Source organism: Folsomia candida, unplaced genomic scaffold (assembly GCF_002217175.1).
Source record: "Folsomia candida strain VU population unplaced genomic scaffold, ASM221717v1 Fcan01_Sc014, whole genome shotgun sequence".
Lineage (NCBI taxonomy): Eukaryota > Metazoa > Arthropoda > Collembola > Entomobryomorpha > Isotomidae > Folsomia > Folsomia candida.
The window spans coordinates 15,482-86,556 of NW_019091206.1; the positions used below are offsets into that span (position 1 = coordinate 15,482).

The 71,075-nt window shown below is 35.6% G+C and overlaps 8 protein-coding genes and 1 long non-coding RNA gene across 17 annotated transcripts; 5 read left to right on the forward strand and 4 right to left on the reverse strand.

Moving 5' to 3' along the window:
- Nucleotides 1–6,262: 6,262 nt before the first annotated feature.
- On the forward strand, nucleotides 6,263–7,700 carry LOC118437639. The gene is made up of 2 exons (XM_035856819.1): nucleotides 6,263–6,512; nucleotides 6,614–7,700. The coding sequence occupies exons 1-2, from the start codon at nucleotides 6,365–6,367 to the stop codon at nucleotides 7,648–7,650; spliced, it is 1,185 nt and encodes a 394-aa protein (XP_035712712.1). The 5' UTR covers nucleotides 6,263–6,364; the 3' UTR covers nucleotides 7,651–7,700.
- A 4,744-nt stretch (nucleotides 7,701–12,444) lies between these two features.
- Nucleotides 12,445–15,141, reverse strand: LOC118437556. Of its 3 annotated transcripts, none has more exons than XR_004836176.1 (3): nucleotides 14,762–15,141; nucleotides 14,533–14,691; nucleotides 12,445–14,444 (listed from the first exon to the last, which is right to left on the reverse strand). XR_004836176.1 is itself a non-coding variant. In XM_035856683.1 (2 exons), exons 1-2 carry the CDS (start codon nucleotides 14,732–14,734, stop codon nucleotides 13,507–13,509), a joined length of 1,140 nt encoding a protein of 379 aa, XP_035712576.1. In that variant the 5' UTR covers nucleotides 14,735–15,141; the 3' UTR covers nucleotides 12,445–13,506. The 3 variants fall into 3 exon arrangements, 1 of the variants encoding a protein (XP_035712576.1); XR_004836175.1 differs by having other exon boundaries at nucleotides 12,445–13,097; nucleotides 13,175–14,444; nucleotides 14,533–15,141; XM_035856683.1 differs by having other exon boundaries at nucleotides 14,533–15,141.
- A 1,776-nt stretch (nucleotides 15,142–16,917) lies between these two features.
- LOC110855905 lies at nucleotides 16,918–18,382 on the forward strand. The gene is made up of 2 exons (XM_022104315.2): nucleotides 16,918–17,626; nucleotides 17,698–18,382. Exons 1-2 carry the CDS (start codon nucleotides 17,002–17,004, stop codon nucleotides 18,180–18,182), a joined length of 1,110 nt encoding a protein of 369 aa, XP_021960007.1. The 5' UTR covers nucleotides 16,918–17,001; the 3' UTR covers nucleotides 18,183–18,382.
- On the reverse strand, nucleotides 18,042–20,502 carry LOC118437584. 2 transcript variants are annotated; one of them, XM_035856742.1, is made up of 2 exons: nucleotides 20,378–20,502; nucleotides 18,042–20,096 (listed from the first exon to the last, which is right to left on the reverse strand). In XM_035856742.1, exon 2 carries the CDS (start codon nucleotides 20,092–20,094, stop codon nucleotides 18,886–18,888), a length of 1,209 nt encoding a protein of 402 aa, XP_035712635.1. In that variant the 5' UTR covers nucleotides 20,095–20,096; nucleotides 20,378–20,502; the 3' UTR covers nucleotides 18,042–18,885. The 2 variants fall into 2 exon arrangements, with proteins under 2 accessions (XP_035712635.1, XP_035712634.1); XM_035856741.1 differs by having other exon boundaries at nucleotides 20,169–20,494.
- A 469-nt stretch (nucleotides 20,503–20,971) lies between these two features.
- Nucleotides 20,972–22,441, forward strand: LOC118437558. The gene is made up of 2 exons (XM_035856686.1): nucleotides 20,972–21,247; nucleotides 21,325–22,441. The coding sequence occupies exons 1-2, from the start codon at nucleotides 21,094–21,096 to the stop codon at nucleotides 22,422–22,424; spliced, it is 1,254 nt and encodes a 417-aa protein (XP_035712579.1). The 5' UTR covers nucleotides 20,972–21,093; the 3' UTR covers nucleotides 22,425–22,441.
- Nucleotides 22,442–22,645: 204 nt separating this feature from the next.
- Nucleotides 22,646–30,384, forward strand: LOC118437545. 2 transcript variants are annotated; one of them, XR_004836168.1, is made up of 3 exons: nucleotides 22,646–22,713; nucleotides 23,268–26,260; nucleotides 26,341–30,384. XR_004836168.1 is itself a non-coding variant. In XM_035856660.1 (2 exons), the coding sequence occupies exon 2, from the start codon at nucleotides 23,273–23,275 to the stop codon at nucleotides 24,455–24,457; it is 1,185 nt and encodes a 394-aa protein (XP_035712553.1). In that variant the 5' UTR covers nucleotides 22,646–22,713; nucleotides 23,268–23,272; the 3' UTR covers nucleotides 24,458–30,384. The 2 variants fall into 2 exon arrangements, 1 of the variants encoding a protein (XP_035712553.1); XM_035856660.1 differs by having other exon boundaries at nucleotides 23,268–30,384.
- On the reverse strand, nucleotides 27,600–35,755 carry LOC110856029 (zinc finger and SCAN domain-containing protein 2-like). 5 transcript variants are annotated; one of them, XM_035856659.1, is made up of 7 exons: nucleotides 35,465–35,755; nucleotides 34,879–35,238; nucleotides 34,406–34,807; nucleotides 33,129–34,270; nucleotides 33,002–33,028; nucleotides 31,082–31,629; nucleotides 30,147–30,794 (listed from the first exon to the last, which is right to left on the reverse strand). In XM_035856659.1, the coding sequence occupies exons 2-4, from the start codon at nucleotides 35,207–35,209 to the stop codon at nucleotides 33,702–33,704; spliced, it is 1,302 nt and encodes a 433-aa protein (XP_035712552.1). In that variant the 5' UTR covers nucleotides 35,210–35,238; nucleotides 35,465–35,755; the 3' UTR covers nucleotides 30,147–30,794; nucleotides 31,082–31,629; nucleotides 33,002–33,028; nucleotides 33,129–33,701. The 5 variants fall into 5 exon arrangements, with proteins under 5 accessions (XP_035712549.1, XP_035712552.1, XP_035712551.1 ...); XM_035856656.1 differs by adding an exon at nucleotides 27,600–27,881 and having other exon boundaries at nucleotides 27,959–30,794; nucleotides 31,082–34,270; XM_035856658.1 differs by lacking the exon at nucleotides 33,002–33,028.
- LOC110855913 lies at nucleotides 32,087–33,318 on the forward strand. Its single transcript, XM_022104330.2, has 2 exons — nucleotides 32,087–32,934; nucleotides 32,997–33,318. The coding sequence occupies exons 1-2, from the start codon at nucleotides 32,122–32,124 to the stop codon at nucleotides 33,285–33,287; spliced, it is 1,104 nt and encodes a 367-aa protein (XP_021960022.1). The 5' UTR covers nucleotides 32,087–32,121; the 3' UTR covers nucleotides 33,288–33,318.
- Nucleotides 35,756–66,191: 30,436 nt separating the features above from the next.
- On the reverse strand, nucleotides 66,192–67,185 carry LOC118437633. Its single transcript, XR_004836213.1, has 3 exons — nucleotides 67,157–67,185; nucleotides 66,940–67,070; nucleotides 66,192–66,851 (listed from the first exon to the last, which is right to left on the reverse strand). It is a non-coding gene; the product is annotated as an uncharacterized LOC118437633 (long non-coding RNA).
- Nucleotides 67,186–71,075: the final 3,890 nt, after the last annotated feature.

Genomic DNA, 71,075 nt, shown 5'->3' on the forward strand with positions numbered 1-71,075 from the left:
TATTTCCAAATAAAATTCCTAGAATTTTTACAAAGTCAGTTTTGACAGGAAAATTGAGAACAGACCACGAGACTCCACCCAACAGTAATATTTCCGATTTTCTGACATTTAGCTTTGATGCTGAGAAAGTTGAAAATCTAAGATATTCATTCTGAACAATTGGAATCTGCTGCGCATTGCTTAACAATACACTTGTATCGTCTGCATAAGCAGAGAGATATTTATCAGGAGCCCTGGGCCAAGAACTCGGACCCGATACAAGCAGCCTCCTATTCAGATTAAATAAGAAAGGCTCAATCGCCAGAACGTACAAAACTGAGGAGATTGGGTCACCCTGCTTCAAACCTACTTTAAGTGGTACCTTAGAGGTCAAGGTGCTTCCAACTGAAATGGTCAAGGATAGATCAGTGTGCAAAAGTCGAATGAAATTACAGAATGAGTCAGGGAACTGATACATGTTTAAAATAGCGAAAAGGTATTTAAAACTTACGCGGTCAAATGCAGCCTCCTGATCTAAACTGAACAGGCCACCATGCATTTCATCCGAAGCGAAAGCATCTCGAAGGAAAGTCAAGTTATCATAAATTGACCGTCCTTTGATACCACAGGTCTGCCACGGACCTATTAAATGGGGGAGGGTCAAGATAAGTCTTGACTTTAAAACATTGGAAACGATTTTATAGTCCGTATTTGTCAGAGCTATTGTGCGATAGTTTTTTATATCATCATGACAGCCTGCCTTGAAAAACAGGCTCGCAACAGCAGTTCGCATGGAGCTAGGTAGCTTACCATTTGAAATGCAGGTATTGATCAAATTGGACAAAATAATTGCAAAATGCTTACTGAAATGTTTAAAAAACTCATGACTCAGTCCGTCAATTCCAGGAGATTTGTCATTTTTTAATTTAGAGATTGCCTTTGTAAGTTCCACTGGACCTATGTCTTCAGACAACTGAGAGCACAGGTCATTGGGAACCCTAGGCATCTCTGACATGTAATTTTCCAGCCCGGTCAGATTGACTTGCTTATCGTCAAATTTGTCTGTAAAAAAATTTGTAAGTAAACTAATTTTGGCATCGCTGGAAAGATGTGTTAATGATTTCGAAATTGTAACGTCAGAATTGTTGACTAAAATTTTACGTTTTGGATAGTCATTACAAACCGAGTAAGCCATGAATTTTGTGTCCAAGGTGTCAATAAAAATTTTACAAATGTCACTATTGGTAAGGTTTTGATTTGAAGGTATATTTTGGATGTCAGATTGTACTTTCCTTACTAATCTCTTAAATTTGCACCTCAAGTGTAAATCAGTCTCCATTGCTATCTGTGTAATTTTTTGCTTTAGTAAAGTATAACTTATGTCTGAGTAGTCAGAAATTCGAATAAAATTGTCAAGCAGGTAGGACATGGAAAACACAAAGTCGTCACAATTTAGGAGGTGATTTGGAAAACGCCAAATATTTTTAAAATCAATGTCTTTGTCAAAACGCAAAATTGCATTGTAGACAACATGATCACCAATAAATGGGAGCATTTGGCATGTAACAAGGCTTCCAAGGTGAACAGAATTAATATAAATTCTGTCCAACCTGGCCTCCGAGTTATTTTTGAGTTTACTAAAATAAGTCATGTCCTTACCAAGAGGATTAAAATGTCGATATGTGTCAAAGAGATTGAGATTATTGCAAGCCAAAGTGAAATCCTTCGCAATCTTAGTGCGACGTTCAGTCGACCGTAACCTGTCCAGGGTTTCATTTAAAACAAAATTCCAGTCACCTGCTAAAATAACATTGTCAGAATTTGTCAGTGACGAAATATTTGATTTTAAAATATTTAAAAATTGAGCACTGTCATAATTTTTAAAAGGAAAATGTGCATTATAAATGTCAAATTGTTGATTATTAACGTCAATTATAATGTGTTGTAACTTTCCGGGAACCAAATTGGTCTCATTTAAAATGTTGATTGTCGTTTTAACTAGAAAAATTGTACCACTTCCAAGGGTGGTAGCAGAATTATAGCTAGTCTTATAAGAATTAATGTTAAAATGGTCATGTTTTTTAAAGGCAATGTTGGTTTCTTACAAAATTATTACGTCAGGTAAAAACTTAAGAATTAGTGTTGTTAAGGAATGTCGTTTAACAGAGTTATTTAAACCCTGACAGTTCAAAGTCCATATGTTAAGAGAAGACATTGTTAGTTAAAAAAGTATTTTCGATAATTTTTTATTTCATCATCCGAAAGTTTTCTGCCAGACTGAAAAGCTTTCATTTCGAAACTGCGAAAGTTTAGGTCTACCTCTGCCAAAACTTTCGCAATTTTCTCAGGGGACATATTAATGAAATCCTTGATAAGTTTCAGAACGTCGCTCATCTTGGACTTTGTTAAAGAGTGTTTAGTCCCCAAGGAGTTTATGACCTCAAATAGAAGGTCATGAAGTTCCTGGGGCTCCTTTGTTATCATGCAAACCAAATGGTTTAAGCGGTGATAACCACCCTTATCATTATTTTCCTTAAGTGACTCCAAAAAACTAATAATCCATCGGTACTGATGTCTTTGTAGTTCCCGAAAGATCCATTTTTCCAACTATCAAAAGCCCAAGGAGGCGATGAATTGGACGAGGTTGGCACAGACACCTCTGCCTGCCTGCCACGTTTTCGAAATATTTTTTTCTTCTTGCGTCCATTTGAGACAACGGTAGAATCCGTCCCCTCCCCCTCACTCGAAAGCTCATTCTCAGCTTGACTTACGTCAAATCGAGACCGCTTTTGAGAGTCAATCTCTGAGTCATCAAAAGTGGACTCCGAGATGGACTTTCTTTTCCGGATGGGAGTTTTCCTAGGATTTCCCAGTGTTTTCTTGGGATGCATAATTTTGTTGGGACAATTTTTATTAGTATGGCCAGATTTGCCACAAGAAAAACATTTTTTGCACCAACTTGTAAGTATATGTTGTGATTGATCCCGTCCCAACGTACTTTCTCACTGGGGGGATCATCACACCATTTTGAATTGAAAGGGAGATGGTGCGGGTAAAACTTTTGACATGGGAAAATTCCTCTCCCACTCCAAAGCAGGCCTGATGCTCGACCCCACTCCGCACCTCCCCATATTTCTCGAGCAATTGTAATAATATATCATCCGGTATGAAAGGTGGAACGTTACGTAGTACCACCCTTCGTACCGGATTCAAATACCGATTTATTTTTGCCAATTGGCCTTTTATCGTGATGGTATCAAACGCCACAATGGTGTCAACAGACTCCACTGAGTCAAACCACACCTCAAAATTTGCAGCTCCACAAAAATCAGCATATTTTATCTTCGAAGGTAAAATCACCTTACCGATAGCCTCCAGCAACTCGGGTAAGGTTACTCCTGCCACTCTCCTTATGAGTACCCCCTTGGTCTTATCTAGGGCAGGATCACACCAGGTAGTTGGCACGACCCCCTTGGCAGCTATGATGTTATAATTTAGATGTCTTTGAGGAGAAACAGGTGATAATGTTTCCATTTCACCTTCCTCAGACATGTTGGTGATGGTGGTGCACTTGTGTACACAAAGGGTTAAACCAACTTAAAAAACAACAGTTTTTTTAAAGTTGGAAATTACCAAAATTCAATTTAAAAAATTTGAAATTCGAGTTAGTTTGTTGAAAGTTGATATGAAACTACTAAGTGAGCTTAAAATCAAACTTTAAATTTCGCTAAAATTCACTAAAAAATCAGTTGATTAAAAAATAAATTTAAGCAGAAAAAATGACAATCCACTCGAGCCTCAAGTTGCGCGGTTTTTTATATTTTTAATCTTTTAATCGCACATAGTCTCACCTATGCAATCCTTTTTTGGGTTTAGTTTACTTCTGGCTTTTTATTGGACTTGGACACTAACTTATAATTCGTGGTTATACAAATATTATGCACGAGACTAATTTGTTCTTGTTTACTTTGTACTTAATCATTCAAACATCCCCTATACATACTTCCCTGTCATATTTTTGTCACCTTCAACAATTATCAAAATCAGAAAGGGACGACATACCGTTTGGGTCCCTACAAACAATAATTCGGCAGTTGTATTATAATATAACTAATGTTCCTAATATCAGCCTCCTACGACTGTATGGAATATTATGCGCCAACGACCCCCACAAATTTTATGTGTCGCTCATGATGCTTACATATATTATTATTTTTTATACCACGAAAGTCAGAATGTGAAATCTACATAAGTATCAATATGCTACTCGTCTTAAGTGTACCTTTATCCACCCAAACCTACATAGCAACGCTACTTGTTTTTCGCCACCATGAAAACTTCGTCATTTCTTATCCGATTTTGATCATCTAAAGTTTGTTCGGTAGCCAAAAATATTTGCTTCAATTTTTGTCCAACAGAATTTTCATTTAAGCCCCTAATTTTTTTTAATCCGCTAGAGATCGATTTCAGAGGGGGTTTTTGGTAAATATCTCGGAAACGGACAGCACTTCCTGCCGGCCAGTACCGATTCAGATTCTACATTACAATAATTGACTCTGGGTACTTATTTCATCAAAATCGGTTGAGAAATGGCAAAGTTATGGCCTAATGTCACTTTTTAGAACCCGAGTGAATGCCTACTTAGGTGTTTTTTCGTAACTATAGCCTCACCTAAGAAAAATAACAATTTATTTTTCAAATTTTTTTTTTTTAATTTCGAAATTTTCTTGTCTCATGGTCGCTCACAAAAAGTTCAAAACAACTCAAAAATGTAAATTTTCAATATTATATTTATTTTTCTAAATTTCAATTTTTCTGATCATTTTAAACCAAAAATTTTGAAAATCGAGCGGAAAATTCAAAACTTATAGAGGTTTGAAGAAGGTAAAAAAATGCATTTTTATGTTTGGCGCCACGGTAATTCTCCAAATATGAGTTTTACACGTAAATTTGTATGGATCCTTCATATGGGGTCCTAGTAGATTCTGCAAAAGCAATTCATGCATTAAAATTTTCGAAAAAGTAGTGCCAAATTTCAAAAATTAGTTGTGAATTATTTAGGTTCTCGTTGATTTGCTCCACTAAGCACAACCAGAATTAGACAGCCCAGACATTGCAGAATCAGATATCATCGCAGCTATGTAGTGATAATTGAAATTTAGCACTACTTTTTCGAAAATTTTGAAAATTTTAATGCATGAATTGCTTTATTGGTATATGCTAAGTGATTTTGCAAATGCAGCTTAATATTTTTGAGCTATTTCAATCGCATAAAATTAAGGAAATCTGCGATAAAATGTGCCTGTTTCATAGTCGTATGACTACAGTGTGCATGGATGGGTTCACGCAATATTGGTCTAAGGTAAATACATTAATTTGGAATTAAGTACTCATTTGATACACATATTTATATATCGCTCGATATCTTAATAGGGTTTCGAATATCTTGTGATATGTCGTGGATATCATAAATGTGATGGATTTGAAGTTTATGACATTTATGACATTTGTGCCATATTATGACATCGAAAACCCATATTGTAAAGAAGCATAAAACACTAAACTATATTTCGTATCTATTTTGCGAAAGCCCAAAGTTTTTCTCAGAATGGATTCCGGGGAGGCTGGCTCTATCTGGAAACCAAACCCACTTCCACAGTAAGAAACCTTTGTGCGTGACCTCGTTCTACAGCGTGCTTATGGAGTGCGGTGACTGACAGGTTTCTAATAATTATCTCCAACCCTCCCTCCATCACCAACGCTTTTCCGCCAATGAGGACGTTTCGTGTACAAATCGTAAATGGCAATATCTGCCAAAAATTAAATTATCTTGAAAAAGCGGGGTTTTTAACAGGTAACGAATATATTAACCGATGCAGTCTCCCGGAAAAATTAGGCTTATCATCGGTGAGTGTTCCCGAATTTAGGTTAGAAGTTATAATTGCAGGTTTTTAACCCGAAATTTATTTATATATCTCCACTTTTTTGTCGATTAAAATTAAAAGGAAAGCATTAGAGACACTGATGACATTGGATCCGAGTCATAGTTCAACAATTTGGAGTTAATAGGGTATTGGTTATAATTTAACAAAATATACTCGTTTTAACAATTAACGAACCTTAATTTGGTGCCCACATTTGTGAAGAGAATTAAACAACAGAAATTTGAATGCCAAAGTTATGTTATCATAATTTAGAGAGTGGTATTATGTTGATAATTATCGGTTTAAGTAGCTGCAACCGTATCCAATTCTGTGTAGTTTATAACTCCAATTCAGTTACCGGTAGGACGTGAAAGCATAAACAGCAAGCTGCATTCTAAATCACTCTGAGAAGGGTTTAATATCATTATTTCGTGGGTTTGATTGAAATTTAAGTAGTCAGCATGGTTGGATGGAGTTGCTCTGCTGTAGTCTTCCACACACTAGTATTAATTAGCGTTGCCAGAAAGGAGCCTCGTCTACCTTGCCATCTCAAATGGGTTGAGTCAAGCGAGGGGAATCCAGTACCATACAACGCAGTTCCAGCCACAGGTTTGTAATTTGTGTTTGATACTGCGATACATACTCTGCAATGTATCGTATATTGCAATGTTATAAAAATAATATGCTGCTTATTAATAAATGTTTGACAGTGGTTGCTTCAGGCTCGGTTAAAAAGTTCATCGTTCGTGGATACGATGGGGCAGGAAGGTACAAAGTTGGGACTCTGCATCGGGAAGAAAGAACCGCATATTTTACCATTCCTTCACAAAATGGAACTGCTACGCAACTTGCAAACTTCGATGTGCTAATCAACGAATATGATTGTGACTTGACATGGGTTGAGGGTAATAAATACGCGTATTTTATCTATAAGCTATTCAACACGTCGACCATACCGTTAGGACGAACGAGTTACGAAGGTACATGGTACCCTGGAGCAATTTATAGCTCAGAAACACTTACGGCTGCGATTGACAATTCGACTGAGTTGGTAGAGGCATCTGATTTTCAATATTTAATTTCATCTTCTGCTGGATTTCAATTAGAAATACGAGATTTTATATTTGAACCGGATATATTTGGGGGAAATCCAACTCTAATGGGGTACGATGAGATACATAACCTTTCAAATTGTTCCATTACACAGACACTGACACACACGCAGAGCATTACCGAATCCAAAACGGTTGTAATGAGTTTAACAAAAACCTCTACGAAAACTGATGAATTTAGTCTTAACCTGGCGCTGTATAAGAGGGAAGAGACGAAAACCGAAACATACACCTGGACCAATGAGACAACAGTAAAAACCGAAACAGAGATAACAATTTCGGTTTCAAGAGAAGTTTTAGTTCCAGCTTTAGAATCCGTTGTAGTTTGTACAGCCATACATTTTATTGAGGATTTTCAAGCAAGCTATTTAGCAAAAGCGGTATATAGAGCAAAAAGTTTATCAGTTTCCGAAATAATAAGCGAACTTGCAAAGGACAATATCCGGGACTTATCGGTGGAAAAAGGAAATGTAGTTCTTAACAACTATGACGGAGAATTCATGGGGTCTATTGCTCTAAACACACAATTTATTGTTTCTCCGTATGATGGGTTAGAAGGCTGCAAGCAACTTGTGGCAAATGACAACCAAAGAAAACAAATGAAATTCCGTCAATTTGAATCGAAATTTCGATGAAGTCAAACATGTATTATAAAAGTACAAATAAATATGTATACGATAAGAAATGAATAATATCTTTGACTTATTTCATTAGACTAGAAACGAATTATGTAGCATGAGTATGATTAATTGGACAGTTAATAAAATGTCCATACTGTATGTTTATATATAAATGAGTGTAAACGTGAGAGAAATCAAAAGTACATCAAATTGTTGTTGCTTTCATCATTTCCACAACATTGAACTGAACATAACATAAACATAAATTATTTGGAAATTTTGCACGGCCTTAGTTTCCATTACATGCAAAATAAAATAAAATTTAAAAAACACATCAGAACCTTCTTTACAATTGATTCTTATATTATTAGTTGTATGGTGTAATGCTAAACATTGAAAGATATGTTGGTGAGGAATGTAATGCAATTCCCAATCCAGCAAACCCATCCCATGTGTGGCAGAATATCTTTGACTAGACTGACCATTACTACTCCGTTTCTGGTCCTGCAAGTCGTTATTTTTATTCCTCTCAATTATACTAAGGGTGACGCAATAATGCAACTTCATATTGTGTTTTTCCTTTGTGTCGTTTGTCATATTTCCGGCCAGAACCTTGTTCCCTGCCCGCTCACGTGGGTGCCATCATTTTCGGACACAAGTATTTCAAACTCAGCCGTCTTTACGCAGAAAAATCGTCACGCTGTTATAGCTGCAACTTTATCCTCATCAGCTGAGGAAATTGGAAGATTTTCAGTTTCCGAAAGCGATGAATTACCTCCCTTTGGATTTATTCCTTCGTCCAATGATACGGAAGCTGTTCATCAATTCTCAGCGCTAACCAACTCACTTGGCTGCCAATTGTCCTGGGTAGAACGGAGTGATAGTCGTGTTGGAAGATATGGGGTCAACCGAAGTGGTAAGCTCGTGGGGCGTGCCATGTCTGCTGACAACCTTCTACCAGCTTCAGTAACAGGAAACGTCGCTGTCATTGTTGATTTGGAGGATAAAAGACAAACAACCAATACCTTCTTTGTCCTTATAAGTTACAACAATGGACTACAGCTAACTCTAAAAGACTTCGAATTCGGTGAAATGCAGTACGGGTCAGATGATGTCTATGGTCACGACCAATTAATAAACCACGCAGATGTGGACGTAATGTATTCCGTATCTCACTCAAAAATCACGACAGACACCGTGACAATCACTGAAAGTCACTCAACTACAAAATCATGGCAAATATCTGCCCAAGTAAGCTGCAGTATGCAATTTAAATTTAAGGGAGTCAAAGGCTCCGTGGGAGGAGGAATTGGAGTGGACTTTAGTAGATCATCTGAATCCGGCTGGGAATCTTCTCTCACGCACAGCCAAACCCGAGAAATATCAGTTGCGAGAAGTGTATTTGTCCCCCCAAGAACCTCAATCGTGGCTTGTTCGACGTCATCAGCTGTTGACAATGCACAAGTGCCTTACTCCTGCCTGGCCGAGTATACTTCGCCGGGGTTGAATGGTTCACAAGTTCTTGAAAATGTCATAGAATTCTTTCCCAATGCCATAGCACGTGGGAATACAGCTGTCGTTATTGTCGAAGGAGTGTTTCAGGGGTCGCTGACTGTATCTTCCACTTTTACGATTCAACCATTTGATGCTTTTAATCCATGTACAAGTCTTGCTTCAAATTCTGTATAAATGTTGAAATAAATATAGCAAATTCTGTTCAATCTGTTAAGTTCATTCTGTGATTGTCCATACAATTGCAATTATTTTACGAAAATATACTTTTTTAGGCTCAATAGTATGACCATCATCACTTTCACATTCTGGCTAACAAACATAATGCATATTAATTAATCGGATAAGTTGTTTATGGCTTGGTGCATACATATAAATACATAGACGAACTCGGCTGTGTTGCATGTGTTTGAACACCGATTATCGATATGGGCAAGTTTTAACCAAAATCAGAAACGCGTTTTTGCACCTTCGGCATAATTTTTGGACCAAATATAAATTTCCATATAGCGATATCCACTAGAGGAAAATTTTGCAAATTATCCTCGACAATATTTAGCGTCAATAAAAAGGAATTCTATGGCTCATTTTATGTTTGTTGTATATATATAAACTTATTTGATATATATTTGATAGTGATGAAAACAATGCATATTTAGCTCTGTAACCATTTAACGTTTATATAAGAGTTGGTAATGAATCATTTAAATTAAAAATGATTTTTGCAATCCTTATCAAATCCTTATCAAATGATTTTCTTAATATTTTTAATATTTACAATAGATTAACAATACCATGATGATTTAGCACTATTTCCTTGTCAGTTTGATTTTTCGGGTGATTTGAATACCCTGTGTCAATATTTACATAACAAGCGAGAAAATTAAAGCAGATATGTATAACAATGGAAATAATTGCAAAAGGCCTTTGCACCTTTCATCTGTCAAATACGAAATGCGTGATTACAAATTATTGCCAATTAGTTGTAAGAATGACAAACGGGTTTGGATTTAATTTATGAAATTAATATACACACAGCAATTATAATAAAATTTTTCAAATGATCTTGGTTGGAGAATATGCAACATTCCGATAAAACAAACAATAAATGTCAAGCCATCGTCTCATTTTATATGTGTATAAAGAGGCATTTTTATTAGATTTTCAATTAAAACATATGCCGATTAGAACCTCACACAGTAAATCAACAAAATTTTTTGTCAATCGATATTTGCGGATTTGCTAAATTTCAAAAAAAATATGTCAGCATTGAGTACATATTGTGTACTACATATGTATGAATAAATAAATAAAATAAATACAAAATAAATTAATGAAAATAAATACATACATACGTCAACTTGACTACTGGAATGCTGCATCAAGTGGACTCATGGCTCAATAAGGATTAAGTCAGTAGGTCACTGTCAACTACATAAGCATTTAATAAGCCCAGTTCCATCACTGCCAGAAGCCTTTGTGCTCTGAAATTATGTATTATCAACATATCAAAGTATTCCATGATCCCAGCTCAATCAATGTCATAAAGAGGGGTATGTGGAACTAAATTATGTTTATCCTTAAACCAGAATTATCTGAGAAGCTCAGAAAATTTCCCCATGATGTATAATAATTAATCCATAATTCTCTGTAAACCCCATGTTAAATATGAGGCAGGATTTAGAGCTGATATTTTTTTGCGCAGTCTTGATCATACTTGTGTAGGTTTAAATTTGTACACATAATTCCAACACTCAATCAATGTCGAGGGTTACAACAATTTATTTTGCTTAAATCCTTCTGCCTATCCTCATCACTCATCACTCAACAAAATGAATGCTTAAGTTTCAGCGGCATTGGTTCAGAAATCCTGAAATTCAAAAAATTTATTTTATGTCATCATAATGGAGCGTTTGCAAAAGGATTATGCTCTCATTTTAGGTCAACCAATGTCGCTATGAGAAATGCCTGAGATACGAGTCAACCTTAGGTTAAACTAATTTGTGGCTGGTTATACCACCGACTTTGTTATTGAGATGGGATGAATTATGTCATATCTACGGTTTAGTCGCTTTATCACCCGTTCTAGTCGTTGTAAGTGGTATTAAATTTAAAAAATTACAACAGTGTAACATCCATCCCTTTTGGTAGATTTCAAACTTGAGGAACTTCGTTGATTCTTAAACTAATTTGTTATATTTTGTTCTTAAAATATTTGAACGAACAAATATTAAGCGCATGCTAATCTACTTAAGCCCAGTTCAATCACTGCCAAACAGGCACCGGGGATTTGTGCTCGAGCTTATAAATTATGCATAGTTCACATCCCTGTTAGGCACGAAAATATTTCATGATCCCCGTTCAATCAATGTCATGCAGAGACGTAGATAGTTTAAAATTTTCGTAATTACAGGAATCGATCAATGTCTGGGTTAAGCAATTTATTTTAAATAAATCCCTCTGCCCACTACTCAATCAGCCAACTGATCAGTCAAAATATTTGAATGCTTACGTCGCAGCGGCATAAGTTCTGGAATTCTTCTTCTAAAAAAATGTAGTTCATGTCATCGTTATGGGAGCGTCTGCAAAAGGATTATACTGTTGTTGTGAATAACTCCATCAATGTCAGATTATGGGAAATGCCAACGATACAAGTCAGCCTTAAGTTACATACACCAATGTGTGGCTCGCTTACGCCATCGCCTTTGTAATTGACATGAGATTAACGATGTCATATCTTCAGTGCATGCCGACAACAGACGAAAAAATGCACGTGAGTCTTTGTTTGTTTGTGATTAATACATTGGTGTGTGTTTCGACTATTTCTCAATTACACAATTTGACAACCGTGTCAAACTAAGAGGACAAATATTTCGTTCAAATTATTGTAACTATGATTAATTTCAGTTGAAAGTGACGCCATAATTGTTCAAGAAAGGGGAAATCAATGTATTTATTCGACGTTATTCTCATTTTATGCTCACGTTATTCTCAGGATTATCTAGTTTTTGGGATTTTATTTATGTAATGCTTGAAAATTTTCATTGTATAATCTAGTGTCAGTCGTTGTCAATTGTATTCAATTAAAAAATTTGCCATTTGTTGCATCCGTTCGTTTTCTACTTCAACCTTGAATGAATTCGTAAACTATTTTCTGGATTTTCTTGATTTTGTCCTTAAAATATTTGCATGGACAGTCGGACCCTTAAATTGTTTGCATATTTTATGATCCTGTGAACAGCTGTGTACGCCAGTATATGTGGAGTCATAAATACATTCGTGTCTGGACAAGTAAATTCTTGCACTTTTATTTAAATTTTTCATGAAATAAAAAATGGCTAAGTCGACATATAATCGCGTTAAAGTCTGACGACGATCCGAGTACAAATATCGGAGAGGAGGAGTTGTACACAATAACTAGCGTTTGTCCATAAATAATAAACTGTAGAGTTGCATTAAATTGTATTTATGACATTTGCTACGTCGGAAAGCTTGCACAAGAAAATGTATATAATCCAAAGCTAGTAATTCTAATTCCTAAGGCTCGTCACCGAACGGTGTCACTATCAGGCCCCGATTTTGGGGCAGGCAACCCGGGCAATTGCCCGTGGCGCCCAATCTCAGGGGCGCCGACAGGCGCTTATGCCCTCAATAAGAATGTAGGGTTATATAATTTTGGACAAATACTGTCATTTACTCTAATGTAGATTGAATCGTGTTAGGTTTCAATACCATAAGGTATTTATTTTCGATTCTTATATAAACATTTAATACATACGTAAATTTTTCATGTATTATACATAAGTTTTGGCAAAATCAAAATATTCCAAAATTCATATTAACAAACTCAGAAAAATGAAACTCTTGCTTATTGATATTTGTTGTTATGTTTGGTCTAGCGGACATTGGGTTGTCTTAAAAAACTTTTGCAGCCGTGTTTCAGGCACCTCCTAATTTTCAAGTCAAGTCAAATAATAATTAATTAATTAACTAAATATTAGAAGCGTAACATATAAAAAAGAAGTACCGTCTGAAAATGCCTTAAATCATGTGGTAAAAAATGCATCGAGATAAATTGACCTATATATAGAACAAACGGCGACCAAATCTCAAACATGAAGATACTTTTCATACAAACTTTACTTTACCTTAGCTGATGATCATGTATAGCTGAAGGTCAAACAAGTTCGGAGATATGTAGAAACCATGCTCTTCCACAAGTGACATATAAACTAAACTACTATATACATATGTATGTATGTAAACTATATGTAGATATATAAAACTAATTGTAGCACTAAATAAAACTTGACAAGTATTTTTGATTTTTTCTTAAAATACATATTTTTTACATCAAAATCATTGAACTCGTTTATGTTTTGCACAAAGTGTAGAAAAGTTTACCCAGTCAATTGGATCCATATATAGTGCTTTATTAAGAACAAATCGTCCCTTGAGTTTCCCTGTTATTCCGACAACAACTCTATCGTTTTCATCGATTGTTCCGGTCGTCCTTCCCCAAATATTCAACATATGTTGGATATGTGTCCCCGGCACCCGATCAGACTCAAATATTAAATTTGCAAGAAACGGAATTTCCACCTGTTCAAGAATATAAGCAACCGAACATATTTCAAAAGTTGCCTGGGCGTTAATTGTAACTACGCCTGATGTGGAATATGAGTCTTGTGTTACAAAACTGATGGTATTATCTTTCTCTCGAACGGATATCGTTTGCAACCGCTCTGAGTGAGTGAACGGCATGGTAAAGGCTACGCTAACCTTTTCTACCCCAATCCAGTTAAAATCGTCCTCGAAAAACGTGAAGTTCTCAATAAAAGATTTGCTATGGTTTATATTAATTTGAGAAGATATAGGAAGGTCTTGACCTATCTCAAGTTTCTCTTGACCAAAAACTGAAGTAACCGAGTCGGATTCGCGGATGAACGATGTTTCGTATTTTATGTCGACTAATTTTACTTGCAGGGGAGGATAGGTGGAAAATAATATCTCACTTTCCCAATTTATTGTGGGCGACCCGGGGGTCGGAAGTAGATTTTTCTTATTCTGAAAATATGTTGCACAGTAAGATTGCATCCCGGCCTCACCCCTCGTGACGTATCCATCATCTGGTCTACTGGGATCAACGATGACAGCAGTTGCTAAATCTCCACTGGGTTCCCTCCAAGAGATGTCACAATAATCCGGAACCGTCAGTGTTCTGTAGGTGTCGTACTCAATAATTTGTTCAGCCTCTGAGACCACATATGCCTTTCCGTGGGACGCACTAAGGTGTCCTAAATAATAGTCCATCAATATCTTTATACACGATTATAACTGCGGATTAACGATAAAAATTTTCCACTCTGTGATCAATTTAATTACCTGATATCCAACTTCCTTCGTGGAAACATTGAGCAATAAATTCACTGGTTCCTTCAGCACATCGCACTGAACCGGATGCCGTCCTACCGAGTCCGGATGGGTTGGTGGTCAATGGACAATAAATTGAATAGGCCTTGCCATCACTTCCGATATTTAAATCTAAAAGCAATATAAAACCTACGATATTAAATATTTTTGACATGGTTAAAACGAAATATTCAACTTGTACCACTCTGAAATGACTCTCCTACACAGAATGTTCATCCGTGATTGTCATATCTTATCGCTACCCACTTGTCAATATTAGGGTCGGGGCGCATTAGTGTGGACACGAGGCAAGTTTTCGATGGCAAAGCCGCACATTTGTAATGCACAAAAAATGTCATAATGTACTACCACTATTCGTGCTCCACCTTGTAAATTTAGAGAAATTACAAAAATAATTATCTCACTGAATTATTAAGCTGAAAATTTTGTAATTTAAAAACTTTTGGATTCAATTCCATCTGGCGACTTTTCAATTTAGACTTCATCGAAATCACATAAGGCAAGTATTATATTTAATTTTATCCTCAAGTATAGACACCTATAGTATAATTCTCTATTAATTTGAAATGCAAATAATGGTGTCCACACTAACCCACCAATATCAAGAATTGAGGGGTTAGTGCTCCAGAAAAGCGCGCTACTGGGGGTATTTTCATAGTTTCTTGTAATCATTTATTAAGTAGTACGTTTCATTTTATATAAATTTTCATTATATAGGTAATGCTAGGAAGACGACGACCGTTCTCGTCTGTGTGAATGCTAATGGAGATAAGCTCAAGTCACAATTTTGAAACTTCCCCCTCACACCTCCCACATTTTGCAGCCACTTGACGTTAGCGTGTTCAAAGGAGTAAAACGAAATGGGATTTATTGTTAAGAGAATGGACGAGGCATAATTATGGCAAGCAATTACCCAAAACACGAATTTGACAATATTCTTGGGAAAGTATGGAATTCAGTAAATCCAGATGTAATCAGAAAAGGCTTCGAAAAGTGTGGGATATTTCCGCTTGATAGAATGCGAATTGACCTGAAGAACTTTGATCCTGTTAAGCTTAGTCGATCCAAAACCGAATTCGAGAACGCCAGGAAAGTACCGATAGTTTGGAAACTCCTTCCCCTCCACTTCCCTCACCCAACATTGAACAAGTAACTACAGCAGGAGCTTCATTGCCATTAATCACTCGAACCCCTTCTGCTATTATGCAAAGTAACTCGTTTGAAACTCTTTTGCTGAGAATGGCTACTCCACAAAACGCGTCACCTGCTAAGAAAAAGAGACGAATTGAAAATGCAGAAATTATTACTAAAAGTAGTTATCTTCAGCAGCTCCAAGATAAAGAAATAAAAAATCGCCAAGATTCCGAAATCAAAGCAGAAGGGAAGCTTAAATTGCTTGAAAAAAGAGCAGAATCCAAAAAACTCAAAGACAACAGCAAATCGGAGAAGTATTCAAAATCTACGAAAGAAAAGAAGCCAGAAAAAGCTAAGCCAGTCAAAGTATCAACAAGAACGTCCACAAGAAAGAAAACTGGAGAAAGACGGTGCACTTTTTAATATTTCTGTAATTAAAAAATATGCCACACTAACCTCACGTTTATCCACACTAGCCCCATTTGGTGAGGTTAGTGTGGACATTTGTTTTTAGTTTTCGATAACTGATTACTGCTAATTCCAATAATATTTCAAAACTTTTCTTTGTCATAAAATAAAGTCAAATAATTGAGGAATAAAACCTGATTTTCAAATTAATTGTTTTCAACATGCAACAATTTTTATTTTACTGAAGAACGCAGACTTGAAAAAGTGTCCACACCAATACGCCCCGACCCTATATATTCCAATTAACACGGCGGTTAAAGGATAAAGGTATATCGAGCAGGTCATGGCTTAGTTTTATAATTGTCAAACTGTCGGCCACTTTACAGAACAATTCCTATCATCCATCCAGTCATTGATAATTTCAAGTCTTATTGGATAATTGACAGTGGAACATATTCAATAAATCTCTACAAAACCCACAGGCATATACTATGCGTGAGCAACTTTTATTAGTTTTGTTATGTATATGTATGACAAGAGCAAAGTGTGCATTTTCCATCCCATCACTATCCAACTGCGTTTATACTCAAATACACATTTACATAATGGTGCCCAATAATTATGCAAATAAGGAAGATATGGCTAGTTAATGAGAAAGAGAGAGAGTTGCGATTTGGTAGTGATTAAAATAAAATTCCTAAACGCTGCTCGCAGTGTGACTACTATAGAATGACGCGGAGAACTTATCCATTGCATAGTTAACATGTCTGAATACATTGTGTTACACACTTGTTGCCATCGATAAGATAACTATCGTTCCTATAAAGAGACACCACTAGCCATAGAACTTGGCACTATTCTGGTCCTTGCATCACTAAAATGACGTCGAACCAAATATACACCAACTTTTGTACACGGATAATTTTTATTATTGTATCCCTATCATTGCAGGTACAGCCTGAGAGGATTGTTAATACCCCCATAGTCACCACTTTTGGGGAATGGCAGGAGTGGGATTCTTGTCCCGAAGGTACATTCGCGACAGCAATGGATATTCAAACCAGGGAACTCGACACCGCTAGGGGAGTCAAGGATAAAACTGGCATTATTAGCGCAGTTTTCCAATGCTCTTATCCCTTCACCCCAAATATAGCTGAGCATTTCATATACACCAAGGTCAAAGGAGTAACAAACCGAGTGTTCAACGGCACTACCAAAGAATCACAGTTAAAGGATGGATTAGAAATAATTCACTCCCTTCCTTTGCGAGCTAGCTGTGATGGGATAATTGTCAGTGTCGAAGTAATGAACTATGAGAAGCAACTAGCCCTCGATAACACGGGGGCATCAAACTTAAGGATCTACTGTTCTGACATGACCGAAGATGACACTGCTTACGTAGAAGGTTACGGAATTTATGATGGAGAATGGTCTTCCCCAGTGTCTTGCGGGGCAAGGCGAGGTATTTGTGGAATGCAAACTCTTTCTCAGGACTTGTTCACAAGTAAGCTAAAGTTTGCCTTAAAATGTAATCTGAACAATTACAATACCAATCTTTGTTGCTCTTATGTGTAGGCATGGACGAATCTGCAGTCAATGCTTTCCGTTTTAAATGTTGCGAGATCAGCAATCCTGCCAATTCCTGCCAACCATCAGAGGAGTGGGAACTGGTACAGGAATGTCAGAATCCAGGGAACTCTACTCCAGCGTTTACTTGTGCATACGTCAGAAAAACAGGAGTGTCCTCTTTGGCGACGGGAAACCACGAAAACCATTCTGCGAGAAGTTTTTATAACTCGGTTGGGTTTGATTTAGGCTCAGCAGATTATTTGATGTTAAATTCTCTGAAAAATAACTTTGCCGATACCTTTTCCATAAGCAAATTGTCGACGGCACTTGATTGGTCTGCAACCGGACTAGAAATTTGGGTACCCGAGAAGTCTGAAGAAGTAACTTATTACTCAGTTCCCACGGGTAAATCTGTAAAAATTTATCAACTAGTGGGAACTTGTTCATACTTTTCAGTTAGGACGCCCATTGTCAAACAAGTTACTTCTTAGTAGACAAAATGAATGAGACAAATAAATAATATGTATCTATTTCTAATTGTAATTGTTTACCAATAATATGCAAGCTCCACTCGATTTTAATCAAAGAATGCGATACGACATTATAAAAAAATTATGAAAATCGTTATATTCATCTCCATCTCAATAATGAAGGTACCTGTCAAAAAATTAAATAAATTATCATTGAACCATTAGTATTTTTCAATAAATTCAATTTAAATTACTTCAAACGATGGCTGCAGCCCGTATCACATGATTATGCTTGGTATTTGTAAATGATTGTTAGTATATGTATAAGTCCATGTGTTATGTGACAATATTACTTTATTATTCAAAATAGATTATAAGATTTAAAATTTTATTTCCTCACTGTGTAATACGGGCATTTGCATTCCAGACTAATCGACACCACTAAACTCAATATGTTTGACAATACAGAGTTTTTTACATGCAAGCTTACGGCGGGGAGTCTAAAATCAAACCAATGATAGGATGCTTTTAGTTTAACATGTACTTGTTCTAATCTATTTCAATCTAACAGTAACCTAAGCTATATAGACTAATTAATATGTAAAGGCCAAACTTAAACAGCGAGTATGGAATTTTTCGAGTGTAAATAATTTTTAAACTTAAAGTTTTGTAAGACATTTGTTTATTTTATAAATCTCATCTCTCACTTATTTATTATAATAACTCAGTTTGTAATTTTCGAAAATAACATTCTTCTTTGCTGTTTACGCAACCTTGACCTTTCATTCTCGATATCTAACTCCATCTCACTACACCCATATAGAGCATCAATTGGAGTAACAATAAATTGGGTGCTCAAAGACATTGACCCTGTAAGAGTTCCTCTAATTTCAACTACGGCAAACTCCCGCTCAGCATAAGCCTGAAGGTCGGTCTCTTCCCTAAGCAAGTTTACTACTTGACTACCGGTCATCCCTGGAGCTTTGTATCTACCCAAGCATGTGTATGGCAACGTAAAATTCTCCTTTGATTTAATCGTTGAGCAGGCCTGTATTCTTGTTAATGGTGGGACAGCAATTGTTCTGCTAACTTCAATGTCACGCGATCTAGTGGTGCTTACTTCTTTTTCCATCCCGCTCTCCCATGACATTCCAAACTCGACCCCGAGCCCAACCCCAGCTTGAATAAATTCTAAACCTGCGCTCACGTCAACATTTACTGAGATTGAGAAAGACGTCGTTTGACTTTCATGTTCGCTAAATGTGAAACTTTCAGTTACACTTTTGGAATGCGTAACTGTTTGGGTGACTTCAACTTCCGCCTCGTTCCTTATTTCATCCAAGCCCATAAAATCTAACCCTTCTGAATTATCGTTGGTAAATTCAAAATCGCTGAGTAAAAGCGAGAGCCCCTTTGAATAACTAATTAAAACGTAGAATTCCCTACTTGTCTTCTGTACTTTATTCAAATCCACATAAACGATTTCCGCTCCAGATATGAACCCCGGAAGTAATGTATTATCAGTTGAATCCATCACCCTGCCAATTCTTTTACCTTCTAATTCAAACGCCAGTTTTTGTATTCTTTCGTCCCCTGGCAAAACCCACTCGGTTAGACAGTCATAGACATTGTTTAAAGCTTGATAAACTTGGAGCTCCTTCACCGTGGAGGAATTTGGAATAAACGCTGGTCCATTGGTTCCGTTGGTTGCGGACATTCTTCCGATCGTACCTTGTTCTGGTCCGGTGGTACCCTTGATGACAAAATGCGTCCCCATTTGACTCGCTATGGATTTTGCTGGAACTTTTCCATCCGTTGCAGACGTGACCCAAGTTAAGTTGCATTTCAATGGGCCAATGGGTTCTGCATTTGTTGGGACAACCAAAGTAATCCCAATGGTCAAAAGAATGATAATATCCCGAGCAGCATACATTTCTGTAAAAAAGGAAGCCTCACACATAAAAACTCGTAATTTTAATTATTGAGAAAACCAAATTCTTTTCACACCGATTACTCTAAGCTGAAATGAAAGAGGAACAGGAGGATCGGATATGAATGAATAGGTCCGTTTCTCAGTTTTAATGAACAAAATGGATATACTGAGTTTCGTAAAAAGTCTAATTCGCCAAGGAGTCAAGATATTTTTGCACTAGCACTGAATGGTTGAGTATATTTAAATAAATGAAAATTACTGTGGTTTTGGTAATTACAAGTACTTTTACGTAATAGAGATGGGGAATACAGGACCTAAATCGGCATATGATCAATTCATAGTAAGTACGACAGCTGGAACTAGGCAGCCAAATTTTATAAATAAAATCGGTTAATTTGCTTCAGGCTGGAAAACGTAATGAAGCCAAAAAGCACGTACAATGCATAGTCATCTGCCTTCAGTTAGTGAACATCGTTCTGCTCCAGCCAGGATTGCATTACCTAGTGATGATAGGACTTGCCTGTCCGCCCAATCTATCATAATTTATTTATCATAATATGTATGTATGTCTCTTCAAGTTAATTATCATATAATTCCGCACATATATGCAGATAGGCATGTAACCAGTAACATATGAGGAGAAACCATCCGTAGTTGTTCTTGCCCCATATTTAATTATATATCCCCACTTTGATACATTGCAGGATATATCGTAGGATTATTGAGTTGTACGTCTATACCGTGACCTAAAATCTATCCTTACTTGAAGCACAAAGGTAACTTAAAGCAATATTACAAACATAATATTAAACAATATTATGTTTTTGTATCCACATCATTACAATGCTTAGCATTCGCCATTTAGGTAGAAAAGAAATGTGTATCATATTTGCTGAATGACTACATCGCACCTACATGCACATTTAGACAGCTCATTTTTACATCACCAGGAGTTCCAGGGGAATTTGAGACAGCAATTTTTACACTTTTTAATCTAAAATGTTAGTAAAAATACTAACATGTTTCTGCTTGCTATGCAACATTTCGGTACAGAAAGGGGTCTCTCAGGGAAACACAAATGTGCAATGTAGATTTTCATGGGTTCCATTTTCCATTGGAAATAATATCCCGTCCTCAGCTATCCAAATTGATGGTAAATACGTACTAAGTGACGACTAAAGTTTAATTGGCGAAGAAATATTAAGTCTAAAATTGTGACTTCTTTAACAGACAAGGAGGAATTTTTCCCTTCTTACCCCATTCGAGCTTGGTTTGAAGGAAGCACCTACGCCGGGACCTACGACATGTCTATTGATTTCCCACTGCTGCCTATTCAGATACAATACGACAACAATACTGAACCTTTTTCTTTAGAAATCCTAACAAATCCTCACGGCTGTAATTTTACATGGAGTGGAACCCGTTCCGGTATATATATCTCGAAAAATGCTCAATGGGTCGAAACAAATAAATCCACAGAAACTTATGTTAGCAGAGCAAAAATTGATGATGTATACATAAGTGGTCAAACACAATTAGATAGAAATTCACAATATTACTTGTCAGTTGGGGTTCTTAACGAGGATGCCAATGGTACAGACGTAACCACAATCAATGAAGGATTCCAATTCTTGTGCGGCTATTCAGATGGATTGGAATTACATTTGATCCAGATTGAATTTGAACAAAGACCTTTCGGTGGACAGCCGGACTTTGTTGGCATTGACGAAATCCACAATCTGGCTAATACCTTGGTCACGCAAAAGGTTTCCCATAGGAAAAGTATCCGACAGGAGACAACCATCACTATTACTGAAACATGGACCACAACAACGACAAAAACAGTGACGATCAACTTGATATTTTATAAGAAAAAGAAAACCGAGACGCACACAACTACCCACTCTGTGTCAAATTCATACACAACAATTGAAGAGACGGATATTGAGATAATGCGGGAAATTCAAATTGCCCCAAAGACTAGCGTACAAGCCTGTTCCACAGTCACAATCATGGAAGGTTCCCAGGTCAGATATACTGCTCTAGCAATGTACAAGGCGAGGGGAATTGGCCCCGAAGAACTGCTCGCAATGATATCGACAGAATTAAAAGATGTAGATCCATGGATTGAGGGGAATGATATCTATTTTGAAATGACAGATACAATTTCCTACAGTCTTGCCATGGCCACAAGTTTTATTGTGGTCCCATACGAGGCAATTAATGGATGCAGCTCCTTACAACAAAGTATTTCTACCAAGAGAAAATCTAGAAGAAACGCGTCCTTGAATGATACGAGCTCAAATAAATTTATTAAAGAAGAACTCTAAAAAAGTTCCTACAATAAATCTACAGAAAACTTTTAAAAAATGTATGTGTATTGTCAAATTTCTTGTTCATATCTCCCTTTCCCCAACACATCAAGTCATCAATCACACTTAACAGTTACGTAGAAAACGATGATGCACATATGTATAGATAAGCAGATTAATCAACTCGGTTCAACCTCGACATATGTAAATTACAGTATTTTAATTGATTGACTCTTAGTGTGAGAACTAGCTCGACGATAACTGGATAACTTGTATACTGAAATCATTTCACCGTATTCAAATTCCAGTAAGCTTCTGCTTTCTTTCACTTTGACACCAATTTGTATTCGATAAACAGATTCAGGTACAAGTGCCGGGTATTAGGGACTTTATACCGTTGGAACGTCACCCAAAACTTCCGTCAACTTTTGCAAGTAACCTTAGATCTGCCCCCACATCTAGCATAATTTAGCGGGTACCGTTTCCATGGGCCCAAATTTAAGTATAGTTCATGTTGGAAGATTTTGGAAAAATATTTGTAATCTTTCAAAATAACAATCTATTGCATAATGAAGAACCACAATATAGAAAATTGTAAAATCGAAAATCTGTACCAAATTTCTTGGATCTGGAAATATCGAAATCGGAACCTATTTATAATTTTTGTTAATTTTCCCGCAATTTCTTTTTGAGATGACTTCTCCGAACCACTGACAATCAATGCATCAGCGGAAGTTACTTGCGTGGGAAATTAATGAAAATAATAACTGGGTAAATATTATGCGGGCCCACTTTTACCCCTGGCCCAAATTTCCTATCCTTCAGCACTTGTACCTGACAAACAATTATCTATCATTAAAGGAAACATGTCCTGGAATCGTGTCGCCATAGTTATTCTCTTAATCCAACGGTTTGAGCCAAGCAATGCGGACTGCAAGGTTCCCTGTCCACTCCAATGGGTCAAGTATAACAGTGAGACAACAAATTTTACCTCGGATAAGCTTGTTTTCTCATACGGGGAGACACAAATAATATCACGTGCAAAAGGAGCAGACGGAAAGTATCATGCTGGATATTTCGATATTCTGCTTCAATCAGCATATATTCCAATTTCACCATACGCTTTTGCAGACGTCGAGTTACTTAACAACCAACATAACTGCACCATAGGCTGGAGTTTTCCAGGTGACAACAATGACAAAATTCGCGTCTCCGTTGACAGAGAACGAAACGGTACAACTTTCATTGGTCGATCAACCAGCTCCTTTTTCTCGTTTTTGCCTGGCTACATTCCTTTCGTTTCTGTAGGCGAAGTAGAAGATGGAGAATTAAAATTTATACGTAGTCCAGCAAATCTTAACGTTGAAGTTTCCCCAATTTATAACTTTTTGACATCTACATCACAAGGACTGAATTTACATTTAAAGGATTTTAATTTCACGTCAGACCCCAATGTCGGGAATTTTAGGGTAATGAATGTAGAATCAATTGACAATTTTGCAGATTGCATAGTTTCCCAGGTAGTCACGCATTCAAAGGTTGTGACGACAACTCATTCCCTCTCTGAGTTTGGCAGTAGTTCTAAATCGTGGGGAATATCAGCCTCCGTCACTTATACGTTTGGATCAAAAAACGTTGGGGCAAGTGGAAGCATTTCTGGAGGTTACTCTGAAGAAAATACAGATAGATGGTCCGAGACCCTTGCCACTAGTAAGGAATCCCGAATAACAATAAGTAAAAATATAACAGTAGGGCCTCAAGAATCTATCTTAGCATGCTCCGCAATTAAGATAAGCGATAATTTCCAAAGTGACTACGTTGCCAAGGCCGAATACTCGGCTCCGGGTCTAAAAGGTTGGGAAGTAGCTAATATATTAGATTGCTATGGTTTCATGAACATTTCTGTTAACGAAAACTCCGCTTGGTTTTATACCGAGGGTAGCTACCAGGGTTCTTCATCCATTTCTACACATTTTCATGTATCACCAAAGGATAGTAACATAAATTGTCGCAATCTAAAGGAATTTGGTATTTCAGAAAGTCGGCTCTAATGAGTATTAATTTTTTATTTTATACGACATACGACACGACAGTTCATTCACTACTCTATTTACGCTCATCAGGAAACGACCAGACCTATTTATAGGGAACAGTAATCCTACATACATATACTAATTAAATGCACAGTTTATGTGTTTCGTAATGTAATCAGAGCCGTACCGCCAAATTCTCGGGCCTGGTATAGATCGGCATTCGGGGCCTTTTTATGGCATTTTTATTTCGCGCGAGAAATTGGCACTTGTTTCAATCGGTATTTGTTTTTTGTGCGGACAATATTTTTATATGCGTGCATAAAATACACACAAATGCAAAAAAATTAATGTAAAGGCAGAAGTCAATTAGTTTCATGCTACACTTTCATGGACGCTCATATATTGTTAAACGTTTAATAGTTGAAATGGTATAAAGTTCAAGCAATTGCGTTGTACGCAATTACATTATTTTTGCGCGCTTTGTGCATTTCTGTGCACTTTTTTTGGATTTTGAGTTGGTGTTATTAAACGCAAAAAAACATTCGTATGCACTAATTTTGTGCAGGTATTATGTATCAACAGAAACACTGGTTTAAATGCCCCAAACAAAGAGCAAACATTTTTAGGACTATAATTGGCCAAAATTACTTGTACGATTTGAACTATAAAGAATTGGATTGCATGTTTTATGTAGTTGTGGTTAAATACATATTTATAGTGCACAAGCAACAATCTGCATTTGCATATGTACATATTTATATACCACAGAACTTACGTATGTATGTAGTGGAGAACCACCATGTGAAAGTGATAACAAGGAGGGAGTAAAAAATATGCACCAACATATTTAGTTATTAGGCAACTTGGGAAGATTTCACGTAAACGGAAAATTTTTGACTCCCGCTGGAAATTGGCTCCTCCTTTCGAACTTTTCGTTTACGTTAACTTACGTAAACGGAAAATTTAACGTAAAATGAGCCACTTTTACGTTCAATTTTCCGTTTGCATAATTAGTTATAAAATCGTCAGTTTTAGATGGAATTAGGGCAAATTTTATCATACAAGGGGCAAGTATGTTTTAGTATCCCATAAATCGACGAAAACTCCCAAGTGGTCCCATTTACGTCCACCACACCCACTCCAATGGGAAGAAAAGCGAAAATGTCGTTTTTCGCGTGTTTAAACCTTCGGCAAAAATCCAGTTTTCATCCAATTTTGAAAATTCTTGCACTATTGTGATACCAGATAGCTGTGTTGTTATATTCAACACTGAAATAAACTTTTTTGAAATTTTGAATTTTTTCAATTGAAATCATTTTCTAAAAGTGGAAAAAATTATTTTTGATATTGGATATGAGAAAGCAACTATCTGGGATCACAATGGTGCAAGAATTTTCAAAATCTGATAAAAATTGGATTTTGGCCGAAGGTTTAAACAAGCGAAAAACAACATTTTCGCTTTTCCCTTTGAGTGGGTGTGGCGGGCGCAAATAGTGCTATAGAATCAAACCACTTAGGGATTCTGGTAAACCGACCGGGAACTAAATTAAGGCATAAAATGTGAGGCTCTCCTTGGAAATTTCAAGCACTAAAACTAATTTGAATGCATTTTTGATATTTCCGTTAAAGTGTGTGTTAAAACTTTGTTGCCCAAACTGAATTTGTGGACGGAAAACGCAAACTTAAAAATTAACTACGCCTCCTCGTTTTCCGTTAACGTTTACGTATTCGTTCATCTTCCCAAGTTGCCTATTGATAATGCTCAGTTGAGAATTTAACCAGACAAGAAACAAAATGTACTCCAAATATGTAAATACATACGTAATGGAATCACATTACATAATTACTTATGTAACAAAAGTTTTGCTAAATACTAAATTTCTAATTTAATTTTTTCATAGGCGGGTTCAATTATATCTAGTGTAAAGCACCTGGTCAGGCCCGGGCCCTTGGGGCCCCGGGCCTGGTCTTCCATACCACCTTATACCACCAGCGGTACGCCGCTGAATGTAATATTAACCTATGGTCAATTTTTTATGATTTTGGCAACGACAAACCGGCCCTTTTCGTTATGTTGTAACAACTGAAAGAAATTTAAAAAATTGTGAAAATATATAATTTATAAATATTGTTTCTGTTAAATTTGAAGTATAATATATATTTATATTAAAAGATTTATACTAATGTACATTATGTATACATATGTATGTAATTCAGATTTGAAAAAATAGGTTACTATTCTTTTATAATTGAATTCTATAAATTGTCTTATACAGTCCTTCCTAAATATGTAGCACATATCAGAAATAAATTTTAATCTAAAATAAAATTATGTCATTCACTTTTGCATTTATTGTCGGTATACATTGAAGATATAACATAGTTAATCCCATTCAACTACAAAGTCGATGGTGTAAACGAGCCACAAATTGGTGTAGCTTGACTCAAATCGCTGGCACTTCTCATTATGACATTGATTGACCTAAAATGATAGCATAATCCTACGCTTCGATTACGGTGATATAAAGTAAATTCGCCGAATAGGAGGATTATCGAACCAATGCTCCTGCAACGTATTTTTTGACTGATCAGTTAGCTGATTGAGTAGTGGGCAGAGGGATTAACCTAAAATAAGTGGCATAATCCAGACATTGATTGATTCTTGTAATTACAAAAATTTTAAACTATTTACGTCTCTAGATGACATTGATTGAACTGGGATCATGAAATATTTTCGGTAACAATGATTTCGAGCATAACAGGGATTTGCATTGTACATACATAATTTTTAAGCTCAAGCACTAATCCCCGGTGCCTGGCTGGCGGCGATTGAACCGAACCAACGTGTATGACAGTAATGTATGACTTTAATCCATATCCACTGGAAGCCGCATTCCAGTGACTAACATGACATAAGCATTTATTTTTGTCTATCTCAATAACCTAACAACTATGCACTGAATTTTCATTTTATAATTTTTTGAAGTTATTTTTGCAAAATGTCAGAAAATAACCAAAATCAAATGCTGGCGCTACTTTATGCTAATTAATTTATCTGCTGGGTATGGGTGTGCTATTATCAAGCGTCTTTAACATGCGTCTTGTTTTAATTGAGGGGGCTTAATGCAAATGAAAACTAAAAAATAAACCCAACAGGTAATACCAATTAACAAAAATTTTATTTCCGTAAATTTGCTAACATGCATATTGGAATATTGGTATTTACTTAGATTTGGCCAAAACACTCTACACGTTCGGTAATTCATTTCATAGCTATACCCGATTTTTGACAGGGTTTGCTTTTACGCTTTCTTCATTAAGGTCACTAACGCTAAAGAGTATGGGGGTAAGTAATTGTATGATGATATATTTTGTTTCCGTTGGTAATGTAGTTGCAAATTTGCTCCATAATATGTTGCTATGGAAACGATCTCACGGGTTACTGAAATCACCAGATTTACGAAAACTTAATTTTGCACGTAAATATTGCGAATAAGAGGTTCCAATTAAATTGCATACATAAAATCCAAGATGTGTGATAGGTAGACTTCTTGTCGGAAGTTGTTGATAGTTAGTATCTACGTAAGGCAGATTTTAAGGTGTTGTCAAAATAGTTGTTGAGATCATCCTTAAATGTTAAACCTTAAAAAATGATGGTACACGTCAAAAATCTAAGTATATATTATTTATACAAGAACCGAAATATATTACGATTCAATCACCGATTCAATCTGCATTAGAGCAAATGACAGAATTTACCCATTATTATGTAACCCTACATATTTATTTGTTACAATAATAAAATTAAATAAACGTATAACTGTAAGCATGTCCATCGCGTAAATGTCATACACATTTGCATTAGCAAGAATGATAAATCTTAGGGATTTGAATGTCTAGGTTTTGATTGTTGAATTATATACATTTTCTTATATTTACAAGCCTTCTGACGTTGCTATTGTCATAAATAAAATTTTTTGATGGATGGCAGTACGCTGCCCCGACATATACTGGAGTACACAGCTGTTCACAGGATCATAAAATATGCAAAAAATTTATGGGTCCGCCTGTCCATGCAAATATTTTAAGACCAAAATCAAGAAAATCCAGAAAATAATTTACGAATTCATTCAAAGTTGAAGTAGAAAACGGACGGATGCAACAAATGGCAAATTTTTTAATTGAATACAATTGACAACGACTGACACTAGATTATACAATGAAAATTTTCAAGTATTAAATAAACAAGATCCCAAAAACTAGATAATCCTAAGAATAACGTGAGTATAAAATGAGAATAACGTCGAATAAATACATTGATTTCCCTTTCTTGAACCATTATGGCGTCACTTTCAGCTGAAATTAATCATGGTTACAATAATTTGGACGAAAGATTTGTTGTCTTAATTAGACACGAGTTGTCAAATTGTGTAATTCAGAAATAGTCGAAACATACACCAATGCATTAATCACAAACAAACAAAGACTAACGTGCATTTTTTCATTTATTGTCGGCATGCACTAAAGATTTGACATCGTTAATCTCATGTCAATTACAAACGCGATGGCGTAAACGAGCCACACATTGGTGTATGTAACTTAAGGCTGACTTGTATCGTTGGCATTTCGCATAATCTAACATTGATGGAGTTATTCACAACAACATCATAATCCTTTTGCAGACGCTCCCATAACGATGACATGAACTACATTTTTTTAGAAGAAGAATTCCAGAACTTATGCCGCTGCGACGTAAGCATTCAAATATTTTGACTGATCAGTTGGCTGACTGAGTAGTGGGCAAAGTGATTTATTTAAAATAAATTGCTTAACCCAGACATTGATTGATTCCTGTAATTATTAGCATTTTAAACTATCTACGTCTCTGCATGACGTTGATTGAACTGGGATCATGAAATATTTTCGTGCATAACAGGGATGTTAATTACGCATAATTTATAAGCTCGAGCACAAATCCCAGCGCCTGTTTGGCGGTGATTGAACTGGGCTTAAGTAGATTTGAATGCGCGTAATATTTGCTCGTCCAAATATTTTAAGAACAAAATAGTTTAAGAATCTACGAAGTTGCTCAAGTTTTAAATCTACCAAAAAGGATGGATGTTACACTTTGGTAATTTTTTAAGTTAAATGCCATTGACAACGACTAGAACGGTTTGAAAAAGCGACTAAACAGAAGATATGACATTGTTAATCCCATCTCAATTACAAAGTGTATGATGCAAACGAACCACAAAACCACTTGGTGTAGACGAACCACAAATTGGTGTAACAGACATGACGGAAATTACAACTTTAACCCGTATTTAGACAAGTCGTCCCTGGATGTCACAGTTAAGGTTATGTGACTAAACTAGCATATATATATATCTGTCTTCACAAATATATAATCAGTGCTAGCATAATATAAGAAAATTTAGCATACGTATCGGTCATTTTTGATGATTTTTGTTAATTACCTGATGTGATACCAATCGGCATGTTTTAACCCTACGTCTTCGAAAAATTCCTTTGTACATACGAAAAATACCCACATAATGCAACGACAACTTGAAATTCATTTTTTGTTGAAGTTGAGCAATACATGGTATAGAAGATAATTCGAAGCATTTGCCATTAATTGAGGTTATTAAATATATAGAAAGAATAGAACCTAAGCCCGTTAGTCAACCCAACAACAAATACCAAATATTAAGAAATGTGTAATTTTATTGACATTTTTGACCCTTTTAGGTTTTTAACATTCGTTTCGAGAAATTTAGAGTTTGTAAATGAATTATGATGAATGTGCCTTAACTCGTTTCATGATTCTACCCGATTTTTGTTGAATTTTTAAAGATGTAGCTCTCATCGTTTCCTCCATTAACGTTTCGCATCCACGAAAAGAATTTTGCGGGGTTACAATAAAGTGTGTTTCCATTGCCAAAGTAGCTGCAATTGTTCCTTTAATAATTTTTGAAACCATTTCTCCAGTTCGAATAAATGGGCCCTCCATTCCCAGATTTACGAGATGATTTTGTACTTGTAACGCTGACAAACCAGGGGATGAAAATTGAGCTGTGGCAGAATAGCTGGAATTGTACTTGTCGTTGAATGCAATTGTTGAACAGACCGTGAGTGACGTATAAGATGGGACCACAACTTCTCTTGAGACTTCTACTATCCTTTCCGTAGAGTTGCTCAACGTTTCCGTAGTTCCCGAACTTTCTCCTTCCCCTTTTTCAAAATTGATATTTGCCCCATATCCAAATTCCTCAAGGAATAGACCAAATCCGTGGGTAACACTTACTACGGATGAACTTTCCGTTGTCTCCGTGTAACTAATTCGTTCAGATACCTGAAAAAAATTGTACAAAAATTATATAAAGATTATACGCACAGAAACTAGAAAGCACTACCAAAATGCAAGAAATTATGGTATATGCCTAGAGAAAATATAATTAAATGGATTTCGCAATGTGGCAAATGTTAACCAAATGTTTAATTTGAGTTAAATTCTTATAAATGGTTATAACGATTGTTAATCCCGTTTTGTTATTGCTATATTGAGAAGTGATTTTTTATAAAATTTGACGTGTCACACTTATGTACTTGATTACAGTCAAGGTAGTATTGTCAACCTACCTTTTTGGTATGAGTAACAACTTGAATGACAGTGACATCCGCATGATTCGTCAGCTCGTCCAATCCAATAAAATCCAACTCTCCATCCTCACTATTTGGATCAATTGCCAAGGAAAAATTTACGACCTTGGTCATAACTCCAGGCCTGTAGCTTACTAAGATGGAAAACTGTCGAGTCCTGTGTACGGTAACGGAGTCGGGTGCTACTACACAGTTGCCAAGGAAGCCTGGTTCAAAATGTCCTGAAATCCTATCCGTCTCAGATCTGCATACCTTTGGAGATGTAGAGAATTTAGCGACGTCTTGGTGGTACGGATTCATCCATTGTGTCCGACATCCATGAGGGTTGGTTAAGAGTTCGAACGAGTCAAATTGTTTTGCTTCGTAATCACCGAACGAGGAAATAGCAGCGTACGCCGCCATCTCGTTATCCGTGGACAATTGTCCTATGTAAACATTTCCGGTTGAATTTGAAGTTATTTTAACGACATAGTTGTTTTCCGTGCTGGTCGATATTGCCGAGGATGGGACTTGTCCTGTATTATACCCTGTGTCAAATGAGACCCACTTTAATGGACAATTTATTCGGATATCTTGCTCGCCCTGAATGACCCCATAGAAGGGGGTAAGGTAAATTAAGATCGACCACAGAGGCCACATTTTATTTTTTGTGAATCTTGTCTATTTTGAAATATGTAGAAGAAATTTGGAACGAGGTGAACAAAACCACCGTATTAATATCAAATGTACTGTAATAATTGTTGTATCTGCGTATCACCCAATGTCAGATCAAATATTGACTTGTTTAACTGCAGAGATATGCGAATAAAATCGGAAAGAGTATTAACACGATTTGTAGTGTTTGGTAAATCGTAGTTGCTCGTGATTGATCGGGTTTAATATGCGACTGGATCTGGTTTTGATCAGGGTTTGCATAAAGAGCTTTATTCATCCAAAGTATATATTCAGTAGCTCATACAACAAACCAATTCCGTCCACAGGGCAGCAGATATCATCTGTTTCTTAACACGTTTTGCATAATGCAATTTTCAAAAATTTCAATTTTAGTTCTGCTCTATATTTCGAGCATGGGAAGCTCCGTCCCATCTAAACTGCATTGTCCGTTGACCTGGGTACCTTACACGACAGGGGATCGGCTCCCAGATGCAGCATTCCTATCCCCCGATGGAACCCAAGGGTTCGGGAGGGGTTTTGTAACATCGTCTTCAATTTACGGGATTTTCAGCCAAAAAACCTTACTGCTGCATATTAAACTTCTACTTGGAAGTGGAACACTTCGGGAATTCGAGATTCTCACAAACCCTCTACATTGCACTTTAGATTGGCAAGACAATTATGAGAGTTCGGATAGAAATTTGCGTGTAACTGATAGTCAGGGCACAAGTTTGGGGCGAAGTAGTGGCTCTCAATTTGCAATTCTTGGTACTTTTGGTGACTATTATTTTGACAACAACGAACTAGAATTAGTGCCTGGTTATGATTTTAACTACCTCATTTCGTACACCGGCCTCTCGTTGACCTTAAAGAATTTCGTTTATGCTAAATCCCCCGCCACTGGTCGACCCAGTACGGTAGGGCTGGATGAAATCTTTAACAATGCGGATACTACCGTGACCCAAACTATAACCCATGCAAAATCCATTTCAAACACAATATTAATTAGCGTGTACACGACAAATACTTGGGAATTGGCATGGAACGTTAATGCCAATGTGGGTATTCCTGGCTTACTTGGGACAAGTGCAAAACATACAGAAACATATTCTGAAAGCACAACGTACCGGGAAACACTTGAAATAACACGAACGCAGACAATTTCGTCTTCAAGGACGGTGAGAAATTGACATTGCAGATGGGGTTATTATAAATCTATTTAAGTAAGATTTTTTTCTAGATTACCGTTTATCCACATACTTCTGTCCGAATCTGTTCAATCGTTGGGATTGCAGAAAATTTCCAGTCGGATTATATTGCTCTAGCAGAATACCGAGTAACTAATTGGAATGGTGTGGAAGTTAGAGACTACCTGATTTCGGAAGATGCAGACTTTTACGATCTGGAAGTGTTTGGAGACGCCGCGTATCGCCACATCCGGGGAAGTTTTACAGGATCCATTTCTCTAAATACAAAAGTGATTGCTGTTCCACCGAATTCACACTATGGTTGTGAAAGAGTTGTATTGTAAATTTAGACGAAAAATTGAATTAAGGTAAAAATAGAAATGCAATAAATGCAAATATTGAGAATATAATGGTATTGGTCGTTAAATAATTAATGGACATATGTAATTTTGAATTTGAATTTCGCCCACCCCCAATGTTAATCAAGTTGGCAAATGATTTTGGCGGGACGTAATTCCATCCCCATTAATTATATATTTACCAGTCAATACTATGTAAGTCTTATGTGTCTATAAATTAAAAAATGCATAACCCAATACCCCCATTCAAACCCTACATATGTATGTAGACACTAGTTAGCGGTCATATTCGCGTCCTAAGTCTCAATTTAATTTTGTGCCCATATTTGAGTTAAATTTAACAATTTCAGCCGTAAATCTGCATTTCATACTCTGCATGAAATTTACATATGTAAATATTTATTTTCCCTTCCAGCACACCTCGCACACGAACTGCTTCGTGGCCGCGTGCTTATCCATGTGCACCGCGAGGACGGCTTTGGACATACATTGGAGCCCGCAAACTGGACAAGGATGACCGACGAAGGAGTCTGAGTGCGTCTTTTGATGGACGACGAGGGACGCTTGGCGGGAAAAAAGGGCCCCGCACGTGGGACAGGGAAGGGATCGTTTCCCCACGCGGTGCACGGTGGAAAGGTGGCTTTTGAGTTGGGACGAGTTGGAGAGGACGGCGGAGCAGAGGGTGCATTGAAATGGGGTGGGAGAGGCGAGATGGGTGGCGAGATGGGCGTCCAAGTCGACCTGGGTGGGGAAAGGGAGCGAGCAAATGGAGCAGGGGAAGGGGGACGGCGCATTTATGGAGGGGTGGACGAGATACGTGTGTTTTTCTAAGGAGAGGAGAGTTGAATAGGTTTTTGAGCAGGTGGGGCAAGCGTGGGGTTTGAGTTTTTTGGGGCGTGGGATATAATAGGAGGGTTTTGGGGGGCGAGGTGGTTTTGGGGAAGTGGAATCCTTGGATTTGGTGGAATCTGGAATTTTTGGAAGGTTTTTAGTTAGAAATTTGCGAGGTTTTGAACTACAAATTTAGAGGATATTTATTTTTTGTAAGGGTTTTTCTCCTTGGTATAACTATGGCGCAAGTTATGGCGTAAAATTGTGAGTACCTAGTTTTTTAGGTTTCTTCTTCTTGGACCCTTTCTCCTCCTCCCAGTCGGAGTCGGAATCGGTGGAGATTTCTGAGAAATCGGCGTCAGGATCGGATTCCTCTTCGCCGTCAGAATCCTCCTTCTTCTCGTTGGAGGGGACGAACAAATCGCCCACGTGGAATTCCTCTGCGTTCATATTTAGTATTTCACTACTTAAATTAGTTAAGTTCATGTCTTCAAAATCGGATAAGGGTTCGTCCTTGATTTCTGGTAAAATTAGCATTTCTTGTTTGCAAATTTCACCCAGATTTGCAATCCTATCGCCTATTTCGGCCTTAATTCCATTCCCTCCTTGAAAACGGAGTAGGTTAGAGAAGGTTTCAAAACCTTGATTTACGAGGGGAATTTCTTGCTGGATTTCTAATTAATTAGGAAAAAACATAGACAAGTAGTTATCAAAATATGGGAAAATTATGGAAATAATCACATACTATCGTTGAGGTCAATAATCTCGCGAAGTTTCCCCGTTTTCGCCGCATTTTGCACCGTCTTTGCCAACCGGATTCGCAAAAGGTCGAGATTTTTCAGGAACTTGAGTACTGAGCGGAACTCGAGGTCGATATCGCGAGTAAGTTGGGCGCATGGCGGGCAGAGGTTGCCGTCGGTGCGGAGGACGTGCGTGGCGACGGGGTGGCTGACCTCGATGTGGAGCAGGGACAGGACGGAAGTGGTGCAGGAGGTCGAGTACGAGGCCAGCGCTGAGGAGGACGTCGCCATGGCAACGGCGACCTGATCCCCACAAAATGTGCAAAATTCTACCATTTTTACTCAGAGAAAGGTTGAGGTAAAGGCTGAAATAAAATAGAATAAAATTATGTAAATATTTCGTTTTTGGATAATTTAAAAAAATAAAAAATCTAAATTTCCACATTCTTCATGATTTTTTTACGAGGAAACCCTAATTTTTTTCTGTATTAGGACAATGGAATAATATTTTTGGACTTAATTGCAAAAAAAATGATTATTTTAGTAAGTACAAAGTATGTCTAAAATATTTGCGAACTTTTTAATAATTACCTTTATGTCTTGGCGTATCGTGGAATTATTTAACTTCTTTAGGAGTATTTAGATGGGAGAAAATTGGTAATAATTTATTACTAGGAAATAATAACTTTCAAATATTTTTGGGATAAATATCAAAACATGTGATGATGTGGATTGTTTTGTTGATTTGCGGGTGCAGAGACAGGTGCAAAATGATTCGCGCTGTGGTTTTCTCAAACTGGTCAACAAAGCCATGAAAACTTTTTCATGAACATTTTACGTCGAATTTTTTTCACAGATTAAAAATATATTTTTTTGCAAAAATGCATAAATTTTTGGCAAAAATATATAATTTTTTTGCAAGTCAAAAATATATAAATATATTTTTTTCCCAAGAAAAAATTGCATGGAAATAATTTAAATAAGCATGAAACAAAGTTGTTAAAGAATGTGAAAATTGTAGAAAAAAATAGAATAGCAATTTAATCTCTAAATTTATGCTGTATAAAAATATTAGAATTTGATGTCACATTGTTCATAATGTGGGTTTTTGCTCCTTTTCCTCAACTTGAAGGTATAGTACCGTGCATAATGGATGTTGTCAGAATCTGCACTTAGATACTGATTGCATAAAAAAACTGATTATTTAATAATAAAATTATTCTGGAAGGCAAAATCTCGTTAATGTATTAGCAGTGTGAAAACTACACATTTTTTCTGCACGGTCCCCCTCAAAAACATTTTTGAGAATGGAACACAAAGATTTATGATTTGGAAGGATTTTAGAGTAAGAATTATTTGTTTCCTTGTTGTTTTTTTCGTATAATGTAATATTTATAACCCTCCATGAAAAAAACTTTTTAGCCACACCCATCCAAGTGCAATGGAACCTCCTGCAAAAAGTAGGACGTAATGCAGACTATTATCTCTACTTGATATTATATTCACTCTTCCAAGAAATCAAGAGTCCAAAATATCGGGTAGTTTAAGATATGAATTTATAATGTTATTTTACTTGCTGTTAGGGTGAGCAATGATCCGACAACTCTAAATAAATTAAGTAATAGTTAGTGAGATCACCAAATGAAACTAGCAAAAGTAGTGGAAAAATTAGTTAAGTACGCATAGTGATAAATTAAGGTCATATATTTTATTTTTACATGAAGGTTGGACTAGTTTTGAAACCTACTCTGACCATTTATAACAAAATGTACATATATACATATTGTTATATTTTGCGAGCCAAAGCTAATTTGGTCGTATTTATTGTTAAATAAACAAAAAAATTCTATGTAAACTTAGTACAGAATGCACACAATACATTCATACACACTACAGGAGACATAAAAGGTAGATGATTATTATTATCGTGCAGCAGGAAGCCTATTTGTTTTATATAGCAATGGTTACATAATATGTATATACATACAAGAAAATAGTTGAGTAGGAAATTTGAGTAATACTCCCGTTAATAGAATTATTATCTATCTAGTTGGGTTTACCTTAATCAGAATTAGGTCTTATCATTTTGAATCACCCAATTTTCACGCATTGTTCCATATCTCTAGAAATTATTGCAGCATTCCATTCAAACTCACCACCAGAACTGATAATGATGTGATTCATCACCACGTAAAATCTTATGGGATTCGAATAATCATGAGCTGAGATATTGATAAAAATGCAACTGGTCTTACCATTTTGAATCGCACCCAATAGAGCTAAATATTAAAAATGTACTTGGATATTATTTATATCTGTATACTAAATAATTATGAAGGGTAAAATTATCATCTATTAATTGTCAACATCTTTCACAATCTCTAAGGCATAACATCATCAGACTTATAAAAATTACTCACATTTGGTTCCCCATGATAAAGAAACATACCCAGATGTTCATCTTATGCTTCCAGACTTTTACACCTCATTCACACCAATACTAGTAGTGGGTGTCTAATCCTAAGTTAGGCTAGTGTCTTTCATATTATTGCCACAACTACCAAAGTTGGAGGGATGTATTTAAAGGAACGGTCCAACTGTTTTTAAACTTAGGCCGTTCAGCGGTTTCAACCATGACGACAGAATTGCTCTCAGCTTGCTGGTTCTCAATCTCTCCGATGAATTCTTCCAGTACCCATATTCACACTTGTAACTTTGTGGATCGCGATCCAATTTGGATAGAAAAACTCGATCCGATCCACGAGCCGAGCCGATCCACCCTTTGATAGATCGTGGCACACTCGATCCAGCTGGCTCATCTTCCCTCAAAATATAATAGAGAACATATGAATGATCTAAATGTAGTGCAAATGCCGTCAACTCTAATAATCACGATTCGTGTACACAAATTTAAAAATTTAACGCATTTTGATTTATTTGGTAACAAATAGAAATGCATCATTAAATCGATCGCTATATCTAATACAGATTTCACCAATCAAATTACAAATCAAATCTATGCATGTGGGATCGTAGAGAAATTCCTAGTTGGTCGTACAAGTGACAACAAAAAAATCAAAATTTGATAATTTATTCCTCGTCCCCTGCAGACTTGTAATTCTCGAACATGAGCTATAATTTTGTCAAGATAATGTTGACCTCGTGGAAAGCAATAGAAGCGTCTTCCTTGACGTTAGCAGGCAAATCCGTCCTCTCCGTGAAGACCGTGATGATGTATTTGTTGAATCGATACAGCATGGCATGAATGCGTTTGCACAATTTAGTTTTCTCTCCTCAAAGTAATCTCCGCGACTAATGAATAATCTCATTCCTTCTTAAAATGAATGTCCTCTGTGCTATACTTTTGCAGGGTCAAAGTACTCGATGTGGACGTTAAACTCGAAGTCTGCTGACATAGGAGGGTCCAGCTATCCACCAAATTTGACGAAAAAATGTACCAAGCCAGTTTATCCGTTACTGTATCAAAATAGGATGCAGGTTGTGAATGATGAAGAATCCTTCCAAATAATGATGGAGGACCTGTCAAGTCAAAAACAAATCAGTTTGGATTTGGAAGGAAACGACGACCACTCTTTCTTGGGTAAGTGCATTATGTAGCACTTAAAAATAAATATTGACCAACAACCTAGGTTGTTGGTCATATTTTCAATCTCTGTAATAAATTGTTATGGGCATGACGGTCATTATTCAAATTGGCACCAAGGAGGTGGACTACATTATTGACGTCTTTCCTGTTGTGGAGCTTATAAAACGTCATTAAAGGAGTTCCTAGAAAATGTTAACGCTATCCAATACGTCTTTGGGGGAGACAATGATGTCATGTGGCTGAAACGTGATTTTTTCATCGATATAGTCAATGTGGTGGATCTGCAACTATTGTTTTAATTATTGCTCCAGAACGACTTGTTCGACACCATTTCCAGCTCGGTGCCAGTCGAAAATAAAGTGGCCTGGTATCGTAGTCTCATCCGGAATAGGATTAAGACCACTACTAGTGAGGAACGACAGCAATGGGAGAAACGTGCGGACAGTCAAGCAATGACTTTCGATAAAGTTTGTGGGCTGTTTTACCCTGAAGCAGAAATTGACAAAGACGCTCAAGTCGCTAATTTTCTTCCGAGATCCGCAGACGATGTGAACTATCAAAAGTTACTTAAATATGCAAGGGACGACGTACATATTCTGCTCAGAGTTGTTATGATTATAAAAAAGTCATGTAAGTGTTTATGGGTTCAAGTAATAAATATTCAACATTACTAATGAATATTTATTTCCTAGCTTCCACCAAATCAGGAGGCCGTGATTTTTAATGCAGCGTTTGAAGCCACAGCACACTTGTAACTTTGAGGATCGCGATCCCAAAAAGATGGTACAATGTTATACGATCCTCGATCCGATCCGACCCGATCCCGATATTTTTTTATTCAGTGCAGAATTAACATAGGTGTGGAACACATGCGTTGAAATTAATTTGCTTCTCATTCTCACAATTTGTGCATACCGAACAAGAAATCCGTCCCAACAAAAATGGCAACTGAAAATAATTCCCACATATAACCCAAAGTTTTGGAGGACCCACTCCGACAAAAGTTTATTGATATTTTGAATTCGAATGGAATTAAGGATGAAGTGGACAAAGTTGTGATGACGGAGCCACCCGAATTGAAGGGAGAGCATTTCGCCACTGCAACGGTGTATCTGCGATTCGAATTTGTGGATAAGTCGAAGAAGCCAAAGAATCTGTTTGTCAAAAAGTTTACTTCCAATGAAGCTCATACCGCATTTATTAGGCAGGGTAGAATTATGGAGAAGGAGATGTCCTTCTTTAAGGAATTTTTGCCAAAGGCGAAAGCGTTTTGTGCAAAATATAAAGGGTTAGTAATTTAATATTATTGTGCATTAGCAAATTTTGTTATTAAATACACTTATTTTATACAAATGCATATGTAGGTGTGAGAAATTATTGGACAATTTTCCAAAATGTTGGTATGCCGATGAAGATATGGTTGTCTTGGAAAATCTTGTGCTGGACGATTCCTTCATCATGCTAAATAAGGATGATAAGCAAGATTTATTCACGGCAAAGTTAGCAAAAAAATTCACTGTAAAATTCCCATGTGTAAGAAGGGTATTGTTTGTATGATTTTTGCAGAATGGTTTTGTCAAATCTTGCAAAATTCCATGCTACAAGCTACGCGTTTATACAAGAAGAGGTTGGGGGTAATGATAAATTTATGGAGGTTCATGACTGTCAATGTTTTGAAGCGTTCATTCAAGAGAACAATCCGATGGTATGCTATCATTTGAAATTCTGTACTGTTTGTTAATCGATGCCTTATACTGCTTCTTCTATTTTAAGACAGCGCCAATGTTTGATAACGGAGCAAACACCTGCATTAATATGTTAAAGGTATGCAATTATGAAAATATCGATGTTAAAATTACCAAATTATTAAAAAAATCTTTCACAATTTTTCGAAAATATATACCATATTATGCAAAACGGGAAAAAAAGACGAACAGGATTCCAATAATTACGCTATATATTTCTTAATACTAGGGTTACCCTGTGGAAGGGGACAAAGAGGTAATTGAAATCCTGACCAACTCCATGGGCAAGTCCTACCCCAAAGTATGCCAAACGGTCAAACCTAACCCTGAGGATAAACTGTTGGTCTTGAATCATGGGGATTGCCATAATAACAACATGCTTTTCAAGAAAGATCCAGCAACTGGACAAGTAAATGAGCATGTCTTTGTGGACCTGCAAATAACGCGATTTGGATCGCCAAATTTGGATATTTCGTACTTCATGTACACCAGTGTCAAACCGAAAATAAGGCGAGCACATTTCGAGGAGCTGATGCGTCATTACTATGACACGTTTGAAGCAACTGTCGGAATGTTTGCTTTGAAATGTCCACTCAGTTTTGAGGTAGTAATTGTTTTTGTAAAGTGCAAATTTATTTGCTAAATTAATGTTATATTCATTCTACAGGAATTTTTGGAGGATTATGCTGAAAAATCTGAATTGGGTTTCCGCATCAATCTTGCATTCATTTCTACAATCGGAGCAATGAAGGACATCGATATTGAGTCATTGACTAATGATCCTGTAGAGTTGATGGCAACGTTCGAGAAAGCTATCAATCAGTGGATTATCGATAATCCTATCAAAGCTGCCGACATTGCGGAAGAGGTTGTTGCGATGGTTAATGAAGATCGTAAAATTCGTGGAGATAGAGATATTGCAAAATATAAAAATACAAATTTCTTTACTGCACAACAGTATTTTCCTTCCTTTACGATTATGTATAATCTAATGGTCTTGTAAAATATTTAGGCCTAAAATTACTGACAGTTCAGGAGAACATAACTGGCATTATACGTAAAAGACTAATGCATAAGTTGGTGTAAAGTATGCTCAGATAATCATGACAAAAAATTATTGACAATGTACATGCTTATCTATGCAAGATGTCAGCAAAATCGGCGAATGCCTTTTTGAGTTATCGCATCACAGACGGACGGACATAAAGGTACATAAGCCCTGGTTCGGACGAACAGCATAACGATTATTCCGTTCAAATAGCTCCTTCATATATTTTTATACAATTATCCGTCGTTAACTTTCAATTGGTTGCCTTCGCCTAAATTCGTATTGGAATTGGATGAAGTAATTACAACCAATTAAATTGTTCGTTTTGTCCCAATCTAAATTACTCTTTTTCTAATCATTAACTTTCAATGCAAATTTATTTCAAAACAATTTCAACGCCCTAAAAATTCCTTTAAGAATCCCTTGCCAAAACTTTAACATGGACAAATTTCCAATCTTATAATACCCGGGATACTCAATCCTCAAAGGTTTGCATGACTTCCTAAATTTCGACAAATCTTTAAGTTCATTCCTCTCCCAAATGAAATTAAGTTTCTTCCAAGATTTCAATGTTCTTCTCGACGCCATAAAGAAAAATCCACCAAATTGTAGTACTAAACTCCAAAACACAAATAATATTACCGCAATTCCTAACAGCATTAGCAAAACGGTGTAATTCCCACTGGCCAAAAAATTTCCGCCATGTGTCGCTAGGGTATACACACAAAGAAGAATGATCTGCCCAATTATTCCCTGCGCAGGCACCAAAATAATGCCATACGTTTGAGTAGATATAACATGAATGACTTGCAATGCTCTATAAACCCTTGATAATGTTTTAGGGCTTCTTAAATCGTCCCGCGTTCTGTAAGTACCCTTTCGCCCAATCCGTAAGTCTTGAGACACGAATGGGGTAATATAAAACGAGTAGGTACTCACGCAGTAGAAATGCATTATCCCGTTCCATATTGCACAACCATAGGCTTTAAAATAAAACATGGAGAATGGGAGAAAAATATAAAATTTGGATTGGTATTCAACTGGAAGGAGAGATGTCACATAGATCACGCTATTCGGAAACAGCAGAAAATGCAAAACGCCAATTCCTATTGCAAAACCTCCGCCTATTGTGGTAAGCGTCAATAGGGTGTCGAAAAGGATTGATATATATGACGTTTCAGGATTGTGGAAGGGATACCATTTTACTAAAAAAAACATAGCAATACTTAAGAAATTGTTAATTAAATTTATGTATAGCTATCAATTCCATTATCTATTACCCAACCTCATTAAATAACGATTGGCAAAATCTACGGTGTCGCATGCAATACTGTTATGTCTTGAGGATAAAAAATGTAAAACTCATTGTACAGACCATCCCCAAGTATGTGAACAGCATGGCCAAATTAAAAGATGCCAAGTCACCCGACTGTTTGTGACGATATGATTGCCGTGCCAAAAAACAGGTGTATAAGAACACGGAAACTGGGCACGTTCCCGTGTTCCGAAACAGCTGAATCGCATTTACGCTTTTGGTGGGATTGACTACAGAACTATCGAATTTACAGATAATATTTGGTTTATCGATTTGTCTCCTCTTTAAGTGATGCATATTGTGGAATGATTTGTTTAACTATACCAGTAACTTTAATGGATTATTTTAAACTGTAATCATATTAATTTCTGTATTAGCAAATAAATGCATACGTGTAATCTTATTTCAAAGTAGTTTCATACAACACTCTTTTTATGTATTGGACTCAATTAAATACCGTTTATTGGCATTCTGCCGGCATTTCTGCAAAAAAACTTAATACTGTCGATTTTAATTACCCTTTCAGTCACCTCTTCCTTAAAATCACCACTTGTGAGAGAGAGGTTTGAGTCTAAAAAAAGTGGCTATACATGTGAATTGTGAATATTTAAAATATTACAGATTTTCGTATGATTGTAAATACCTACTTTGCAATTACATATTCAATATTAAATATGTCCATAGATAACGAAATTGCCTGGCTTTTTTTTAGGAAAACATTACTTTGACCTGCTTCAAATTTAAATGTTAATTATGTTAAAAGAATGAATACTTAAATACATATTAAATAGCTTAGGATGAATTGCACAGTAAATAAATATAATCATATCTATTAAATGTATTTATGTGAATATCACATTTATAAATCCGATGTTGTAAATTGCCCCAGTTTACAACCCCTAATTTTCCTTGGGTTATGGTTACTGTAATTATTCGTATCGATATAATTGTCTATTAATGTCACGGACTTTTAAATTAAACGTAAATTACAGGCAAATCTCGTATTCATGCGTAATTACTGCAGTAAACTTTAAAAACCCACTCTTTCCAGTTCTTACTATACAAATCCATTTCTTTGTATGGATACAAAAAATATTAACTTCATTATTAACCGTTAAATAAGCCATATTTTACAGAATGGCTTCAAACCTGTTATACAAAGCTTTGGACACATATTCAATTTTTTACAATAAATTTGAAACCTGTTCCATCCATTGGGACAAGTATGGAAAAAAGTTGTACTTCAAGAACACCAATCTTATCTCGGAAAAACCTCTATTTGCACATCTAATCATAGTTTTATTTTCCTTAGTCGTCTTAACCTACCTCAGATTCCAAGATCGTTTCAGCCTTGTTAAAGTTCGTCCATTTCACGTAATGATTTTCGTCAATTATATCACTGTACTCTCAATTGTATTAACGTTCGAATTCATGTTAAAACAATATGGCGAAAGTCTGACGCTATGCTGGAATTGTGTAAATCAGGCCGAACTTGAGTCAAGAATTGGTAAATAATTTGTAATCAATATTTGTAATGATTTTCTTCTAAATTTAATTGGACCAATTTTTTCAGAATCTAATCGTACTATTCGGCAATACAACATCGTTGACATCTGTATTTTTTCAATACCGATTATATTTCTACTTGATGCCGTCTTTGTTGCCATTATACTCGCAGCCATTGACGCTCATGGTGAAGAATCATACTTTTCGACTACTGATCGCAACAATGTCACACTAAAAGTGATCATGTACATGTTTCGCTTCACCGTATTTTTAATTTGCAACTATGAAGTAATAACTGAACACTTGGCCTTAATTCTGGTTGGTGTACCCATTCTGAAAATGCTAAATTCTTACTTATCCAGTTGTTTCCTAAATTATAAGAAAAGTAGCGAAGTTAAGAAAAAGAAGGGAATTTTATCGTCACTAATTAAAACCAGGATTATCCTTCAGATCGGAAATAACGGAATACAACCTCTAATTTTCCTTGGGTTTGGTTTATGGTTCGTAATTAATATGTTATTTGGTTATATGATTTTTGTTTGTTATGCGCATGCCAACGATAATGCTCATTATAAAGGATTACTTGCTATAGTTGTATTTGTTTCCGTGACAATGACCCTTGGAGTAGATTGGACGCTTTCGTATATGGCGAAAGTTAGTGAAATTACGGATCAAATGTTGTCTGATATGCGACAAATCATTACTGTAAAATCGTCGGGAAACTGGACGCGGAAAGTTGTTAGTCGAAAAGTGAAAGCAATTCGGCCAATTTGTCTTGAAGCTGGATTTGCTGGGAATCGATTTGTTTTAATAAATTCACAAATCAGAATTATGTATATGGAAAATATGCTGTCAAAATTGGTAAACTTGCTAATTTCGTTTCCGACAATGTAAAGATACAACCATAGATCGGAGAACTCGTGTACTCCGGCCTCCGGAGTACAAGTTTTGTACTCCGGGGGTCGGAGGACTCCGATCTATGGATACAACTATGAAATTTCTACTAGAAGATATTTCCTAAACTTTTATTCAAGTTCAGAATATTTTAATTATAATTAATTTGTATACATATTTATGTTTTAATAATGTATCACCATGTATTGCCATGTACATCTACATATTTAATTAACATTAATTACATACGTAAATTACATTGGATGGGACATGGTGCTAAAATTCCATTCTTCAGGTCATAAAAATTATGTTAATTGATTCAATTATAATATTTCAGTTCAATATTCACCGAATTTTTGTCTGTCAGTTTGAAAATTAATTAATAAATAACTCTCTAGCTACAAAATTCACGAACATAATAATTCGAGCACAAAGTGCCTCGGAAAGTAACAATCATTTTTCCTGCATTCAGACTTAAATTTCAGGTTTGTTCTGTTAAGAAAACATATTTCTTGAAAGCATCCCTTCACGATAATAAATCAACTCAGACACACACGTCTCATTACACGCCTTGTATTTGTAATCAGTTAATTTAATTTAATAACACATTGTAATAATACATTGTGTGACATTTGATTAAATTAACTTGTCATCTGCTTGTACTCTTTAAATTTCATCAGGATGAAAACCCCACGTATTTTCTACGAGCATAGTTTTGTTATATTTTAGAAATTCTAGAAAATCCATATTTGAATCGAAATAAAATACGTGAATTTTGTCCCCGTTTTAAAATACCACCTTCGGTAAATAGACCAAATTTAAATGCAAAGTAAGCTCCAAATTCAATTTGTGTCGGAAACTGATTGTGAGTTAAAACCAATGATGCGAAGGGAAACGAGAGAAATTAATTCAGGGGAAAGAATAAGGAAAGTTGGATGAGGACCTATCATGAGGTTGTGTAGTTTATCAAAATTTTTTTAACTGGTCCGTTTCCAAATACTTGCCAAGAAAAATGTGCAAGCTAAAATTTTGTAGTTTTGATGACATTTCAAGTTTTAGAGGAATCATGCTATAACCTTAAAATCTGTAAATGGATAGTCATGGAAGCCTGTAAATTTTCTGTAATTAGAAAACAAAATGACAAATGTTAAGTTCTCCGTTTGGCTTCGGGATAGAACTTGACATTTACACAAATTCCGGGTAACGTCCGTGTAGTCAATTATTAAGCTGAGGGATTAGCAGAACAAAATTAATGATTACCATAGGAATTTACGTTTTAAAATTTTAAAACTTTGGTGGATATATTACTTAATGTGTAATACATTTATATGGAGAAAAATGTCATGGATAATTCCTAGTAGCATTTGTAATCCGAAATACACGAAAGGGTGCATCAGCTTATTGCAGTAAAATAGGAAACCGAGAAATTGTAATAAATGATATCTAGATAGCTGATCTACAAAATAAATTGTATTTATTTATTCGCATCTATGTATGGCATTACCTAAGTACTAAGATATGCAAGAGACAACTTTTTTCACAGTGACCATCTCTTAATAAATCTGTCACTATATTCCTCTCCACCCGAGTTACATATGAAAGTATATGTATAAGTAATATTATCAAAATCTGGGAAAACCATCAGATGCAATTCAGGTCACCTTATCCTCCACAATTCGGCTTCGTAAAATATGTTTGCAAATCCTTAATTTTCCCAGGAGGATGACTAAAAGCACACACTTTTACTCAAAATTTATCAGCCCTTTAAAAGCTTAGGATTCCTTAGTATGGTTTCTTATGCACGATAAATCAGATCTGTCTCATAAATTACCTTTATTTTGCATTCAGACTATTACTTAAGCCGACTTATAGTGTAAACTTGAGGGTTTCTGTATAATTTAGTGTGTAGTTTTACTTAAGATTCATGAAGGTGGGTGGAATTATTGAGCAAACCATTGGACTGGCACGAAATGGGAAAATTGGCTGAATTTCGCGACATTAAATAAAGGTATGCCCTATAATACCTTCAATACTAAGCTAATTGATTTTTGATCTATCTACCCTTATGTACGAAAGGTCTGTGAAATCGATACCAAGCTGATTTGAACTCAAGCGAATTAATGATATTAAAAAAACAAACTACCAAGAATTTAATACAAAGGCATTTGACGCATACCTGAAAAATTCGACATTAGTTTTCATTCTATTTGATTTAAATTTCTGCTGGCCGTAAACGTAAAAGATACAAAGGAGGTCAAAGGACTAGAAGTATGGTTGTAATTAAATTCACCATGTTCTCTTTCCAGTGGTTGACGCTGAGTAGGTCGTGGTTTGATGATTATTCGACAGAAGAGAGCAATCTTGAATTTTCTGGTATAGGTGAAATTGGGGAAAGTGAGGCGGAGAAATTGAAAGGAAGCGAGCACATCCAGATCTGGGAAGCCCAAGGAAACGACAGAAATCAGTCAGTGCTGGAGAAAGTTTGATAATCTCATCCTTCTTAACTTTCTATCCCGCAGATTTCACGCCCCCATTTAATGTTAACCTTAACAGGTGCAAACAATTGCGATATTTTACTAACGATGTCAACCACCCAGGGATTTGAGGAGACATCAAAATAATTTGCATCCCATTGGAATATGTCTCATCCTGCGGAGAGAGAAAGCAGAATCTGGATGAGAGAAAGTCAGACAAGTCTCTAATTTAATGATCCTACACAACATTGATTACTCTTCTCACTTTCTCCGCTTCTCTACTCTCACTATTCCCAAAAGGAATCCTTTGTTTCTTGACTACTTCCAATGAAAAATTACGTTTGCGCTCATCCAGGCATACATCAGACATAAAATCTCTTCCACACACCAATCACTCCTCCATGGAAAGAAGCTAGTAAAAGTAGACGAATTTAAGCTAGTAAAAAATCTCGCACTTCTCTTTCGCTTGAGAAAATGATGTTGAAGCCAATTCTGTGAAGGATATTACTTTTTGGACCAAATTGAAATTTTTGAGGCAAGTGTTGAATCATGCATAAGAAGCGGATCTTGGTGAAATATACAGTGGCAGGTCGTAATTTCCTATCTGTCGCTAACTTTTTTGTATATAAAGAAGAAATCCACATAGCGGCAACAAGTCCAATTTTCGTGATTTTTTAATGTACCCAAGTCAACCTTTCTCTGACGGGAGAAAGAAAGAGGGTCGGACAGAAATGTAACTAAATGAATTTGCGGAGTAATGAATCGTGTTCTTTGGCATGTCGCAATTTTTCCCACTTCTCTTTGATTAATACAAGCGGTTGACTTTTATTACAAAAAAAACTAGTAATCGAACATTTATTTGTTATTTCTACATTTCATCACGTTCTCGTTGTTCTCTATTTATTGTAGAATTTACGAGAGCTCGCTATACATAGGTATGTACAGAAATGTGCAATAACGCACAGTTGGACGAAAGGGTCATCCATTTCTCCCAATGGACTATTTAGTGAGTATAACGAGGCAAGCGATTCTGTATCCTTTATGTATTAAGGATACGATCTCTGTTGGACTACATAGATACCCAAAAAATCCATAATGCATGAAAAACATCTAGCGAAAGATCCACTGCAAATGATAACCCTGGTGAACGTGAGAAAAACCTACTTTCTCTAGTTTCAGGAATTGAATCAATTCTCATTTTGAGTAAATATACGAACAAAAACAGAGGCGAAGACCTTGTTTGATTTTGTTTTTCTACATTGTTTTTTAAAACGAATATAAACAAGAAAAAAGTGATTGTATTTACTCTACACTAGAAAACTCATCAACTAAGGAGCCACTCTTATTTTCAGCTATAACAAAAATTCTGCATTGTCTTTACATATATCATCTGCAAGTTGTTCTAACCCCAGAGAAAGTAAAACTTTCTTTGTCATGCCACTCAAACTAAGGAACCTCACACAATACAAAACTATATACACGTACTATACTAACTATATATACGTATACAAAACTTAAGCCATGCTTTCTCCAAACTACTGGATATCTTATATTTCACTGTGTTGCGGAGAAAATCTCAACTTTCACCGCAGACGAGGAAAACAAATAGACAAGAAATAACTTTATCGGTTTAATTTGTGTTCACTTATTTAGCTAGCTTTCTAGTTTCATTTGCCTCAACAACACGCTTGACTGAGGACAGTATAGAATTCTGTAAATGATCCATCAAGTATATGTACATATAAATATATACGCAGTTATATGTAAATACATATGTATGCAGGTTCTTATGGTTCGGTGTAGTCACCACACAAAATTCTACCATTCTCATTACATCGGACAAAAGTTTGTGCCAATGAAGCCTATTCTATATTGTTTCTGGGAGACTATTTGGAATACAAAAGTGAGCGAATGACTATCCATTTATCTCGATGCATGCTGTTCATAATGTAGTTTAAAGTATACAGTACTTACAAATTCGCTCAGCTCGGAGTGTCAAATACCTAAATATGTACATACATACACAGCAGATAGGAATATGTAAGTTTATGGCATTATGGGTTTTACATGCCCATAGTTATTTACTCTTAGCACGATAGTTTGACTGGATATTGTTTTCGTTTATGAGAAAAGGAAGATATTTGAGAGAAATGGAATTTATGTGGAAAACATTTTTGGGGAGAAGGAAAATGTTCATGTTTTTGCAGTATTTCTATATAGAAAGTACGCGAACGTAAACGATAAAAGTTTTCAAATGGTGCGAAACTATGTATGCTCGACCAAATTTCGTGTTTTGTCGAGGGAAGTTTAGAAATTTTTGTGGTATTACAATACTCGTTTTGTTTTATGTATCACACATCGTCGAGATACATAAATGTGTAGTATCGTAAATGCCATAATTTAGTAAGAGACTCTACATGCAAACTTTGTTCCGTTGCAGATGTAAATATTCCCATGGTTTGGAAACCCTCACTGATACACAAATATGTAGTATCGCGTAAAACTTTTATTTCAATGTTTCCACGTAACCACAGTATTTAGAAACGTTAGTATTTGATGAACATGTCCAAAACTTTTACATTATCACTACACATATAAACAAGTTAATTAATTAAATAGTTCTGAACTTTGGCAGGATGAGGTGGCCAAATCAGTGGATTTATGCAACGTAAACAGTGAAAAGTAAAAGTGGAATTTAAGTTTAAAAAAATCCTCCATTTTCGGGAAAATTTTGGAAAAATAAATCTAGTATTTATCCATAAATTAAAATATACTTAATTGAGTCATCTGCAACAGGACAGGATTAAGTAAATATATGCATGTTTACATGTTTAATTAGCAGCTAGTGAACAATTTCGGATATAATTTCTCAGAAATCCCATGCCAAAATTCAATGGATTGGATTAATTAGTCTGCAAGCATACATACAGATTTTGAAAATCTACAGTAACAATAACCTGTTTACAATGGACCATTTGGTCAGTCAGCCCAATGTTTCATGACTAATGAGATGAGGTCGGCCAATGATGGACCATATACATATACACAACGGGAAATGTGGTTGTCCATTTTGGACAATGGACCATATTATGAACGTAATGGACCAATTTATTTTGAGGTATGGAGGTAATGCACGCAGATATGTACTCCAAAGAAAGTTAGGCGAATCCAGTCCACTTTGCGAAATCCTCAATTAATTTTCAAACCAAATTGAAATGCAAAATTGGCCCCCAATTCAATTTGTGTTTGGTATTGAGTTAATGCCAGTGAAGCGAAGGAACGAGAGAAAAATTATACATCGGAGCAGACACTTTCTCCAGCAGTGGTAGTTTGCTTGTGGTGCTGTTTCAACATCACCACAGAAGCTGCATACGTGTGTTTTCTTAATCCGCATTGCTTCTTGGTTTCATTAAAATTTTGTTATTTTGACATTTCAATGTAGGACGCAACCAATTAAGCCATAAAGTAGGTTCGTTCCAGAGTAAAAATATATAGCGATGAGAAGCAAATTTTGGTAATAGAAGAGTATCATGACTTTCACTTTGTTTATCTTATGGATGGAAATACTGCAGTATTTCCATCCATCTATTTATGAGAACGCACACCAACTCCTGTTTCCGCTGTGGGTTCTTGTCAATTATTACGCTGCACATGTATGTATTTATTTGCTGCTTCAGATTTCATGCATAATGCACTATACATTACCTACTAATTCCATAATTAGTGGAACGAAAAGTTGTTGCAAAATTAATAATATTTCATTAATTTGGTTAAAGAAATATATCTAATACATAGTATACATGCATTTACACAGACGGGTAACTTGATAAAGCAAGCGAGTCTCATCTCATCTTCCTAATTCAGTAATGCTTCATTATGATTAATGACTTCAAAACCAACGGATATTGCAGCGATTATGTACATACATATTTGTGGTTAACGTGATCAACCATACTATTTATTACCGTGTCAATCCGTTCATATTAAAATTGCGGCTAGACCAGTCAAATTGAAAACGAACTTCAAGCTGTGCCATAACAGAAACGGACAAGTTGCATGGAATAGTAGCCGCCGAAGATGTAGGACATCTGGGGACATTGTAGGGTAGGAAAGGGTGGGGCTTATATAACATGGGCAGATATGGGGAACGTTGAAAAACCGTGGGGACATTGTCTCCATGTCCCCACGCTTCCGGCTAATGGTATATGTAGAACACATGTATAGAAAATTAGTACATAAGGTGAAAACCTGTTTTGCACAATTTATTTTCTACTGACTACTGAGTCGATTGGACCGTTGAAATTGACCTGTAACTACGTAAAACCGTGAGATACATAAGTACCAATGGGTATGAGATTTTAGAAATTAAATTTATGAATCTCATTAGACCTTCTTCAATGCGGTTAAAGTTCCAGTACGTTGCCTGATTATTGGAAAGAACTGACAGGAGAGTGAGCCTTATTGAATTTTGGTTTGGAAGTGAAAGGAAGCGAACAAATCGACATCCACGAGGTAAATGGAAGCAAAAGTCAAAATCAGACAGGAGAGGAGTAGGTTTGAAAATCTCATCATTCCCCTCGCAGCTTTCACCGTGCAGGTTACACGCCCACATTTAATGGGCAAGTACAAATAGTTGCGATATTTTAATAACGATGTCAACCAGCTTGCATCCCATTAGAACATGTCGGGGCAGAGAGATATACTTAATAGAATCTCGAGGAGACAGAGCTCGACAAGTTTTTAATTTAATACTCCTTCCTACACAATATTTACTACTTTTTCACTTCCGATAAGTGTCAGGACATCTTGACTCTTGACACATTTCCAATAAAAGTTGCCTCCGTTTTTTCCTCAACAACCTGATGCAAGTCAAATAAATAGTGAAGATACTGACATGCGTGCTTAACTAGACTAAACAGCTAAAAATTAACACCTTGGAGAATTGTTGGACTTTTAAGTTTAATTTAATTTAAGTACTAATCCTAAGTATATTAGATAAGGTTGAAATCCTTGAGAAACCCAGGAATCTCGTAATCAAAAGCAAAATTTCGAAATTATTTTTCATTCAAAGCAGCCAAAACAATCCGTTGGAATCAACATCAGTTTTCATTTCGCTAGCATTTACTCCCATTTGAGTTATTATTGTAAAGGGCAACCTAATTACATTTACATGCCCACTGCACATAATATGTACTTGTGGAGATCTTTATCTTTGACAAAATAATTATACATGTCCTCAACTTGATGAATCGATTTCACTCGTGCTCAATTGTTAATTTGATTTGGTTCCATAACATACAGGAATGACTTCATACATAGTTATGCATTACGTGACCATACAAAATCCAATCACTTTTTCTACCATCAAGAAAAGTTTTTGGGAAGGAAATCGATTCGAGTTAAGCGAACATAATGGGGAATAAGTGAGTGAATGAGGATCCATTTATTTTGATAGATGTTGTCCATCGTAATTTGAGAAGTTAAGCTGGAGGGAAGATGGATTTCATGGTGGTGTGGTTTTCCTGGATGTTTATTTACTCATTGCAAGACGTTAGGAGTGGATATTTATTTATGAGGGACGAAAGGAAGTTAGGATGATGAATTTATGGTGTGATTGAGAACTCCTCGTACAAAACTAAGAATCATGTTCTTCCTCATACATAAATCCAATAGGGATTCTTCGAAGTTTTGTATAAATAACCGTGAAATCATGTTACCTTAAAACTTTATGAGTATGACGAATGTCAAGAATGTTGGATTTCTTCCGTGAAGATATACTTATGTTCTGTAAAATTTAGTAGCTACAGTAGAATTACTTACTGTATAATGTATGTAATTGAGGTATGGTTATATATTATGAGTTATATATTATATTATTAGTATATATTATGAGTATATAATATATACTATATATTATATTTCTACTTAGATATTCCTAATATCTACTTCTATAGAAGTACAGATTATTTCTACTTGAGACCCATTCAAATTTGTGGAATTATTGGACCAGCCATTCGACGGGAACGGGAATGTAAGAATTTAAAAAATGTGGAACACGAATTTATCGATTTGGGTAATGAAGGTGATGCTACGTTATTGTTCTTCAATACACTACATAATTAGTTTCTGATCTATCTTTGAAGACAGCAAAGAAATTTAATTAAAAATATTTGCTCAATCTTTTACCAATTCGATTTTTTTCTTAATTGATTTTGTACTTATATTTCAGCCTGATGGTTCTGACAACGTACATAATGTAGGGAAGAAATTTCACTTATTAATTTCACGAAACGCTCTTTGCGTATGTAGTTGAAGCTGAGTATGTATACAGGTCGTGGTTGGATAATAAGTGGAGAGGACGGACAGAAAAGTGAGTAATATTGAATTTTCTGGTGGAGGTGAAAGTGGGAAAATCAAGTCGGTGACAGTGAGCAACTCGAGATAAACGATGCCCAATGAAGTCGAAATCAGTCATGAGTGAAGAAAGTTTGGGAATCTCATCATTCCCCTCGCTTCACTTTCTCCACAATCTACACATCCACATTTAAAAGTAACCTCAACAAGTGCAAGTAATTGCGATATTTTACTAACGATGTCAGTCATCCAAGGATTTGAGGGGCATCAAAATAATTTGCGTCCCATTGGAATATGTCCCATCCTGCGGAAAGAGAAAGCAGAATCTCGACGAAAGAAAGTCAGACAAGTTTCTAATTTAATGATCCTACACACATTGATTACTTTTCCCACTTTCTCCTATGCTCTACGTTCACAACACCCAGAAGCAAGCCTTGTTTTTGGACTGCTCTCTGTTGAAAAATTACATTTGGTTTCACCCAAGCATGCATAAAATTCAAATACAAAAATTTCCTCTATCTTCCGGTGCCTTCTCTATGGAACAGATACCTATCTGAAGAAGGGGAACACAGTCAAAACACTACAGTACTCGCTAGAAATATCTTCCGTGTATTTTTCGGGTAAGAAAATGACGGGGAAGATTTCACAGTGCAGGATATTACTTTGATTTTGGAACAAATTGAAATTTTTGCGAAAGTGATGAATCATTTGTAAATACGGATCTTGATGAAATATGCAATGGCAGGTCGTAATTGTCTATCTTTCGCTAACTTTCTTTTATATAAAGTGGAATCCTTCCTTGCGGCAACAAGTCAAATTTTCATGATGTTTTATTTAACAAAGTCAAACTTTTTCTGTCTTGAAAAAGGAAAACGACACACAAAAAATGTAATTAAATTAAGTTGCTCTGCAAAGACTCACGTTTCTTTAGATGTTGCCTTTTTTCCTGTAATTCTTTTGATTAATACAAGCGCTCCACTTTTATTGCAAAAAAGGCAGGAAAAAGCTAGTAATTGAACGTTTATTTGTTATTTCTACATTTGGTCACGTTCTTCTGTATTTATACATATACTTAGTACATATACATATATATAGTTAATTTGTTCAACGTTCTATGGGTATGTTCATGATCAAACTTACATATAAAGTGCGGATAACTGCTGTTATCTTGGCTCTGACCTAGTCCGAATGTCTATCCATTTTATCTAATGGACCATTCGGTGAATCTAACGAGCCAAGGATTCTCTATCCTTTACTAAAGATAGATACGATCTCTGTTGGACAAGAAACCCCAAAAATCCATAATACATGAAAAACATCCACCCAAGAAAGATCCACTGCAAATGATAACCCTGGTGAAAGTGAGGAAAACCCACTTTCTCCAGTTTCATGAATTGAATCAATTCTCATTTTGAGTAAATATACGAACAAAAACAGAGGCGAAGACCTTGTTTGATTTTGTTTTTCTAGATTGTTTTTTAAAACGAAAATAAATAAGAAAAAAGTGATTGTGTTTACTCTACACTGGAAAACTCATCAACTGAGAGGAATTTTTAGCTGTACCAAATCTATTCTAAATTTCTCAACGTTCTTTTCCGAAAAGCTTTGTCCTTAGTTCGATGCCAGTATCTATGTAAATGGTACGCACAAACTTTAATTTTTTTGAAAAGAAATACTATAAATAACGATGATTCATACAGTAAATAAAATTTTTATGTCTAAAGCAAAATTTTAAATATTATTCTTGTATCTTTTCAGAAATTTGGCGCATAACGGATTGAAGAATTTAACAAATGAAGCAAAAAATTATGCAACAAATTTCTACACCGACTAGCCACACAACCATCTCCAACCTTAATTAGTATGTAAATATAGTTCATCAGCTCAACTAAATTCTTCGAATTGAAGAATATAATGCATATAGATATATACTTTTTGAACAATCTTTTGCGACGCTACAACGTTCTGATATCTATTGTATTCATGTAATCGGTTTGTATAATTATGTACTGTAGAATATCTAATAAAGTAAATATGTTTTCAATAAATCTATACATAATTAAGAAGAACGTATACGTACTTACTTATATGTAAGTACAATGTATATATACATATATCTACTTACATATATGTACATTGTACATATTATTGGAATGAAAATGTGTAACACATTATGTTATGAATTTTGATAATATCTACATCTTTAATGTATTTTTTCCTTAATTGCAGTGTTCATACTTTCTGTAGATGATCAATGCGAAAATTATTTAGCATGCTTATGTATTAAAGGATTCATCTGAATTTTAAATGTTGGGCTTTGTGATGCAACCCTATATATGCCCAATAGAATTGTGTAAACAATGGCTATCATATTCGAGGATGCTTATAAATAAATCGATCGAGTATTTACGTAACATAAATTTTCAACTACCCAAAACCAATTGTAATCCGAAAACAAAACTTTATTTGATTCAATTTTCACGCAATCGTTTCGTAGAAAAAAGTTTTACCTTCGGGGAAATACCTACATATGTACATACATACATATGTATGATTCAGCCTTCCCAGAGTCTTACATAAATGGGGTACCACCGGGGAATTTAAAAGAGAAAGAGAGATATTGGAATGACGATGTTTTCCAGCACGCCGAAAATCTTCGTGTGGGCGTTACATCGTTGAAATTGATAAGTAGTTACTACCTGCCTGAATTGAGAAGGATTGTGGCTGGGTTTCCTTCCGTGAACAAATTGGACTTAAAACTCGTTCAAAATGCATACAATCCTGTCAATTTACCTGTGTCAGAGCTCTGCACAATTATCGAAGGACTGAATGGCTGGAATCTGACGACGGGAAGTTTCTGCCTTGACAAGATGTGTCCGCCAAATGTGGAAGGAGTTTTGGAGACGTGGACGTCATTGGCTAGTAAATATTTTCATTTATAATATGATATCTCGTCATATTTACTGATTGTTGGTTCTACACTTTTTCCAATATTATCTGAAGGGTTAAAATTAATTTTGCACGAGCGGAGATGGGTGGCTTCACAAAAATTAAGGTTCTCCCTAAGGCTAAGGGCAGCGTTTGTTTCGTGTAAGAACTGTGCAGGCGTGGAGATTGTTGTGGACGATGATATTACGGTATGACTCTCTAAATAATTGTTTAATTTTTTACAAATTGTGTATAACCGTGTTTTTTTTTGTTGACAGGTGAGCCTTGCGGTACGAAAGAAGATGCAGGCCTTTCTCACAGCGGAAAAACTGCCGGTTCGCGTTTATTTGGAAAAATCACGCAAGAGGAGTTAAGTCAAAGGTGTACATGGGATATTCAATCAAAGTGGGATGATTTTGAGCCTTTATACAATTGTTTTTTTATCAAATTCACTAAAAGCTTTGATTTTGTCGCATTTTTCTCTCTGAAAAATTTACTAAAAAGTTAGTTTAAACTCTACCAAATATTTATTTATATAATTTTATTGTGTGCACAAGGATTTAGGAAAGCAAAATTTATGAGTAGATTGCATTGATTATTTCATGAAAAGAAGTATGTATTTTATATGAAATCTGGTGTATGAACTTTTGCAAATTCATGTGCAATTTTGTGTATGGGTATATCTGGAAAGAATAATTATCATAATTCAGTTTAGGATTTGCATTTATGCCAAATGTGTCAAGTTAGTACTGCAAATTTTTTTTATGGAACATCCGAAATTTCAATATTGGAAACGGATTATAAATTATGGACACCCTATCCATTTCTCTTAAATGGATTTACATTATCGGATTGTGCACAAGATGCTGTAAACGTAAAATCGTAGAATAAAATAAATTATCTCATTAAAAGACCAGTTGTCTTATCTATTGCCCTACCAAGCACCATCCCGGATTACGAGATAACTACGTACATGTGGCAAATATTGGATGTGAAACTTGTACCTAGTACCAAGTTGTAACCATGGCGAAAGTTGAGCCAAAACTTGATTGGAGATCAGTACATAAGTTTGTTCACTTGCTAAGCCACCAGAGATACTGAATGAAATATGGATATGGACCACTTTATCTGGGGAAATGTAAAATATGGTGTTTATATTCCTTGGTCATTTGTATGCAAAAGTGGGCTTTGTTGATTAGAACGAAACTGCATGGAAACACGCTTCTTATGTACTTTTAGTTATGTGGGAGGAATTCAGACTGTCTCATAAATTTCCTTAATTGTTTGCAAATATATATCCAGGTTTCTAAAGCTCTACATAAACGAAAAGCCTAGGAGGGTAAACATGTACGTGAAGCAGTAATTGCATGATGATCAGCATGACAAAAATTCATGAACGATTTGCACAAAAATGTTAAAGTTATTTTCCTTAGCTTTTACAAGGCCTTATCCTAAGTATGTAAGTATGCACGTTTTACGTAGGTAAGTTCTTGGACAGAGGAATGAGTAATAAATATTATTTTTTTTACTATGTAACTATTAAGCAAAACCAAAGAAAGCTAATTGATATCATTTAATGTGCATATACATATATATCGGCCTTCAAGGCTGAGTTGAGAAAGTTAAAATTACAATCAAACAGAGGTAAAGAAAGTTGAAAAATATTATTCCTTATGCATATCTGTACGCTAGGCGCCAATCCTCAGACTACATATGTATGTAACTCACCTTCATTAGGTTACATTATTGGCAAGCTTACGAGGTATCCGATTTTAATATCAAAGATCTTAATCCACCTAGAGATTTGAGCACATCAAAATAATTTGCATCTCACTGGAACACGTCATATTAAAAAAGAGAAAGCAGAATCTCGACGAGAGAAAGTCAGACCACTTTCTAATTTAATGATCCTACACAACATTGATTACTCTTCTCACTTACTCCGCTTCTCTCACCACTCCTTCGTGGTAATAGAACGCCTTTGTTTCTAGAAAACTTTCTCATGAAAAATTACCTTAGAACTCGCCCATGCGTTCATGAGACATGAAGTCTCTTCCGCACACCAATCACTCCCTCGACGAAAGTGCTTACATGGACATCTCGGTAAAATAAAAAGTCTTCTCTTTCACTAGAGAAAACTGTGAAGTCACTAAGACGAAAAATATTACTTTTTGGTCTAAATTGAAATTTTTGAGGCAAGTGTTGAATCATGCATAAGAATCTTGGTGAAATAAACAGTGGCAGGTCGTAATTTCCGATCTGTCGCTAACTTTTGTTACATCTAAAGGACAAAACCATCGCTGCAACAAGTCTTATTTTCTTGATTTTTTATTTAGCCTAGTCAAACTTTCTTTGACAAGGGCTGATACAGAAATGCAATTAAATGAATTTGCTGTGTATACGAGGGGAGGCCAATAAGTAATGCGAATCTACCCTTCAAAGATAAGATACAAAGCTCAGATTTCGTCCATTCAATCTACATATATCCTGTACATTGTGTTCCAAAAATCATAAGATTCCGATATCTCATTCTTTCACAATCTCTGAGCAAAGTCAGACATCACAAGCAAAAATGGATTTTCAGAAAACTGAGGTTCGTTCCACCATACGGTTTTTTGCATTACAAGGTGAATCGGCAACCGAAATTTTTGAAAAATTACACAAAGTTTACGGTGATAGTACTCCGTCGTATAGTACTGTTTCTCGTTGGGTGACTGAGTTTAAGTGTGGAAGAAAAAATGTTGAAGATGAACCCCGACCTGGCCGACCAATTTCAGCCACTGATGAGTTCACGTGTTCAAAAGTCCAAGAGTTTGTGATGCAGGATAGGCGTGTTACTATCAACCAAATAGCTGAGGAAATGGGGATTTCACGTGGTAGCGTAGGTTTCATTCTACATGAAAAACTTCGGCTTTCTAAGCTATCCTCTCGTTGGGTTCCACGCCTGCTTACACTAGCACAAAAAGAGGAAAGAGTGCGATGCTGTCGGAACCTGTTAAATTTATGCCAATTGGATCCGGTCAACTTTCACACCAAAATCGTTACTGGGGATGAGACATGGATCCACCACTATGATCCCGAAACAAAACAACAATCAATGCAGTGGCTGACTACTGGTCAAAGTGGCCCAATCAAGGCAAAAGCAACGAAATCTGCAGGGAAGGTTATGGCGACTATTTTTTGGGATGCCAATGGAGTTCTGCATACGGATTACATATCGAAAGGAAGTACAATGAATGCCAATCATTATGTGAAAGTCTTGGAGGAATTACGCTACAACATCAGAAATAAGAGGAGGGGATCCCTGCAAGGTGGACTTTTCCTGCTTCACGACAACGCATCGTCTCATACTGCTAAGATTGTCAAAGCTGCGCTGGATCGATCTGCGTTCTGGAAAATTGATCACCCCCCATATTCTCCCGACCTGGCACCCTGTGACTACTACCTTTTCCCACATATGAAAAAAATTATCAGGGGAAGGAGATTCGAGAGTGATAACGAGCTTATCTCGTGTGTGCATTCTATGCTAAACAGCTTCACTAAAGAATTTTTTTCTGAAGGCATGAAGAAACTGATACAAAGAGCTAAGCGTTGTATTGAATTGGGAGGAGATTATGTTGAAAAGCCGCAAAATGAATTGGAATAAATACCTTTCTTTGACGAGATAAATCATTATTCGCATTATTTAATGGCCTCCCCTCGTATAAAGAATCGTGTTCCTTGACATGTCTATTTTTTCGATTTCCAATGCCCCCTTATTACTACAATCCTTTGCGTTGTACATATGTAATTACAGAAAAAAACAAGGTAAGACTAGTAGTCGAACGTTTATTTTTATTTGTTGTTTGTACATTTCATCACGTTGTGTTCTAATTATACATACATAGTAACGGTATATTTTCGAGGTTACTGCGATATTTTCAGTATGCCTCAGTTGGACGGAAGGTCTATCCATTTCCCTTAATGGACTATTTAGTGAGTATAACGAGGCAAGAGATTCTCTATCCTTTATTAAAGATACGATCTCTGTTGGACATGGACTATATAGAAATCCAAAAAATCCATAATGCATGAAAAACACCCACCGAAAAGATCCACTGCAAATGATAACCCTGGTGAAAGTGAGGAAAACCCACTTTCTCCAGTTTCATGAATTGAATCAATTCTCATTTTGAGTAAATATACGAACAAAAACAGAGACGAAAACCTTGTTTGATTTTGTTTTTCTAGATTGTTTTTTAAAACGAAAATAAATAAGAAAAAAGTGATTGTATTTACTCTACACTAGAAAACTCATCAACTTAGGAGCCACTCTTATTTTCAGCTATACCAAAAATTCTGCATTGTCTTTATATCATCTGCAAGTGGTTCTAACCCCAGAGAAAGTAAAACTTTCTTTGTCATGCCACCAAAACTAAGGAACCTCACACAATCGCATTTCTACCTCAGTCCTCTAAAACACAAAACCAAAAGCTAAAAAAAAGCGAATACAAAACTTAAGCCATGCTTTCTCCAAACTACTGGATATCTTATATTTCTCCATTTTGCGGAGAGAAATTCTCCACTTTCACCACCGAGGAGCAAAAGCTAGAGGCGAAACAAATGCGATGCGACGACCGACGACCAATCGATTTCCACCAGAAGAGAAAACCAACACAAATCCTTACTTTAAAGATCATTCCATCTTTAGCCCTGAGTCGGTCTGGCTACTTTCATTTTGAAGCCTAATAATAATCATGATTTTCTTTATTATTATTTTTCTGGTCAAAAAGATGGATTCTTTTTTATCCTTTCCATTCTTGGTTGAAAAATACCCTACTGGGTTTCATTATGTTTTTGTATAAAGCTAAAAAATAGAGTATTTTTTGCAAGTTTCTCAGTATCAAACCACGCGGAAAATAATGATAACGTGTTTGCGATCTCAAACGGAAAAATGTAATTAGTATTTGAGTTGGCTTTACAAGATTGTATTTTAAAAAATAAAATAATTTGCAACGAAGACATAAAAGCATGATGAGCCTTTTCATTTTAATTTCGGAAACCGTATACATATAGTTTACCTACTGTATACTTCAAATTAATTTTCGGAACCCTTTACATATTAATTGAAAATATTGCTCAACACCCGAAGTTTGGTTAATAAGTCAATGAGGTAATCACGATTATGGCTATCACCAGTATCACCACACTATGAAACTGGGTCGTGTGACCACTAATGTCACGAAAGATGTGTCTCCAGGCACAGGTGCGCCTCAATTCTGTAATTTTAACATCTCGTGCCACAAGATGTTAAAATTACAGAGATCTCAGTATCTCTTAGATTTCTAGATAAGCGCTTCTTTCGATTTTATGCTTTTTATTTTCTATATGAAAATCCACGTACATACATGTCCTTTCTTCCTTTGTCGTTTTCAATTTATTGGGATTTATTTATTTTCTCCTGACCCCCTGATGCATTACATATAAGTACTATGTAGGTGCATTACATTAACATTATATTTACATTTATTTATTTTATACTTATTTATCTATCAAAAATTACATACTGAAATATTTAAGTTATGCCCTTATATAAAACTTCATCTAATAAGGCGTCGTTCATAAATTACGTAACGCAAAAATCGCGATTTTCTAGACCCCCCTCCCCCCCTTTAACATGTGCAACATAGGCACGATATCATTGGAGCCTTAGGTCCCCCCCTCTCTCGCGTTGCATAATTTATGAACGGCGCCTAAGCATAAGATCACCAGGCCAATTTCAACTAAACATCATAAATCTCTTCCTCTATAACAAAATAATTACGAAAACTTCTAGACATATCGATTTCATTTCGGCTCAATTCTTAACTTTCTAATTTAATTTAGCTCCACAACATGCGGTAATGATTGTGATGTACGTACATACATATATGTACATTGTGCTCCGTGACGTACAAAATCCAATCGCTTTTTCTCAGCAAAACTTTGATGGAACGAAATCGATTCAAAGTTCTTTCGGGAACATTACGAGGAATAAGTGAGTGAATGACTGTCCATTTATCTCGATGGATCCTGTCATAATAGTTTGAGGGAAAGTCTGTAGTGTACGTTGCAGTCAGTTTACCATACATGAGTTTGTGGTGCAACGGCTTTTCTCTTTCCATATTTATTAACTCTTCACACGATAGTTGGGCAATATTGTTTTTGTTTATGACAAGGGGAAGATATTTATTTGAAAAAAACTGGAGTTTATGTATGGAAAACATTTTTGAGGAAAGCGATCATGTTTTTTGTGTTTTCGTTTATTTAGAGAATTCTACTCAAAAGGCTAAATATGAGTAGGCGTATCATGTCGTGTGTACATCCTTTATACGGAATCGAAGTCTTTATCCCGACCCAGGGCTTATGTACCCGGGTTGCCCGCCTGTCTGTCCGTATTTATGTAATGGCTACGTATAAACTTTCTCTAAAATCTTGTACTCTATTTGAAGAGTAAATTGTATTCGAAGTACATTTGGAAAATTTGGCGAAATCGATATTCAAATCAAGAGAAAATTAGACGAATCCAGTCCACGTTGCAAAATTGTCTAATCATTTTCCCGACCAAATTTAAATGCAAAGTTGGTTACAAATTCAATTTGTATCTGGGATTGAGTTAAATCCAATGATGCGTGCGGGCAGGGAAAGTAAGTCAGTAGGGCAAAGTGGAGTATGTATAATATGGATGGCAGATCCCCCAGGGAGAAAGTACTCGTTTATTTTCTTAATCCGCACAGTGCTTTTAGTTTTAATTAAAATTTTGTTATTCTGCCTACATTTCAAGTTGAAAGTAAAACCAACCTAGCCACAAAATATGTGTACATATAAAAATAAATAAAACGATGAGAACCAGGAAGTTAAGTACACTCTTAATAAAATCAATACCATTTTAATACCACGGCCGTATTATATGGTGACTCTACCGTTTTGGTATTGATATAATACCCTGCGGTATTATTATGAGTAATACTGCCGCGGTATTACTTTATTAATTTATAGTATTAAACAATGAACTTTCAGTATAAATCGTCTTGTAACTCTCGGTATTGATTATTAAATGTACAGTATTAAAACGTCAAAACATGATAATACTGCCCGGTATTATAAATAATACTATAATTTGATGCCTTTATAATGAAAAATAATACTGCACGGTATTAAATCATTAATTGATGGTATAAAATGCATTGTACATAATCATATTTTATTTTCAATAAATTACAACTTTTAACAAATTTAAAATAAAAATTACTGCTATAATAAATAAATAAAATTATTTATAACTATTACTACTTTACAGGACAAAGTTTCATGAAATATATATATATATATAACTTACAATTAAATATTACTACAAAAAATGTCTAGAAATTACAAATAATCCTGACAAATTACAATTTTGTTTAATCTCCATCGCATCATGTGTTACTAGATCTTTTACATTTATTACTCTGTACAAATTTTCAGTTACTCTAACCTTATAAGCAAATAAATGGCGATAAAAAAACTCAGTTTCCAGAACTTTGAGAATAAGCAGACATGAATTATCATTTTGAATCAGAAATTCAGAAATTATTCCAAACTTTGGAAATATTGTTCCCATTTCGAAACAAACCACAAAGTTGTGTTTATAATTGTAGCCATTGAACCAAATCTGATTTGTTGTCATCATTTCAGTTTTAATACAGATATCATGATCGTTTAAATAGTTTTTTAATGATTCTACAATATCGAAGGAATCATCAAACTCAGACATAGTAGCTTTACAAATTTTGTCAGTCTTAATTCCATGATGGAAATCTAAATTTTTGAAAACATGCGAACTATATTGCTGATGCCTCATGGCAAGTGAAAAACAAATATTTTTAAAGTTTCTATTGTTATGGGCCAATTGAGCAAAATAATTGTGTTTTCCTTCAAACCGCATTGTCCATAGAGAAATTAAAGGGCCAGACATTTTAATTATAAATGGATAATGACACATAAAATGGTGTTTGGGTAGCAAATTTTGATCTGGAAATAGAAATTTAAAGAGCGAATGGTGTTTAATTATAAGCGATTTCAAAGTTAAAATTGATGACTCATTAAAAGATCGAAAAAATATAAAGCTCATGCATTCTAATAATTGCAAAATTAAATCCCAATATTTTAAATGGACTTCATCGACAATTAAATCTCCCAAAATCATTGGTAAAAACCTGATTAAACACCAAGCTTGCGCAGCTTTTTGACCGATTCTATTTCCAGTTCCATCTAATTTTATTGGACTTGGTTTATTTTTCGATTCTAAATATCCAAAATCAAAAGCGGAGATTCTGTTGTTGACTGTTTCAAGATTAAAACATCCCAAACTAATTAATTTTTTGAAAACTAATTTAATTTCATATGGCACGACTCCCTCCAAGAGATCATGCATTATGTCAGCTGTTGGAGAATCTAGAAAATGGTAAAATTGAAGCGAATTTATTTCTGAATTTAAATGTAAACTATAATTGGTCAAATTTCGTATCGGCATATAATTATGGTCAAATTCATTTTGGATTTCAGCCTTTGAAATATAACAAATTCGACAGAAAAAATTAGAATTAAATGATTCTGTTAAACCAAGTAACGAATTTCCACCCAAATTATCGTGAACGACAGAACAAACTGTGCCTCGAAAAATATTTCCCCCAATTGAAATTCCTGTCGTTTCTAAAATCTTAATGTCAGGTAAAACATGTTTTAAAATTGACCCATAACCATATTTTTTTGCGTCTTCACTATAAAACAAAGCTAACAAATGAATTTGCGAAAGTTGAGAATTTATATAATCGGGCAAATTACGTAAAATAAAATAAAGCGCCCCAAGTTTGTGGATCCCTTTTTTAGATCCCAAAGGATTAACTGTTTCAAAGTCATCATAGAATAATTGTAACTGGATTGATTGTGGATATTTAGAAAAGAGTTTGTTATTTTTAAATGACCTTAAAAATTTGTCCATTGGGTTTTGAAATAGATTCGAAATATTGGTATAATTGTGGAATTTGGATTATTTTTTCAAGTGTTTTCAGCAGAGGTACGTACATAAACGTATCTTCCACGACTACTTGTTGTCTTTTTGCATCTTTAATTTTAGAGTCTATTCTGCTCCCTAAACTTATCTCAGTTGGTAAAATTAAATTATTTCTGCTCTGGTACAAGTTTTGCCTCTGATAGCTGGACTTAACTTTAACAAAACCAGATACTAATGAGCGTATTTGTATAGCAACCATGTCAAATTGTTCACCTAAAGTTTGTTTCCCTAATTTAGTAACTAAGTTAATAATTTCTACAAATACATATTCCATTTCTTTTACAATTACATCCATTACAGAGTTATTAACACCACTTGCAATTATAGAGGAACAGAAATTACCTAAAATTTCTGAAACTATTTTGATACCAGTATCAACGGAGATATTTTCAAAAGTTTTGGGATCCTCAAAGTCAATATTAATCTCTTGTTGAGCTTCACTAAAATTGGAACTATTTAAAGTTGGCTCAAAAAATAGATTTGGTATCTGGGAGCCTATTTCTAGAAACTTATCGTGTGACTTTACATGACGTAAAAATCCACTCCATGTCCCTAACGTTATATTACATGAACTAAAAGGGCAAATTAATTGAGGAAAATTACTGTGTCCATAATTATGTACAAATTTTAAATGAGTTTGAAACTCACTCGCCCTTAAAACTAATATCTGACAGACTGGGCAAGTAAACATTTTTTTAAATGAGATTATTAAAAATATTACTTAATTGAGTAAAAACACTTTTCACCTTTCCCGAAAGATCAGTACTGTCCACGTCAACCTTATAAATATAAACTTGAAGAAATTTCCATAGGCCTTGCAAGTTCTTGTCGTATTCTGCTCCGAAGACGTAGTGTGATTTGAAGAGGAGGTCAATTGCTTGTGCAGAATTCTTAGCGTCAATTGGCAGCAGTACTTTATCTACAACGAGATAAAAGGAAGAAAGTGTTTTCTTGTTTTCTCCAAGACACAAAAGGTTTGGTTGTCTCTTATCCTCGCTCCAAGTATCCAGGATGGATGGTAGAGGAGTTGCAGTCTGGAAAAAAAATGTTATTAAATTCATAACAACAATTTGAATAATTAAAATAGTTAGAATACATTTTAATTTAAAAGTCATTATGTACCTTATAAAATGAGATCAGCAAATTCTTTGCTTCATCAATTGTACACCGACTCCCTTTTCCTCTCCCTTGGGCAGCTGGGGGGATTAAATAAAGAAGAACGAAGAGTGCTGCTACTTCAGAGTCCCAATTATCTTTAAAATAAAACGAATTTTGATAAATTTCAAGGAAAACTTTGTTTTAAATAAACCAAATTTTTAAAAAATAGTATTTTGCAAACCAGACTCCTCTGTTAGAAATTCACATAAAGACGGGGATTGCTTTAAGTCTTTCACTTTCTCCAGCAGCTGTGAGGAAAATGACGGCCAAATTCTTGTAAAGTTTTCTTGTGATTCTCCTTGAAGAAGAGAAAATTCCAAGCGGATCTAACATAAATAAAAATTAATGTTTAACTCAAATAATTAAAAATACTGACAAATAATATTGATTTAATCGGATTATACTAAAAAGTCGCAGTCCGCAAATTTTGTATAAACCAGCAGGATTGATTGTGGATTGACTCGTCGTAAGTAATTTCTGTGCTCGAGGGTGTCTTGCGCCAGTTTAATTATTTCTGCGGATCCCGATTTTGCACTGCTGCCATTTAAACTCCTAACTAACTCGTCATATTGTCCGTTGTCAACGTTGTCATCCAGTTTTGCAGTTTTAGGTTTAGGTCCGCCAGTTCCAAGCTGTGTCTTCTTTGCCCTTAATTCCTTCTTTTTTTCAGTGGTTTTCAGTTTTTGGTGAATTGTCCTCAATCTTCGTTGGATTAGTCCTGACCGTCCAATTTCATCAAAAAGTATATCCTGCAATGCAATAAAAATTATTTAATTACGAAAATTAAATATGAATTAATTATTTATAAAAGTTATATGGTTTACCAAGCCTTCAGTTGACCCAGCGTATCGCCAACATGGAATATATTGAATAATTGCTGACGCCAAATTCTTTTGGTCAGAAGAACTTGGAGATTCACTAAAATTACAAAAAATACAAAAATCAAGTTTAAATATTTTATGGAGGAATTTTAAATACAAATAAATACTTCTTACCCTTTTAGCTCCACAAGTTTTGAAACAAATTCTTGCACAAGAATCACAGCTGACTTGTCATCGACAAACCCTTTTGTGTTGCAATCTGCTACAACTCTGCTAATTTCTTGATTATCATTAATTGAATTACCCAGCACCTAAAATAAATAATAAATAATAATATTTTAACTGTGGGTAATTAATAATTTTATTTTTACCTGATTAAAACCATCCTGTTCCAGCCGTTGAATTTTGGATGATGGTGAATGGGTGACTGAAAAGTAAATAAATATTTATGTACTTATATATTTAGACATTTAAGAATATAAATATACGACTAAAAAGCTCACACATTAACTCGGTACTTGAAGAGCTGTTCCTGTCGTCAGGATTCAAATTAATTGTTATATGATGAGATTCTTCTCCACCCAACTTAAAGACTATATTTGGAATGTTTTCAATTTCTAATAAAATATGAAAAACATCCGAGTCCACCTCTGCCCCCTGATCATCTTCAAGTCGGATAATTACTTCGTTCCCTAAATCGAATTTCGTTCGCACTAGAAAAAATAATTAAGATTGTTGGTTAAAATATTGTTAAATATATGTAATATAAGTTATTAACATAAGTAAATCGTGTGTAAATTTAAAATTTTCTTACCTGAAGTAACAAAATCCTCAAAATTTCCGTCACTTGGAATTAATTTTTTTGATGTAAAAGAATTTGATACTCGAACTAATTTTGTGGAGCTCATGTTGACGAATTGCTGAGTTGAATGTGCCGGGTACGCGTGGGGTAACGGACAAACTTGAGTCATTAAAAACATGGTATAATTTCAATACTGGAAAAGTATTGATCAATACTTTACAGTATTAAATAAGTTTTAAACTCTACTGGTATTAATTTTTTAAATATCAGTATTATTTTAAAACTGCACATTAGTACTATAATAGTAATAACTGTTAATACTATTTGCTGGTATTGATATTTTTTAAGAATCAATACCCAGCTTCTTAGAGTGTATTAAGCAATAAAGTCATTGATTACCGAGATGAGTTTTGGTTTTCCCATATTTATGCTAATCCCACTGCAATAAATTCAAGCACTCTAAATTTGCATACACCACGGAATGGAGTTTTATCACTCTCAAATCAACCAAGCGCCTGGTGCAGTAAATACATACGAGGGGATCAATTATTTGGCAATACTTGTAAAATCTGAGCTATATAAGTCAGACGACTGAGCGGGTGATAATCAGTGTAATATTCCACCATTCGAGGACCTAACGACTCGGAAAACTCGGCCTGAACAATGAAGACATTTGCAATTCTGTTGCAAATTTATGCTGTTGTCTTGGTTCATGGAGGAATTGTTGATCATCAGGTTTGCGGTAAGAATTGATCTGATTAATAAAAATGTCAGGATTCGTCGTCGGGCTTACGGCAAAAAGTTGTTTTCGAGGTCCGATTTCATTATTAACCTGTTGACCTGGGGGACGGAGTAAGAAAATATTTATGGGGAGCGTCTGAGGCGTTTCGGTAGGTTATAGTAGGGGGTGTGAGCCCACTAGCTTAGGGTGCTGGACCTCCCACTCTGTTGCGCTCCAAGGGTTCGGAATGCGAAAAATTGCATGGTCACCCCTGGGAGACGCATATCCCCAGACCGTTCGTCCCTATTGACCGCTAGCTTTTTTGAAATTTTGAAACTTTCTCCTGCTTAAACTATTATAGCCGAAAAATAGCCAACACGCCTAATTTTAATAAGATGGAAGGTTTGACATAACATAGAGTAGCACTTGCATAATAGTACGAAAATTGGCAAAATTGATTATCTCGCGCAAAGTTCCTCAAGTGGCAGTTTTGGCGGGAAAAACAAATCTTCGCAAAATTTGTTTCAATTGGTGACATAGGTTACAAATAATTTAGTCGTTAGGCTAAAATGTGTAAAAACTGCTCCTTGAGCACCTAGCACGCACAAAACCACTTTAGGCGGGAAGAAACAAAGTTCTTAAAATTACTTGGATTGACCGCATTAGCACCAAAACAAAATTTTCGAAGTATGTTTTGTGCTGAGAAATAATTTTTAACCGGGCAAATTAAACTGGCGCTAAATTTGGGTTGCATAAATGTTCTCTATGCTTCGGATGTCTACAAGAAGGAATCAATTATTTTTTTAAACAGTTTTATCGGCGTTTGATATAATTACTATTTTACCGCGAAAAGTATTTGAACTCGTTGGATTGGCGATAGTCTATTTTTTTACATTTTACTCTAATAACAAAATTTTATGTAGCCTATGCTATTTATTTCAAGAAAATTCTTGGACTTTTAATTTTCCCGCCCAAAGGGATTTGGGCGGCGCCAGACGCGTAATAATGAGTTTTAAAAACTCATTTGCTATACATAGCTTAATTCTAGTTATTTCTTTTATTCACAGGTGGGCGTGGAGTTTTTCTCCAAATGCGAATCAGCGACTGTGAGGGCGCCATTGCCCGAATGACTCCTGGAGTTTCGTACACTTGCCAAGGCGACATTATTCCTGCTGCTGCCGCTGACGCGCTTCGTCTCAAGATCAGCGCCTTCTTTAACGGGGCGATCATTCCCATCATTGACGCTGTCGTGCCAAACTCCTTCGTTGAGGCAGGATTGCAATACACCCTTGCCTGGACCATTGTTCCGAGCACGTTCCTCTCCGGAAGCACGGTCCCCGTCACAGCGGAAGTTGTGAACGAGGCGAGTCAAGAGCTTTAGGTGTGTACGGGTATTATGACGGAAATTGAAGGAGTTTGACCTCCTCATGCATTTTATTTCTTGTTCCTTTACAATTCGAGTAGAAATATATGTAGATGGTTCGTTCTATAGCTGTTTGTGGTGTAGACAATAATAAATAGTGCGTTATCGTTGACTAAACCTATTTAAATTACATATATGCAGAATAGGTAGTGATTGCTCATATCTAGAAATTTACAAACTGATAAAAATGTATATGTATTTACGCAAATCTTTATATGATATACCTCAAATCACGAAAATACTTATAAGATTTTGGCCGCTAAATATGTACATGTAATTCAGCAAGTAAATTGTTTCTAAATTCTGTTACATGAATATTTATGTCAGAAAAAA

What these genes read in the sequence shown, in the direction of transcription:
- LOC118437639 (XM_035856819.1), top strand. Translation starts at nt 6,365, where the DNA reads ATGGTTGGATGGAGTTGCTCTGCTGTAGTCTTCCACACACTAGTATTA. An exon ending in CAACGCAGTTCCAGCCACAG is followed by an intron (nt 6,513 to 6,613) that starts GTTTGTAATTTG and finishes AATGTTTGACAG; the next exon opens with TGGTTGCTTCAGGCTCGGTT.
- LOC118437584 (XM_035856742.1), bottom strand. Translation starts at nt 20,094, where the DNA reads ATGTATGCTGCTCGGGATATTATCATTCTTTTGACCATTGGGATTACT.
- LOC118437545 (XM_035856660.1), top strand. Translation starts at nt 23,273, where the DNA reads ATGTCCTGGAATCGTGTCGCCATAGTTATTCTCTTAATCCAACGGTTT.
- LOC110855913 (XM_022104330.2), top strand. Translation starts at nt 32,122, where the DNA reads ATGCAATTTTCAAAAATTTCAATTTTAGTTCTGCTCTATATTTCGAGC. An exon ending in CAATTTCGTCTTCAAGGACG is followed by an intron (nt 32,935 to 32,996) that starts GTGAGAAATTGA and finishes ATTTTTTTCTAG; the next exon opens with ATTACCGTTTATCCACATAC.
- LOC110855905 (XM_022104315.2), top strand. Translation starts at nt 17,002, where the DNA reads ATGACGTCGAACCAAATATACACCAACTTTTGTACACGGATAATTTTT. An exon ending in TTCTCAGGACTTGTTCACAA is followed by an intron (nt 17,627 to 17,697) that starts GTAAGCTAAAGT and finishes TCTTATGTGTAG; the next exon opens with GCATGGACGAATCTGCAGTC.
- LOC118437558 (XM_035856686.1), top strand. Translation starts at nt 21,094, where the DNA reads ATGTTAGTAAAAATACTAACATGTTTCTGCTTGCTATGCAACATTTCG. An exon ending in CTCAGCTATCCAAATTGATG is followed by an intron (nt 21,248 to 21,324) that starts GTAAATACGTAC and finishes CTTCTTTAACAG; the next exon opens with ACAAGGAGGAATTTTTCCCT.
- LOC110856029 (XM_035856656.1), bottom strand. Translation starts at nt 35,209, where the DNA reads ATGGTAGAATTTTGCACATTTTGTGGGGATCAGGTCGCCGTTGCCATG. An exon ending in GATTATTGACCTCAACGATA is followed by an intron (nt 34,808 to 34,878) that starts GTATGTGATTAT and finishes CTAATTAATTAG; the next exon opens with AAATCCAGCAAGAAATTCCC. An exon ending in GAAGAAACCTAAAAAACTAG is followed by an intron (nt 34,271 to 34,405) that starts GTACTCACAATT and finishes CAAAAATTCCAG; the next exon opens with ATTCCACCAAATCCAAGGAT.
- LOC118437556 (XM_035856683.1), bottom strand. Translation starts at nt 14,734, where the DNA reads ATGTCAAAAATATTTAATATCGTAGGTTTTATATTGCTTTTAGATTTA. An exon ending in CGAAGGAAGTTGGATATCAG is followed by an intron (nt 14,445 to 14,532) that starts GTAATTAAATTG and finishes ACTATTATTTAG; the next exon opens with GACACCTTAGTGCGTCCCAC.